Raw genomic sequence first — 72,089 nt, forward strand, 5'->3', positions numbered from 1 at the left:
GAGCTAATAATGTGATCCGAACGGAGCAGCACCTCCTTGCCATGCATCCTTCCTAATTGCTTTTTTTATTGAGGATAAAGCCACCCAGCCACCAGGGATGAACAGGCTGTCTAACTTGGACTATCTTCCACTTTGCTCAGATGTAAGTGTCTTCTCGTAATCTTTTTTATTTATTTATGATTTTGGAAGTGACCTCCTTCTATGTACTCTCCAAGTGGCCTGATGAGGACGTGTCTTTGGATAGCCTCATGTCCATCCTTGAGCTGCCCCTGCCCGAGCACTTATTTTTAGACGATGGTTCATTTGGATGACTTACTCTTGCACCAGGACGCCGCCCGAGATTCACAAGTCCGTGGTGGCGCAGGGCAGATTCATGTTCTGTGCTAGCTTCAAGTTTCGGCTCCATCTTTGACCTCAACAGTGGCGCATTTTACATCGGCCAGCACACCATCGGTCCCAACTCATGTATCTGAGGCTCTTGCTCCTCCCGCCAGCATGGCAAGCCTAACTGGAATGGATGATCAAGCATCTGCTCCAATCAATGAGCTTTCCGGAGGGAGATAGCCTACACAATTAGGTGGTAAGGCTGGAAATAGCAAAGGTTAGAAAATATTCATAACCCGCTCGTTTGTGTTCCTTAAAGTTTTAGCTTGCTATGTTTTTATTAACCCTGCAGTTGATAAGGGCATTGACGGCCTGGCCATCTTTTATTAACCCGTGGTAGCATCAACTACCATCTCGGTGATAGGCAAGGAAAAGTCATCTTTTGGACAGGCCTGGCCGGTTCCTCTCTCCGAGCTCGAGAGAAAGGGAGCATGATGTGCTGAAGCTCCTGGAACGAGCTAAGGAATTCAAGATCAAAGCCGACGCACGAATCTTGGAGCTTGTCCTCAAGCGTCCACAGTGCCTCGCCAACCTTGTTCATCCTCCAGCTGGGTCAGAAAATGAATGCAGCGATGTGCGCGGCATCCGCATCGAGCTGCAAGATATCTAGCGCCTTCTAAAAGAAAACCCCATCGATAGGGAGATCGTCCCACGCCGCATCCGGATGTGTGTCCCCTACTGGGTACGTAACTACAAGGGAGCGTGCCCAGAGCTTGAGCCGACTCATCTCCCGTCTAGAGGCGTTGGCGATACGCCTGGACGGTGCCTCTACTGTTGAGGCACCCGTCGATTGGGCTGAGGAGGCCCGTTCTCACTTGAAGAGGCACCCGTCGATTGGGCTGAGGAGGCCCGTTCTCACTTGAAGAAGCTGGAGGCAGCTCTTGTTGAAGCCAATGATGACTTGGAGCGCGGGTTGATAGGATGCGAGGCTGTGGATTCCGCACGCTTGAGGGTTGCCACCGAGTCACAGAAGATTTTGGCAGAGGCTATTTTTTTTGGAAAGGGAAATTTTATTGATTTCAAGAGCAATACATCGAGGTGATACATCATCTTGAAATTTTTCCGACCTCTGCCAAACCGACACACAGCCTAAAAAGAGTTTGTTCTTGGCACATCAGGCCGTACACACTAATGACTATCAATCCGAAGACTAGACCGCCGCCCATGTGCCTGGACACTAATGAGATGCCGCTACAAGCTTATCCTGCAATGTATGTCGCTGAAGGATAGCCCACAAACGGAGCCAGTGTGTAGTCAAGTAGATAACCTGCAAAAAGGAAGATCTTTTGTTATCAAACACCTCAGCGTTTCTGCATCGCCAAACAGACCAACACAGGGCTGCCGCGCCTAGAAGAACTAGTGGTTTAAACTCCTTGGGTATTCCATTAAGCCAACTCCCAAACATACTAGTCATATTTTGCGGTTTAGGGACGCCCCAGTCCACATAGACCGAAGCCCATACCATACACATGAACCGGCAATCTAAAAGTAGATGTTGAATCGTTTTATTTTCATGACAGAAGCAACATTGTTGGTTTCCTTGCCAGTTTCTTTTAGCTAGATTGTCCTTTGTAAGAATGACTTCTCGCCTGAGATACCAGAGAAATATTTTTATCTTGAGTGGGGTTTTTAATTTCCATAATCTCTTATTTAGGCTGGGGACATTTTGATTGATTTAACCTGTCTGGTCTAAGTTCCATTTGAAACCATCCCTTTCCTGGTTTAGTCTAACAGATGCCAGGCGTGAGGCTAAATTGTTCCACATCACCGGCTTATTCCCAAATAAATCTCTGCGCCAAGATAGATTAGGAATCTGTGTACTGAATACATCAGCCACTGTATCTTGTTTTTTCCTGACTATATTATATAGTTGTGGAAATTGGTCCAGTAGAGATCTATTTCCTAGCCATATGTCTTCCCAGAATCTTACTTGCGACCCATCCTTTATTATAAAGATTAATGAACGACTGGCGAAGTCCGCACGGCTGCGCGCGGCAGAACTCCTAGAGCGAGAGATCTACTCTCAACACTTGACCACTTGCAACGATGCCGTCCACTCACAGCGTGTCAGCGCCGACAAGTTGGCGGAGCACATAGTAGAGGTGAAGGATCTGGTGGAACAAGCTGCAGAGAAGAGGAGGGATCAGGAGGGTGCAGTGGTGTCAGACATTGCCACCATCCTAGCGTACCTGTCAAGGATATGCCGTCCCAGGAGTTGTCGTCGTTGGAGTAGGCTGGGCCATGTTATGTTGGCTCCAACGTGCAGTGGTAGGTGAACATCTTGTCGAGGAGAACTCTTGTGTCGAGAGACCAATCCTCTTCCGGCACCGTGCTCCGGGCGATGCGGGAACAGATCTGTTGGTGCAGCCGCTGCACCTTGCGGTACTTTCTCCTATAGTTGTGAAGCGGGTGGGGACTGGTGGCGTGGCGTGCGAAGGACATGTTCCATCGCAGCTTGCTAGACACAACCTCCAGGGCCTCCAGAAGCTCAACTTATGTGCGCTCCATAGTTGGCGCAGACACTTCTTGAACGGGTGCTGGTGTAGGTGTGCGGAGAGTCGTAGTCGCCGCCCTCCTGTTGACTGCCTTGGCGCGCAGTTGTTGCGCAGCCCGCACGTCTCTCTTCATGTCAGTCACTACAGACTTCTTCAAAAGAGCCCGCGCCTCTAGCATCAGGTTGCGTAGCTCCTTCCTGGCCTTGGCCGAAGCTCTCTACTGAGCTTTCTTACGTTGGATCGACTGGAATTGCACTGGGTCCTGTGTCAAGTGCATGTAGGTCTTGTCGCGGTACTCGAAGACCGCCACGGGAGGAAACGGCCCGAACTGGATCAGGGCTTGCTCCTTGGTGTTGATGGCGACCCAGGCGGCCCCATCTTGGTCGACGATCGTCGCCGGTGTGGGCAGCACTTCGGCCTTGGCGACGGCAGCTCTTCCAACTTCCGTGGGAATCTCCACTGGTGGGAGGTCGCTGAACTGGATCAGCTTGGTGTGGATGGCTCCTCCAGCTTCCATGGGAATCTCCATAGGTGGGAGGTCGCCGAACTGGATCAACTTGGTGTGGACGGCTCCTCCATCTTGCTTGGGGATCTCCACGGGTGGGAGGTTTCCAAACTGGATCAGGGAGCACATATGAGTCTTGACAGCAACGAATGGTCCTCCTGCAAGAAGGGGCTCCTCGTCAAGACAACTCCACATAGAAGGACGCCATGCATCATGTTGTGTTGGTTGGAGAATGGCGAAGACGAGTCCGATGACCATTGCGCAACAGAGATGGGAGGAGAACCAAGTCCCACTGGGTGTTCCAGTTTGTTTTGAGAGAAAAATCACACAAGATTTTTTTCTACGTGGAAAATAAAGATGCGGGCATGCCAATATACTAAGTACACAAAAGAAATAAAGAAAGAAAGGGAACACGAGCTCTATTCATATTTCATAAGATACAAATACATGTTCCCATATATAGGTGCGCTCCATGGCGTGCTTGCACTTGGTTTTAGCACAGGCTACAGAATATGAACAACTGCCGAAGTCCGCAAGGCGTCATGACGCGGAACTCCTTGAGCAAGAGGACACCTACTCTCAACACCTGAACACCTGCAATGATGCCAACAACTCACAGCGCGTCGGTGCCGACAAGCTAGAGAAGCATATAGCAGAAGTGAAGGCTCTGGTGGAGCAAGCTGCGGAGACGAGAAGGGATCAAGAGGGTGTGGTCCTGTCAGACGTCGCCACCATCCTAACATATCCTAACAAGGATCTCCTGTCCAAGGAACCACCATCGATGGTGACATGTTCATTGTCATCATGATCTTCTTTGACTCAATCTCGATGCCTCTATGTCTAACCATGAACCTGAGGAAGACTCCTGACTGGATGACGAAGGCACACTTGAGGTGGTTCATCTAGAGTTGGTGTCAACGTAGTTGCTTAAAGAGAACCAGTAGGTCATCTTGGTGGTCTTTGCGTTCTTTTGTCTTCACCACCATGTCATCGATGTTGCACTCCACCAAATGGTGGATCAGGTCATCGAGGATGTACATTGTGGCACGCTGATAGGTGGCATTGGCATTCTTCAACCTGAACAGCATGACAGTGTAGTAGAAGTTGCCTTTAGGTGTCCTGAAGGTAGTGTTGAGGGTGTCAAACGGTCCATCTTGATTTGGTTTTAGCCTGAGGACCCGTCCTTCGGCACCGAACCCTGTGGTAGCATGAACTACCATCTCGGTGATAAGCAAGGAAAAGTCATCTTTTGGACAGGTCTGGTTTAAGTCACGGAAGTCAATGCAGACTCGAACCTATCCATTCTTTTTCTCCACTAGGACGATGTTGGGGAGCCCGCGGTAGTACTGTATCTCCTTGATCTAATGAAGCCTACCGTGATGAGCTTGTCCACCTCGACGATGACTTTACCTTCAAACTCGGGTCGAACGTGTTGAGCCGGTTGCTTGATGGGCAAACCTTGTTGGAAATATGCCCTAGAGACAATCATATTTTCTTGTATTCATGATTAATAAAATGTTCTTTGAATATCCATGGATGACAACTTGTATTGATTAATGCTTATGTGAAGTATTTGTGAAACTTTTTACTTGTATGGATATTCTAAAGTGTTCCTAGTCGGAGTTCATGTGAGGACACACATGAATATTAGACTAGCACATGTATTAGTTGATTGACTACGTTTCACAAGTCTTGGACATAGGGATGTCAAACTAATAATGTGGGCTCATGTGAGAAATGAGATTGAACTGACCCAACACGAGATGATGACTTCTCATTACACAATATATACGCTGTGTGCCTAAGACCTGAGATTGTCGTATGTACTCAAGATGTGAACCGACTTACTTAGGAGCCATCAAACACTGCACCGTAACTGGGTAGTTATAAAGGTGGCTTTCGGGTCTGTCAAGAAGCATGCTGTGAGACATAGTCGGTCAAGATGGGATTTGCCTCTCTCTACAAGAGAGAGATATCTCTGGGGCCCTCGAGTGATTCGGATCAGGAAATGCATGGCCATGCTGGGGTTAAGAGTTAACCAAGTATTCCGAATCACAGGATCGAGAAAGAGTGGTCGGCTTTAAACTAGACCAAATATCGTAAGGCAAAGGGAACAACATGTATATGATATTGTGGCGGCTCGTCTGATATGATCTTTGTGTGTGTATAGGAGTTGACATGTCTTGCTAGAGGCCACTGTCTACTATTGGGCCTAGTAAAAGTACTCGGGCCATGTCTATTTGCATATGAACCCATAGGGTCACACACTTAAGGGAAAAGAAGGCTGATAAAGATGAGATCCGAATTAGACTGGGCTTAGATGCATTAATGTGCCTTTTAGGCCCAAAAGGGGGCGCCCAAGGTGGCACCCAAGGCAGCCCACCTAAGCGGCTATATAATAAGAGGAGAGGGGCGCCTAAAAACCCTAACCGTAGCCTTTCCCGGTTACAGTACCCGTTCGCGAACAGTACCGCTGCTACAGTACCCGTCCGCGAACAGTAGCGCTGCTACAGTAATGCCCCCTACCTCCTTTGCGCCAAGCCCTAGGTCGCCCTCGCGGACCTAGCAGTCCGGATCGCGACGCTTCTTCCCGTACGTGTGGACTTCGTGGAAGTGCTGCGCTTGGTGCACAAGGACGAGCCGTTCGTGAGGTGGTTCACGCAACTGCACTGCCTGCTTCCATCTGCACTACACCGACGCGCTACAGAAGTTCCGCAACCGCGCGTCTAGTGGTAATCCCGTGATCTATAACTGTAGTAATCCTGGTTTATGCGGTAGAAAATTTTTGTTTTTCCTACCCCATATTCCTACAAAACTGTGGGTCAATTGCCGGCTTGTGAGTGGCGACACGAGGATCAAGCCCCAGCATCTCCTTGTAGTTCCAAGTGAAGCAATCCCGGTACTCCATTAGAAAGCTCTAGTAGTCATCACATTCCTCCTCCGTGAGCATGGTGCTGACGAAGATGGGCTTCCGATCATCCTCCATTCCGAGGTTGATCTACACGAGTTCATCAACTATTGGCTGACCTCCATCTTTAAGTTGTTGATGTGCTGATAAAGCGTTCGGCTTCTCATCCATCTTGACAGCTCCTGCCTCCATGCATTGTCATTTGCGCTTGGATAGTGCGAACAACCAACATCATCTCCCCCAAGAAACTGTTAAGGTGACGAAATGAACCTGGTTCACGTTGAAGTGCTCATCTTCATTGTCGGAAGCTTCTGTGTTGCAATAGCCAAGCCCAAATCTTGGCTGAACCTTGCGCCTCGTCTTGACAAAATTCTCTACTTGTCTCCACCATTCTTCGCACACCGAGGGGGGGCATCCTTTTGTTTCATCGAAGAGTGATTCCGGCCTTCTCAATTAGGCGAGCCATCCATGGGTCAACCTTCATAGTCATCAACGCCTCCTCTGCATCATGGTTAGGGTTAGAAAATCCAATAATGGAATTACATTCTTGTACCTTTGGCGCTTTGTAGAAGATGGTTTGAGATGTAGCACTAGAAGGATCCAGGATCGCCCAGACTTCTAAGGTAGTTGCTACTGATATGTACAATGATGGGGGCATGCACACATTGAGCACCCTTCATGACATCTTCTATCTCAGCCACCCTTTCCTTCACGACTCCTCCAGACGCTGGTGCGGTTTCCTCATTAGGACTCTGGTGCACCTAGGTAGTGGCGGTTTACTATGCATCACCACTTCTGGTGTGTGGATTGATTCCTTGGGTACCTATATAGCTCCTGAGTGTTAGGCGAAGTGTCGTTGAAGTCGTGCTATTTGATGGTCTCTCCTTGGGTGAGGAGACAATAGTCAAGAGAGGCTTTGTTGCAGACCTTAGCATGATTGGCGCAGACGTGGAGAAACTTGCCTTCAGAAGTAAAGGCGTCACGTCTGTTTTGAGAGAAAAATCACACAAAATTTTCTCTGCGTAGAAAATAAAGAAGCGAACATGCCAGTGTACTAAGTACACAAAACAAAAGAAAGAAAGAAAGGGAACACGAGCTCTCTATTCATATTTCATAAAATACAAATACATGTTCCCATACACAAGGCGCTCCATGGCGTGTCGTTGTTGGGCAGATCTGACTTTGGCGACGTGGTCTTCTAGTTCTCGGGGCCTTGAAAAGCACCTGGTTAATTATTTCCGCAAGTCTAGCTTGTCAGAGTACCTCCGATTCTGCTCCTGTGGTCATCATCTTCGATCTTCGCTTGCATTCTCCATGCATGTGTGGTGGTGATAGTGGTGGTATAGATGGCGTAGGCATCATCCATGGCCTCATCGGTCTATGAGCCGGTGCAACGCCGCTTGGACATCAGCAGTGCCCACCTGAGTCGTCCGGCCTCGTCAGTCTCGAATGACATCATAGTCGTTGTAGCGGTGGGAAGTCGATGCAGAGTCAGCAAGCTAGACGGAGCTGACGAAGTGTTGTAGCAGCAAATCATAGGCGAAGTGGTGGATCCGTGGAGTCAGGGCATCAACACATCCCATGCACCTTGCTTGCTCTATGTAGTGGCGCACATACTAGTGCATGGCACTATGCTAGCCATGCAAGTGTACTTGCATCTCAATGGCATTGCACGCACAACATGCGTGCGAGCGCGTGCTTGAGCGCTACAACCCTGACTTTACACAGCTCCTCGGGGTCGTCGGCATGGCAGGCCGATGCCAGCATCACCCTCCATCTTGACATCGCTGCACGTCCCAGTGTCTTCGTGACGCCGTCATTGTCATCGTCTCGGCGCCGTCGTCGGCCGGCGGCCAGGCTCGGTGTGCAGCGCTAACATCGTCGGGCTGCGGCTCACTGTCTTCATAGTGCCACCATCGCCAGCCGGCTGCCGGGCATGATGACGTAGCAGGGTGTCCTCGCAGGCCGGACCTTCATCGTCTGCTTAGCGTCTCCACCATCAACGTGCTCGTACAACAGTTCAGTGACGTGGACGGATGATGACCCGGTGAATACAAGTGGATGTACATGCCTGAATCTATAAAATGATTGAGAGAAGACAGAGGGTCAACCTCCCGCGCTTTCGAAGATGAATAGGGGCGCCATGGCTCCGTCCCCCACTCCCTTGACTTTCTTCTCGGCCTCTGTTCGACGCCTGTGAGATTGCTGACTCCGGCTCCTTGCGGATAACGGGAGGACGATGACGTTGAGGTTGTCAACGGCATGGTGTTGTCGATGAGGAAGATAAAGATGATGGTGAGGTCATCGCCGGTGTGGTGCAGGCTAGCGGGCTTGACGAGGAAGACGAAGGCAATGTTGAGGTCGTCGCCATCGTCGTTGGTGCCGGTTCTCCTAGCGTCTCTTTTCTTTGCCTCTCAGCCGGTTGGAAAGGAACACCAAGCACTGAGGGGTACGGGTCTTTATATTGGCTGAGGCTAGGGTAGGGTGCTGCTCCTGGCTCTCCCACTCGACGCCGCCGCCCTCTAGTTTTGTTGAGAAAAACCTAAAAGATGAACAGGGGTGACATGGCTCCCTCCCCCGCTCCCTTGACTTGCTTCTCGGCCTCTGTTCGATGCCGGCGAGGTTGATGACTCTGGCTCCTTGCGGATGATGGGAGGACGACGACGTTGATGTTGTCACCGGTGTGGTGTAGGCGACAAGGAAGATGAAGATGATGGCGAGGTCATCACCAGCATGGTGCAGGCAAGCAGGCTTGACGAGGAAGACGAAGGTGATGTCGAGGTCGTCTCCATCGTCGCTGGCACTGGTTCTCCATGCATCTCTCTGCTTTGCCTCTCGGCCGGTTGGAAAGGAACCCCAAGCACTGAGGAGTATGGGTCCTTATATAGGTCGAGGCTAGGGTAGCGTGCTGCTCTAGGCTCTCCTACTCGATGCCGCCGGCCTCTAGTTTTGTTGAGAAAAACCGAGAAGACTTATCCGCTCAGCTCTCGTCGTGCAAATCGGAACAGCACGGGCATCTGGCTATCCAAACCCGCGTCACCGTGGGCCTGGCCAAAATGCCCTCCAGCACATGTACATGGAAAGCTAGGAGGGTGAGGATGATGCACGAGGACTACGCCAAGTCGTTGCTGCAGTAAGGGGCTCAGGAAAATCCTAACATTTCTAGAGTGTTCTAGACTGCGCCAGTTGCCCTGCAAGCCCAGCCATACGTGGCAATATGTCAACATGTACGTAGTGTCGTATACATGCATGGGCGCCAAGTATTTTGGCCGCCGTGTGCATCAGGATCGTTGAGATTCTTTATCAATAGAGAGTATTTGTTTTGTTGAGGATTTGTACAACTCATATATACAAGATTGGCATCCACTTGCCATGCATGTACATGCATGCGGGACATTGCACTTGCTAGCCTTTTCTTTAGCTTCTCTTATTTTGTTACAAATCAATACGCCAAGTTGTTGTCACGGCGAGGGAGTTCAGAGGGTCTTGACGCTTCTAGAATCTTCTAGGCTGTGCCGGTTGCCGCGCGGGCTTGGCTACACGGCCGATCATCCACTTGTATTGTGATGAGTCTGAGTACGCGTACACGACCTCGTACGCTCACACGGGCACCAATGCATCGGTTTCATTTACATACGTGCATGCATGGAACCTTGCACGTTCTTTTGATTTGTTTGGGGCCTCATTCACATGCTAAGCTCTCGTGGCGTGATGATTATGCAACAGATTTTAGTCCCTCTCGTATGACTCATGTGTATGATTTACAAAATCATATTTTAAATTAGTTGCACAAAATCTCATCAAACAGCGTCAGTGTCGATGCAGCCGTGTTTCTTGCCCCTTGAGATGTCGAGGCAATGGAGACTCTGAATTCTTTCAACAATGAAGACCTGAAGCCATGACGCATGGATAATGGTAGATTCCCCTATCCATTGCTTCTTGAGTTTGGGGGTAGCTGCTTTCTTCATGGAGGGAGAGCATAAACACTTCACCTCGGAGGTTGACAGTGTGCCCGGTTTTAGCACTATGTCTGCTGCGGGCACAACTCGACCCAGCTGATGCTTGCAATCATCGATGGAGAAGTAGTTCTGGTGTCCGCATGGTAGGACTCCTGAGTAGTGTAGGGTTGAGGTTGCTGATGATGCGTTGTTGAGTCCCGTTGCCATCAAGGAAATTCAAGCATTGGTGCAGAGTAGATGGCACCACCCGATACTAGTGGATCCACAACCTTAGAGCCGAGTATGAGGTGTTGGCTTTGATGATGAAGAACCACACCTTGAAGCTGAACGTAGACATTTGGATCTTGACGATGATCGCCCAACAGGATTATCGTGTCGTTGGTTTTGGAGCCGCAGATGACCACATTGGTAGGCTCCAAGTTGTCCACTGTGAAGCTAGCCTGAGTCAAGCTCCCAACAGGCAAGATGTTCATGGCGGACTTGGGGTCGATGAGAATTTGATGAAGGTGCGCAACTCTGATGTTCCCCTCGATGTAGAGTTGGCGATTGTGGTTGCCATGATCGACGACATTATCTTCCTCCTCAAAGGTGATCTCATTCACAAACAAGGGGTTCACGAAGAGCTGATGCTTGGCCATGGCCATTTCATAGAGTTCTGGCTCTAGAAGTTCTTTCACGAGGGCCTCCTAAAGCTCTAGCACCAGCATGAAAGCATCATAAATGCCCAATAGTGTTGCCATTCTCTTGAGATGGGCAATGATGTTTTAGTCGATCTGTTGAAACTTGTCTTTCTTCTCGTTGGATACCCTAGGGTTCGCTTTTGGTGGGGTGACTTCTACAGCTTTGTTTGCTCTTGTGAGCTTGGTCTTGGGCTTTGATAACCTGTAGCACCTTTCCTCCTCATAGATTCGTGTTGACATTGACCGTGTTCCCTTCTTGCTCGTCATCCGCATGTAGTACTTGTTGCTCTTTGGCGGTGAACACCTCTTCAGATTCTGAGCACATGCAATCAAGGTTGATGTTGCATGTCGCCACATTAAGTGACGGGGTAGAATTTGCTTCTTCCCGCACTTCTTCACTTATTGATGGCATTTACCCCCAGCACCTGGGCAAGAATTGCTCCAAGGTTGGTAGCATGTGACTCCGGTGGGGGAAGAGTGTGTCTCCATGACTTGGGGATGAACCGCGGTGGTGGGCGCCGCTTACTTGGGTCTGGCTACCTTCTTGTTGGGGTAGCAGATGGCGGTGTAGCCTGGCAAAGATGCCGCAGAGGGGACGCGATTAGACATGGTTGACGCTGCACCACAGTCCACGTCAGATCTTCATAACCACGTGGTACTCTTGTTGCTGCAGCGTGAGCTGTCTGGAATGTCAAGGCTGCAAGCTTGTGCTCGACTTGGGCTAGCAGCACCCATGATTCTTTGTGCTCGCCTCCTCGCCTTGGTGGAGAGTGCGTCTTCATGGTCACCATATTGACCGCATGATAGTCGGGGTTGATGGCATCCGTGTCAGGTTTATTCTCTTCTCGTTGATAGCTCTTTGGAGCCATTCCTTAAAGGTGATGCGGTATTTGATGACATGACCCACATACCTGTGATATCGGAAATAGCGGATTGTTAGTCATTTTTACTTGATCTGGCCTCCATAGTTCTGGTAGGTTCATCGCCTTGTGCTCCATGAGTTGCTCGAACATCCCGTTCACGAGCTCCCGCTTGAAGATGTACTGCTTCTTGAGGAGCTCTTGGATGGAGGGACGTGGCTTGCCTCCTGCGTGTTCACTCCTAGCACGTAGGACAGGCACCTGGCCTTGTGGTGTGATGGAGAAGACTCGCACTGCATTCACCTCCACTTGTGCCTTTTCTTTGCCTCCATCGTTCCTTGTCTTTGCCGTCGAAGTGAAGCATTTAGCTGGGTCAAAGGTGCTGTCATTCTTGTAGAGCTCCATGATCTGTAGCTCAGATTGCTAGACATCCTTGGATCTCCACGGGACACTTCAAGTGACCAATGTTGAAGAATCCCGCGAATGCACATCTCGATTGCATGTTCGAGGTGCATCTCTCTTGCGAGACACGCGTAGTTGTTGCAGAAGTGAAGGATGTAATCATCTACAGCTTCATCATGTTGTTGCTTCACTTGCGACAATTCAACAATGGATAAGTCCTTCATGGCCATGAAGTGTTTTCTAAATGCGTCCTTCATGGTTCCCCACCTGCTGATAGATCCAACTAGCAAACAGCTATACCGGTGGAAAGCCACGCCAGTTTGGGACCCGAAGAACTGGCGCAGCAGCAGCGATGAGTTGTTGGCGGTGTCACCTCATGCAGCTTCAAAGTATGTGAGGTGCCCCCTCACATCACCAGTTCCATAGAATTGATGGGACTTAGGCGGATGCCACCCTGTTGGGATGGTCACAAGGTCGTGCCATGCCTCGTATGGCTTCTCGAGCTCACTCTCCATTGATCTAGGGGCCTGGTTGCTCGTCGCTCGCCTCAACTTCCTATTCACCATATCTTCGACCATGTCGTGGTTGCTCTTCAGCATCACTAGTAGCGGTGCCCCATGGGTGGAGGGTGAGGTGAAATTTGTTGGTGGAAGGAAAACATTTTCCGCACCGTCTTGCTGCTCAAACCATGGGGGGCTTAGCGAAGCATTCTGAGCTAAAGCATGACTAGTTTGATTAGTCGATCGAACTTCGCGGACAGATCGTTCATCATCTGCCTCTGATCTTGGATCTGTTCCTTCAAGCTTAGGACTTGGGCTACACTTTTGGCAACTCTGGACCGTGGCCATTGTGGTGGCCGTCTACTGCCATGTGGCTGGCGCAGAGTTGCCGACATCAAGGTATTCATCCCCATCTGAAGGGATACTTGTAGCAAGGTCAGAGTAGCGAGGCGAGTGATCATGCCTCCCCAATGACGAAGACGAGTCGAGGTCGCTCGCCGTCATGCCATCTCGTGGATCTCCATATTCCTCCTCATGTACTACCCCCTTCATCTTCTGGGCCGCGATGGACTGGAGTCGTGTGCTCGCCGCGGCATGGTCCACTATGTGTTGTATATCCTCAGGATTCTAGGGAAGTCGGGATGCAATGTCGATGTAGCGCCACGGGGATGTGTCTGAAGCTAGCGCCTTGTCGCTATTAGATAGCGAACCCATCCTTGCAGTGATTGGAAGACAAGGTGCCCAAGTCCTTGCCCCATCAGAGGGCTAATTTAGACGTATCGGAGTCCCTTGCCTCTTGCACTGCACGCCTCTGAACCATGAGCGAACGTGGCCTAGTCGAGCTAAACATCTTCGTGAAGTTTACCTTTGGGTTGGCCGTGATTTCTTCATCAGAAGGGTAACTAAACTCATGATTCACCATTGGAGAGACCCGCTCCATCTTGGAATCATCTCGTGAGTGTGCTGCCAGTGCGGTGCACATGGCAACATTCGCTTGGCCTTCTTTTGGCTCCTTCTCCATCTTGTGTGAAGGAGTTCGGTCACTTTGATCTGCTTTGTCAAGGGCCGCAACAGCTGATATTTGAGTTGCCACTGCATTTTTGCGTACGAGCAATGCCGTCTTCACCTTGGGGAAGCGCCACCTGGCCTAGTGCGAGGGATGACCCCTCGACTCCTTCAGGCGGCGGCACATGTGGTGGGGATTAGGGTAGGGTTTGGCTGTGAATCTAACGCATCTCAAACATCGGAAAATGTGGAAGCTGAAATCTGCCGAAAGATGGATAGAAAATCCGGCGCCTGGCAGGGCAGGCGACCCCGGCCCAGCTGCGATCGGCGCTGCTGCCAGATCGAGGCAGCACGCTCGGCGGCCAGTGACCCGGCGTGAGGCAGCCCAGCGGCTGCACAGCCCAGTGAGCATTATCGTTGTCCTGTCTTTTATCTCTTGCATAACTATTTATTTCCTGTTTTATATAAACTAGCTCTTTACTGTGTGCTAGCAAGTTGAGTTAGATTATTAGAACTCGTTCTTGCTAATATTTGGTAGAATTTGCGTGCTTGTTTACTTGTCTGTAATCCTTGTAAGTGTTTAGCTTGTTTAGTTAACTTTTTTAGCGCTTGTTTCTAGTCTTTGCATGCTTGTTTAAAGTAAAGCTTTGGTGGTAGTCTTTGTGCTCGAGTCATTTGTTTCTTGGTTGCTTAAGTTTTGTCTAATTGTCTCTAATCTGTGCTGTGGATTCTTTAGGTCGTATGGTGTCTATCAGTTGTGACTTTTGGGTTATTTATTTTATTTGGTAGCGGAACCGGCTGCCTTGTCTCTTGTGCGTTCGTCGGCAGTCGAGTAGGACTGTAGGAGTGAAGTTTTGCCCTTCGCGTGCAGTTGCCGCAGGCATGGTGTGACGAGGTAATTTTTTCGCTTCTCCCGTGCTGTAGATACTTTAAGGTCTGCTTGCTCCATTCTCCCGTGCTGTGTAGTGTTTTTTTAGCAACTTTTTTTAATGAACAACGTTGCTGTCACTTTGTCGAATGAAGAAATGATCAAAATAAAAAAAGTTGTAAATCTTAAAACGTTATACAACTTTAGAGTTGAACACCTTTTCATCTGAATTAATTTACTGCTTCAAAATATGCTTTAAAGTTGTCATTTGCCAAGTGCTTTTTTCCAATACTCGACAAAGTTTTTTTTGCCGAGTGCCTTTTGTCTAGCAATCGGCAAACAAACTCTTTGCTAAGTGTTGAATTTCAAGCACTCGGAAAAAGTATATTTTGCCGAGTGTAAAAAAAATACACTTGGCAAAAGCCCTATTTGCCGATTTTGCCAAGTATTTCTTGGCAACAAGATTGTTTGCTACGTTTTCCCGTAGTGTAATTGGAGTTTCTTTTAAAAAAATTGAACCGCAAGAAACCCATCTAAAGGTTATTCGTTTGAACAACTCACAGTTAAACATGGTAGCAACACTCGCAAAAAAAAAACATGGTAGCAACGTGATACCAAAATATCTGGACCAATATAATCATGCAACACGAGCCTAATATTTTCGTGTCAAAAATTCTTCGCAGGTTGGCTCACCACACGACTTCTCGGATCGATCCAAAACCAGAGGATGATTTGTCACATCTAAAACAATAGTATATATAGGAAAAAAATAAAAAAATAAAAAAATGATGGTTGTTCCGCAGCGACCCGTCGCTAAATCCAACACTTCAGCGCGCAATCAGCAAGGGAGGCTCTTCAGCGTTGCGTTGATCGGCAGAGCTGCAGGAAGGCAGATGATGTCTCCTTACGTGCTCGCCGCTGCCGGCGTGCTTATCATCATCGTCTTCCTCTGCGTCGTCAAGAACCGCCGGAGCGGCAAGTCGCTCCCGCCGTCGCCCCCGTCGTCGCTGCCGCTGATCGGCCACGTCCACCTCATCGGCCCCACCACCGCTCCCTGCACGAGCTGTACCTCCGCTACGGCGGCGGCGGCGGCCTCCTCCTGCAGCTCGGGCGCCGGCGGACGCTGGTGGTGTCCACGGCCGCGGCCGCCGCGGACCTGTTCCGGAACCACGACCTCGCCTTCGCCTCCCGCCCACGCAGCGTGGCTGCGGACAGGCTGATGTACGGCTGCAGGAACGTGTCGTTCGCGCCGTACGGCGAGGACTGGCGCCGGGGCAAGAAGGCCGCCGTCGTCCACCTCCTCTCCCCGCGCCGCGTGGCGTCGTTCGCGCCCGTGCGCGCCGCCGAGGCGGCCGCGTTCGTCGCGCGGGCCCGACGCGCCGCCGAGGCCCGGGAGGCCGTGGAGCTGAGGGAGCTCCTGTACAGCTACACCAACGCGGTGGTCACCCGAGCGGCGACCGGCGCCGCGGGGGCGACGGTGGAGAGGCTGAAGCAGCTGATTGGGAGCACCGCGCCGCTGGTGGCGGGCCTCCAGCCGGAGGACGTGCTGCCGGACGCGCCGGCGAGGTTCGTGAGGTGGGCGACGGGCCTGGACAAGATGCTCGACGACAGGGCCGAGGCCTGGGATAGGTTCCTGTCCGAGATACTGGCCGCGCACCAGGAGAAGGGTGCCGGCAGTGCCGGGGAGGAGGAGGATGAGGACTTCTTGGACGTCCTGCTTGGCTGCTTCGGCTGAGGCGGGAAAGCGCCGACGGGCTCGAGTTCACAGGTGATCGCATCAAAGCCATGGTTAAGGTCATCTTCGCAGAAATGGTCTTGAAATTTCCCAAGAAATGTCTAGTGATCTTGTTCTCCTGATGCTCGATCGATTCTTGCGTCTGCAGGACATGATCGCCGCCGGGACTGGAACATCATCGGAAACGCTGCAATGGACCATGGCAGAGCTCGTCGCCAACCCGCGGGTGATGGCCAAGCTACAAGACGAGATCGCGCGGGTCGCCGGCGCCGCCGCCGATGAGGCTGCCATCACGGAAGCGGACCTGAGCAAGATGGAATACCTGAAGGCAGTGTTCAAGGAGGTGCTCCGGCTCCACCCGCCGTCGCCGCTTCTGGTCCCACACGAGTCGACGACGCCCGCGGTGGTTCGCGGCTACGAGATCCCGGCCAGGACCGTGCTCTTCGTCAACGTGTGGGCGATCGGGCGGGACCCCACGGCGTGGGACGCGCCGGAGGAGTTCCGGCCGGAGCGGTTCGTGGGCGGCGGCCCGGCGGCGGACTTCAGGGGCACGGACTACCAGTTCATCCCGTTCGGCGCCGGCCGGAGGATGTGCCCCGGCATCAACTTCGCGCTGCCGGTGGTGGAGCTCGCGCTCGCCAGCCTCCTGCGCCACTTCGACTGGGAGCTCTCCACCGGCATGTGCCCGGCGGACGTCGACACGAGCGAGGCGCCGGGGCTGACGATGCCGCCGCGGGTTCCACTTGTCCTAGTCCCCAGGTGCAAGACGCTCGCTCAGCCTGCGAATTGAAGTAGGAAATCGATGTGCCTCCAACTCCATTCCAGCAAATCCCCTCCATGGGAATTGGAAACCGTGGTTTGTGTGTGAAGTTGCAGTGGTGGATCAATTATACGAACCCACGCTCTATAGTACGTGTGTTGTACTATACAGTATGAATGTAGTATATGTGTATGTGAAAACAATTTAAACATATGTTTTGCGATTATGTTATTTTTGATCATTTGAAATAGCACTTGAGATATGTGAAATATATCTTCTGTGAGTAAGTATAGATATATAATTATATTTTCAAAGAAAAAATAAAAAATAAATACATAATTGTAGGTGCTGGTGTTGGGGTCCTCACTCCTATAAATGATTTTCAAGGGCGAATGAGGATATCACTTACTCTACAAATCGGTTCCAATTATTAATATAAAAGAATGACATACCTCATATATAGAGTTACAAGTGACTATGTAGGATGATGGAGGAGGGGCTTGAAGTAAACGGTTCGAACCCGTTAACCTAAGTGTGCGCGTTACCCGCTTCTACAAATAGCCGTTTATAGCTGCAAAAAGTACAAGCGGATATTGCGTCCGGCCCTGCAAATGCGGCTTCAACCGGCCCCTAGAAACCATTTTTTGCTAGTTTAATGGGGGTGAGGGGGTAAAAAAGTCTTTTAAATAGAGGAGATTGGGGAGGGAAAAGCATGCGGCGGCTAGCGCTAACTGCATGGTATCATGGCAATCTGCGTGTGTCCATTAGAATGAGTTGATTTAGCAATAAAAAAATAGAAGAACAAAATACAAGTTTGCTTTTAAAGTTTTTACACAAGATTCACACACGACCAAATTAAACTCCGATCGATGCAACAATTAATGTATGGCAATGATAAACGACTGGGATAAAGTGAGTAACCAACAACAGCGTGGCGACAATTAATATCTCTAATTCATCTTTTCGCATGACAGCTGGCTGGATAGAAATCCTATCGCGATATATATCCTCACCTGGAACAAGTCTACCGCCATAAAAAAAAGTCCCCCCCCCACCCCCGCGCTCTCCCAGGCGACACGGGGGCGCCGCTCGCGCCGCCGGCTGTCCCCCACCTTTGGCCGCCTCCGGTGGCCGCCGCCGCCGCCGGTGACCGTCCAGGCGGTGGCGGCGGCCCGCGGCTGAATCAAAGTCGGCCCAGCTCGCCCTCCTCTTCCTCTTCCCTAGGTCTTCCGCCACCCAGACTTCTGACCTCGCTGCTCCTTCGCCGTCGCCGGCCTCCTGGGCCGGATCCGGCCTTTCCCTCGATGGATCCGTGGTCCCCTCGACCGGATCTATTGTCACCAGCCGGTTGTGGTGCTCGCGCCCTCCCGGGCGCTGCTGACTGCCGGTGGCGCCCTCCTCGGTGCTAGCGGAGCTCGCCCGCCCCGGTAGCCGGGGGCCGTCGCCGCCGCCTCGGGTGGCCGGGGGGCGTGGCTGCGCCGCCGTCGCCGCCACCTCGTGGCCAGGCGCCCGTGGCTGTTCACCGCCCCCTCGTGGCCAGGGGGCCTTGGCTGCGTCGCCGCCGCCTCGGGTGACCGTGGGCCCATGGCTGCGCCACCGCCGCCGCTTCCTCTAACCGTGGTGCTGCCCTGGTTGTGGTGCTGATGGGCTCCCTTGCGCGGCGGTGTCTATTGTCATTGGCATTGGGTTGGGATTGGGGTGATGGCAAAAGCCTTGGCTTGCGGGCCGGTGACGGCGACGCCCCGGACGTCGCTTACCTTGTTGAAGGCGTCACTCTTTCCCCCCTATGCCCTTCTCTTCGATGAGCTTTCCAGATGAAAACCTAGACCGTGTTGGTCGGACAACGACGGCGTCTTTTGCGTCGCTCCCTCCCTGGTGTTGTCTTGGATGCTCTTGCCCATGGTGGTCGATTGCTCTTCTCGGGGAGGATCCACTTCTGCGCCTGCCTTCACTTAGTTTCCTCTACATCGTCCAGGTCGCGTTGGTTGTCGTTTGGCGGATGCTTTGCCGCTGTGCTGCTCGAGCAGATGCTTTGCTGTTGTCGTCGTTGGTTGAGTTCTCTTGGGGCGGATACTTTGCCGCCGCTGTTGGTTGGTCGGGTGGATGCTTTGCCACCTTGTTTGTGTTGCTGACCTTCGCAACTTTGCCGGTGTAGTTTCTTTTTGCAGGTCCAATTGTTGGTTGGCGTTAGGTTGGCCTCGGTTAGGGTTGTAGGGTTGGAGGTGTTCCCCCGTCTTGCTTCTGCTGTTGGGTGTCTGTTGTGATCATTGGATGTTTCTTTGTGTTTCTTCAATTTTTCTCTGTTTTTAGTCGTTTGTGATCTTATATTGGTTAAGCTCTGTTTGGCCGCATCAAAAATTGTCAGTAAATTGTTTTCTTCTTAATGAAATACGTGCTCAGGTAAGGTCGCGAAAACATATATATCCTCAGCTATACTCACATGTCACAAGCAACAATATATTTCAGTGACGGAATGTAAGATCGATGAAGGGTGGCCAATCAGAACAGCACCGCTGACATCACAAGGTGCAGAACGGGTGCTGCAAGACCTGCTACAAAGGTTAGACCAAGTTTAAGTCAGATAGAAAATCAAAGAGAAAAGAGATTTGGACTGACAAAAAATAATTCACAGTGAAGTAGTCAAGCTATTACTACATGCTAGCTTTTGGAGGCATTATTGGCGTCAAATAAAAAGCAAAATTTTTGCATGGCTATCTTCAAGAGATCGGCCGAAAACCAGATAGGTACTAGCAAAGAGAAACAATGTTCACAAGCTCAGCTTGCCCATATGGATGTAATAATGAGGAGGAAACGGTACAACACAAGTTATTCAGATGCCCACATGCAACTCAAAGACTAGAACTAGAGGTGGTAATGGATCATGGTCTTACTGCTCTCTTATATATTTTTAGCTCAAAATTGTATGAGAGTTTAGTCCTTAATTTTTTAGGCCAGCTCCTTAGATTATCTAGACTAAAATTTGAGACTCTTTATCAGCCCTAGACACGAATACAATTGTGGACGATCCCACGATTATCATAGCAATAGCTTGAATTGGAATATTTTGTTAGCAAGGAATAAGAGGACTTTTGATGGGGTCACCTAGGGATGTAAATGGTACGGATATTTCCCGATCGTATTCGAATTCGATCCGGTCTGGAAGGGTTTTTATCCGTACGTATCCGATTCCGAGTATCCACTATTTGCAACCGATCCGTATCCGAATGCTCAAAAGTTACATTTTTATGATGTCGATATCCATTACAATCTTATCCGACAAAAGCTAACACTATCCGTATCCAACTCCGTATTCGAACACAAATATGAAAATAAATACAATATCAGTGATATCCGTCCGTATCCGATCCGTTTTCATCCCCGGTCACCACACTAGTACAAGTTATCAAACAAACTGCATTCAAACGTTGGCGCTATGGAAGAACAGGGCAAGAATAAATATGAGGATACCCCCAATGCATTGGACTCAAGAAAGAAGACAGCAGGCTGTAATAGTACTTTAATGATATGAATGTTTGTCTGTCAAAGATTCTTTTTCTGTATTTTGTACTCTTTGGTCTCCTTTTTTTTTTGGCAGGACTGGTTTTAGTTCTTCCATGTGCCTACGAATAGTTCTCTGAATTATTTATGGGGCTATATTACACTTTTTTTATAATGGCAGGGTGGTAACTTTTTAGCAAATAAAATAGGCCTAAGACTAGTATTTTTTTTAGAGTATATTGAATTATTGGTAAAATATTTCTGATTTGTGTGTTTCTTTTTAGTATTTTTCATTTTCTAGAGCTTATAGTGAGGGTTTAACGTGTTTATAGTTCCAAAAGAAGTCAACAATTAGTATACTTAGATTCTTACGTACTCTCTTTGTTTCAAATTGTAGGTTATTTTTGGCAAATCTAAATAACCTATTAGTACAATTAGATTCTTATTGTAGGTTATTTTTGGCAAATCTAAATAAATTGTAGGTTATTTATTTAGATGCATAGCAAAAGCCCTTTTCGTGGTTTACTGCAAATGTTTTTTTGTTTCTTGATCGTTACTGCTCAGCTAGAAGTAAGAGTCCGACTTTGACTCTCCGAGTACTGATTTCCATTTATTGTGCCGAGGCCGAGAACAAATTTCAGCTGTCTTGGGCCGAATCCGAATCTAGATTGTGAGTTTGTGGGCATATACATGAACACACCTAAACCATTCTTTGGTATGATGCCAAACAGCGTAGCAACTATTCAGGCAAACATGAGGTTTTTCACGGACCTGTTGTCACGCCATCTCCTCCGCAGGCCGGCGACTTCTCCTCGCCGGGACAGCGCTGCGGCGGCGGCCAGAGCCGACGCCCCAGCCTCGTACGCCGGCGCCGAGGACGAGGAGGAGGAGGAGGTGGAGTGGGATAGCATGCTCTGGCTCCCCCCGAACGATCCCCAGACCATCCGGGTGCAGCGCATCGCCGCCCACCTCATCGCCGCCGCGTGCGACGACACGAACTACGGGCGGCGGAGGCTCTCCGCGAGGATCCGGCGCCCCTTCGACGGCATCCACTGGACCGTCGGCGTGGTCGACGGGGGGGAACACGTCAACGGGTTCAGCACCGCGACCAGCGACATCACGGTGTCCACGGGGCTCCTCCAGTTCCTGCGCCCGGACGAGGCCGTCGCCGCAGTGCTCGGGCACGAGGTCGGGCACGTGATCGCGAGGCACTGCGAGAAGAGGGCGAGGAACTGGTTCCTGGCCGGCCTCCTCGCCAACTGCGCCGGGGAGCTGCTGCTGCCGCTCGACGACGCGCCGCCGGGCGGCGGCGCGGCGGCGCGTGACGCGTGGCGGTCCCTCCTCATGCGGCCGTGCTACCGCGCCCAGGAGTACGAGGCAGATCGCCTGGGGCTCCTCCTGCTCGCCGCCGCGGGGTACGACCCGCGCGCGGGCCCGCCGATGTACAGGAAGCTCGGGGAGTTGGGCGGGGACGAGGCGCCGGACGACGTGCGCGCGACGCATCCCCCGAGCGCCAAGAGAGCCGAGCGCCTGTCGGAGGCCAAGGTCATGGACCGGGCGCTGGAGCTGCACAGAGAGAAGCAGCAGCTCTGTACGGCAGGGGCGCCGCAGCTCGAGGTTCATGGACTTGGATGATGACTCAAAAATTCTACGGAAATGCCAAATTTTATGTGCATGTGCAATAGAAGACAAATTCATGCACCTGAAAATGTTCGCTTTTGTGTGACGAATTTTTATGACATTTTACAAAATTTGGTCTTCTACTGCACAAGCACGTCAAAATTTTTGTGTGCATCATTTTAATGTTTTTGAATACTTGTAATTATGATCTTTAGTTGTTTTCAGGTTTCCACCCAATAGCTTTCTTTATGTGGCTGCTCCTCCACATCATGGATGGTTACTGCAGACAGCGGATCGCAGCGAACATCTCCATGGACCTCCAAGCCAACAAGCAACGGCACTTCAGTGCTGAGAGCCATCTGTTGATGCTCAGGGGACGCCTGGTTAAATAAAACATGTACCGCAATGTATAACACAGCCATATGGACTACAATTGAGCTGCAGACTTTGAAAGTGTCGATTAATACTTGCGACCGACGGATTAATACCAATCAAGATAGTTATACCTCTGCAAGAGAAAACAGGAATCCAGGTCCAGCACAAACTTCTCTGTTGATGGAGTATTTATGGCTGCACACTTTTCACAAGACCGGTTCGGAAGGGGGTTTCCAGATGAGTTTACATACTGTATTTGATGGAATGTTATAATATGGTAGTAATGCATCGTGCACTCCTGAAACTTGTTGGACCCTTTACAGAGATTAGTTTGTAAGGGACTATCCATATGAGCTTACAGACTATACCAGGAATTGTTCAAGAAATATTAGCAGCAATGTTGTGTATTGTTACTCCTGAAACTAGCAGTTATACTTGTGCTATCATCTCACCCTCAGTGCCCAAGCCAAATCCTGTCCCAACAGAGCTGCGAATCCCAGAAACTGAAAATGAAATTAGAGATAATTGTCAGTCAAATCGCCAAAACTGGGAATCGCTAAGCTGAGCACATTATTAGAAAATTGCTACTATTTCAAGTGGACCAAAAGAAGAGTATGAAAATGTGTTTACATCCAAAAGTGCAACCAAACCACGTGACCTGTATGGTTGAAACATCAGGTAATAAACAGCCAGAGAGTAGATAATGAAATGCACCCAGCATGAAACAATATAACACTGGTCTTCAATTAACAGGTTCTGTGCCTATTAATGATACATTCAAAAGAATACGATCTTTATTAATTGTCAGCGATCTCTAACTGAAACAGAACATCCTTCTAGAGAACTTTAGCTATGCATTCCCTATTCATTTCGCTCAGTCCTGATCCAATTTGTGTACTTCAAGACTATATGTTTATGCCATAAAAGTATTACTATAATGGCTCATGCAAACCATATCAAGGCATATTATCTACGGACAAACAGAAAATTAAGCACATGTTTCATTACATTTAATATCACCGCCCATGATTGAACATCAAAAAAAGAACACATTGAATGCTAATCTAACATAGCCATTATTGTATGATTATAGCAGTAAGCAAATTAGTTTCGATTCATCAGAGAAACAAGCAAACCAAAATTGGCATTGACTAGGATAACCATGAAACTGCGAAAGCTTGCCACCATTTAGTTACTGATACACCTTGAGATTCACACATATACAACAGCTAGTTCCTATCTTGAGAAATGAAATAAAACATAGAAGTCCATTTGTTGCTGTAACAATCTAATCAACCAGTTAGATCAAATAGTTTCGTATGAAGACTAAACCGTTCTAGAAGAACAAATTCCTACCACAGCATCTACACTGCTACATCCACATTGACAAAGCATGTCAAGAAACTGAACAGAGAGAAGCATGTCTTGACTTGCTCCTATGAATCAAATTACTTTCCAAAGCAAAAAGTTTGTCAAGAATACATCTAAGTACTAAGCTGTATGGCATAAACAAATATGAGATGCTGCAAAAACTATTAGAATTGTACACAACTTATGCAATAAAACCAAAGTTGATTGCACATCATACAAGAACCCATTTATACAAAACAACCTCATGAACGATGTTAACTATAGATATAATCTTGAGAAACTAAGTTGATACACCTTGAGATTCAAACATAAACAGGATCTTGAGAAACCAAATAAACAGATCAGTTCATTTTACTGTAGTAACTTCTGCTTTAAAGATGAAACAAAACTTTCAGGGTTGATTTTAGCAACATGGTTTAGATACACCAGTCAGTTCAAATAGTATAGTATGAGGATTAAAGTGTGCCAGAAGAACAATTACCCACCACAACACCTACAATGCTACTACATCCAGGTGAAAGGATCGTGGCCCAAGAAGGGGGGGTTGAATTAGGACTTTTTCAAATTTCTATCTAGTCCTTAACCTAGACTAGTATTGCCCAATCTACAAATTTGAAACCTAGTCACTAGAGCATGCTAGCAAAAGGTCCTTAGGTAGGTAAACACACTATCATGATCATTTTGTCTAAAAGGTTTCACACTAGCAAGATCAAAACCTAAGCAAAAGTTCACACTACCATGCAAGTTGTCCTAGTCAATCCACAAGCATTCAAAAGCAAGAATAACAACAAAAAGATTTAATTGCTTGAAATAAAAGTAAGGGACACGAGACAACCGGATTTTTTCCCGTGGTATCGAGGAGTTGACGCTCCCCCCTAATCCACGTTGGAGCACCCACACAAGGGTATAGCTCCCTTGCTTCACCAAGGAGCAAGTGATCACTAAGAATGCTCCTTCTCTATCTCCGGAACGGCGAGGTTCACACCGTGTACAATCTTCTTGTCTTGGGGCTCCCACAAACTCCAAGAGCTCACCAAGAACCTCCCGATCACGAAGACCGGCTAGGTGCTGTCAAACACCAAGAGTAACAAGCTCCTAAGCCTTCACTTGACCTACACTCAGTTGGCCCTAGCTCAAGCACACTTGCTACACTTGCAAAGGATGAATTCTTCAAGGTTGAAGCACAAACAATGTACTAGATCTTCTCTCTTTTGCTCAAAGCACTTTCTCTTCTTCTCAAGGGTGGCCTCAGGTATTCAGGGTGTCAAAGGCACTGCAAATGAGCCAGGGGGTGCCCTTATATAGAGTGGAGAGAGTTACATAGCCGTTGGAAGTCCACTGCAGAAAAACCGTGACCACCGGAGGAACCGACGAGTTAGAAGGTGTATGCGTCGGTTCAACCGGTCTCTCTGTGTCCAATTAGTAGCCGTTGGGGTTTCTGACACAATATCCAGGCTTGCGTCATTGCACCGGTGCATGCTCCGTAGAGGCATCGGTTCAACCGGTGCTGAAGAGGTTCACTGCTCAACTCAAACAAGCTCTCTGGAACATTGTACATCCAATACACCGGTGGTTGAATCTGAAGCGTCGGTTCAACCGGTGCTGAAGACAAGTTGAGATCCACCAAAACATGCTCTCTGGAACAAAGTACATCTAATGCACTGGTGCTTATCTTTTTGACCGTCGGTTCAACCGGTGCTATAGAGATTTTTGATTTGATTTCTGTTTGCATCCAGAGAGTTAAACCGATAGGGCGTCGGAACTTCCGGCAAGCATCGGTTAAACCGGTGCTGCTGTTTTTCTTTGTTTTCAACTGAATTGACTTGGATTCGAATGTGACTTCGATTGTTTCTCCTTCCAAGCGTTGTGTTAACTTCTATTGACCATCTTGGGCTGTTTTTGAGCGAGTGTGCAAGATTTCTAAGGCCAACTTAATTTTGGTCAAGCTACTAACTCATGAACCCCTCTTAATAGTACGGTCAAGAATTAAAAACTATAAACCCTAGCTAAATCAAGTGTCCTTCATCTCCTTGTGACACTTGAGACTAGAAAGGTCCTTAATCTTTGAAATTGAGTCCTTGGCACGCATGGTTGTTCCGAATTGAGGGGTCTCCTTTCACATTTCATATGAGACTAAACTAATCATTAATTTTTCCTTCAAAACACACGTTAGTCACATACGGTTGTCATTAATCACCGAATCTTACCATTAGCATCTATCGGCCTAGATGCGCTTCACCAGGTTTACAAAGCATGCCAAGAAATTGAACAGGGAGGCATATAATGCCATCAAAGTCAGTTGACTCCCACATGTGTCAAATTACTTTCCAAAGCCTTTTTTCAAGGCAGCATCAAAATAGTAAGCTGATATCACATAAACAGACAAGAGAAGCTGCAGAACCTATTAGATTTCTACACCAGATCTATATAATAAAACCCCAAATAGATTGCACATTACACAATAACACACCCATTTCTACAAAACTGCCTTAACGATGTCACTTATCGATACAACCTTGAGAGACTAAGTTGTGTAATACTGATACAACAATAGATACTTCAAGCAACAGATAAGATGATAACAAGGTAATGAACATGTCCATATCAACAAGATGCTGGTGTTATCAAAAGGGAAGAAAAGATGCACACTTTGAACCTGCCTTGTCAATGGGATCCGGTGGTTTCACGCCTCTCAGCACAGCTAGCCACCAACATTCGGATGATAAGATGTGGAAAAGTCACAAAGCAATAGACAACAAACACGAGGAAGAACACGGTTTCCAGAAGCAGGTAGCCAGCCTTCTCGGCTCCCTTTGCCCACGGAGCCACCTGCGTCAGCACGCCCAAGGCTATGATCATGAACACCACGGCGGAGCGGCGGACGACTCGACGCCCGCCATGGAAGCGCGGACCCTAGGCTCTGGAAGGCTCCGCTCGAGGGCGCGGCGAAGCCGAGGAGCGGGGCTGGTGGGTTGGTGAAAGTGCCCGGTTGGGGGCGTACGGAGGAAGAAGGTGAGGCGGCCCGGGGATCTTCTGTGACTTGTGTGCCGTGTGCGCGTGGCGCTGCTGCTTCGATTCAGTGATCAGCTATGTCCAGTAGGAGTATGTGCGTGCCCAAGACCCATCGAGGGAAATTGGTAGATGCGCCAGGTTGATTGCACACATCTTCTGCTGATTTGGCAGAAAATTAATTCAATTCCCCGTAGAAATCAGGTACTTCTGGTTTTTATTCTTTGGCTTTGTTTGGTTTCGTTCTAGAGATTCTAGAACACGCAAGTAGAGAATAAAATTTTGTATGCATGAAGTACTAAATAAAGTCTATTTGCAAAACCCCTTTACGTATGGGTATAATTTTTTGCGACGAATCTAATGACAATAATAAATCGATAATTGACTACAGTGATGCTACATAACCATCCTCTAATCACTCGGATAAAGACCTCACTAGATTTGTCAGGGTTCCTAGCGCAGGGGTTCGGAGGGTTGGCTTTGTAAACTTCTTTTGTTTGACACCCCTAATTAGGGGTCAAAGTTTTTTCTAGACCATTCTAGACTGAAACCAAACGGGGCCAAAAATAGTAGACAACGTGTGTAGCAGTTTCTATCAGTATTTTCTGAATTGGGCACTCATTCTGAAATGATCCCATGTATGGGATATTCAGCGAAATGAACGTAGATCAGCTGATCCCATATATGGTTCTTTACTGTGGAATATGTCCATCGGATTCGAGTCTTCAAAGCATGAGTGCTCGCATTTAGCTGGCGTTATTCTTTTTAGAGTTGCATGCGTGTATTCATAGAGTATTGTTGTAAACTGGAATTAAAATGAGGAGAAATTGTTAGTAGAATATTATAATGTGGAATAATTGGCAGTTGTTCATCAGAGCCCACCACTAGCATAATTCATAAATACATTTACAACTGCAAAATCCCTTCAAGTGTAGAAAAGTAAAATCATGTGTGGAGAAGAGGCCGTGGGACTTCCACTCGTGCAGGCTGTGTGCGTGCCGCAGCAACGCACTCTAATCGCGCTTGAGTTGGCGAGTAGAAAATAAAGTACTCTCCACTATGCATACGGTTTAAGCTCACCTATATGGTTATCGTCCAAATTAGAGGTTTTCTGGATTTTGGGAGGGCAAAAGAAATTCCATGTATATATACTTCAAATCCAATGCTGTGCGTAGAGGGTTGCTCGAGGTAGATCGGCGTGGGTGGTGTGGTGAAAAAAAATTGGTAGGGTGCGACGGGAGAGTATTGAACTTTCCCTGACAGTAATGTGTCCGACAGGAAAGTTTTCCTGACATTTTGCATCGTCACCAACGTGGAAAACTATTCTTGTTGGTAGTAAATTTTTTTTGCAACTGTTCCTGACGGTTATCCGTCAGGAAAGGTAACCTTCCCTATCATTCTATCCGTAACGGTGTATCCATGACAGTTACCGTCACGGAAGACTATCCATGACAGTATTGGGGACTTTCCCTGACGGATGTATCTGTCATGGAAAAGCTGATCTGAGGTAGTACATATTCATTGTTGGATTAGAGCAATGCCAAATAGACTGGCAACACTATGGAGGAAATGGGATATGAGTTGGTGTACTGAATGTAGATATTTAAAAGTTTAGAGACATTTTGTAGTTTTTATTAGAGATGGGGATATGGTATAACCCCCCCCCCCCGCCCCACACCACATATTTCATTGTCAAGCTAAACTTAACTAAAAATTATGAAAAACTATATCAATGAAAATATCCATGACACTATCAATTGTTTAAGAAAAACATTGTTAGTGATCTTTAAATCACATTGCAACAGCCACATTTTGTTGAGTAAAAGGGTAAAAGCTCTATATTTTTATTTTGTAAAAAAGAAAGTTCCACGGATTTTGATGTGCCAACCTGTTTTACCAAGAAATTAGACAAATAAGTGCATAAATATCACAAATCATGCATAAGCAAAGACAGCCCACAATATTTCCTCAAAAGTAGGGCTGGAGCCACAAAAACAAGGAGACGACGTTCCGACACTATTTCAACATTCTAAATCAACAAAAAGGGGGAAAAACAAATATGCATACGAAACAGTCGCAAGATGAGGTCAAATCACAAATTTGAGCTCATCATATCGAAGCCTCCATTTAGATGACCAAAACGGATATAAGGTTTGACCGAGTTGGAGTCCATGGTGCCCGGAAAATTTATTCAGTAATACATGTTATAAATGGATGTTTTCAAAGGACCATCTGAAATGCTAACTAATATAGAGTTTTCGCAAAACTAGTTTGAAATGAGCTAGATCCATGTCATTAGCAAATTTTGAAGAAAACAGATGAATTTTAGGCTTTTTTTTACAATGTTACCATAAACACTAAATAGTCAGTCAACTATAGACAGGCTTGATGGCCATGTCGACGGAAATGACTTCTAGTGAACATTTTTAATAAACAGGCTTAACGCATGTTGTCCTTCAGGTTGATTGGTGGTCATAGATTAGGAATGCACCATCATTCTTACTTCTTATGCAGTCAGTTTTTCAGAGGATAGATATTCATAGATCAGTGCTGCAATTTCTGTTGTTTTTCGGCGCATGCCTGCAGAAAGATTCAGCCTAACGTATGCTGAATGTGCCCAAGCGAGCGGACGCACAAACTGAAGCTAATCGTACATGATGCTACTATACTTTGCTTACTAGAAGAAGATTAAGCACATTAATTAATTCTTCTGGCTGGATACTGTAAAACTAAAAGAACACTTGAAATGGCAGATGAAACTGGTGACGATTTGATAAAGCTCTAATATTTGATAAAACTCGGTGTCATTCGATTGAAATCTTTTTCTGCGTATCAATCGACGTTGGCAACGTGTATTAGTAGCAGCTATAGGGCCCGCATCAAGTCTTTTTGTTTTGCCCATTTCGCACTGTCGGATCCCCAGCCTTGGTTGTTGGATTCATTTTGTTTTCCTGTGAACGGTGGCTCAGTAATTGATCGATGACCGCCGTGGGGGCCCACCACTTCTGCCTTTTTCACTTCTCCCCAACCCACACACTCGATGTTCCACTACAACTTGGATCATTAGTTGCAGTGTATTTTTTTTACTTTGATAATCTAACCAAATAGGACAAATGTATAAGACCTTGGTGTTTGATTATCCGGTACCAGTGTTTTATTACATTCATCATAATTCTATACGTTTTTATTTGTATTAGTTTGATGTATTTCCTTTAGTTAACATGAAATTTTGTAAACTTTGATTGCATTGGAATTTACACATACTTATGGGAATTTCTTTTACTCAATTCACTTGGAGTCATATCCTTCATGTCATTGATTCAAGTTTACTGTTGTTTGTCATCACCTAAAATGTTTCATTTCATGCATATCTTCACCAGTCAAGTATCGTGCTCTAACTTTTTGTTCTAGGAAAACAAAGTTATTCCTTTAGTGACATGTTTTCTGATAGCTTTTTTATTAGCCTCATTATTAAGTATACTTGTATGCATTTGCAGTACTGTAAATAAGTTAGTCTGTACATTTTCAGAGGATCTATCCATATGTTTCAGTGCCAATATTCACTCATGTGTAGTGTATCCCTTTATTTCTTTAAAGTTCTACGATCTGAATGTTTTGATGAATTTATACTGTATAAATTTTGAATATACGCATTGGTCCAAGCTAGAGAATAAATTAATACTTTACTTTTTATACTATAAATTTTGAGTAAAAATTACTTTTTTATACTGTAATATTTTTAGTAGACTGTATGTATGGCATTGTAATGGTTGAATCACAAGCAAAACCTGATTTCTATCTTGATGTATTCAGGTGGATTTGGACTAGCAGAGGTGAATATATTTTTGCTGCAATGTATTATATTCAAATATGTGGAGATTCACCTAGTTTGTAAAAATTTTAGGTTCCAGTTAGTTTTTTCCCTTTTTCTCCAACCAGAGATTTTTTACTCTATATTTTTTAGTTTGTGAAAAATTCAGGTTCCAGTTTAGTTTTTTTTTTCCAGGTTCCAGTTAGTTCTACATATGAATTATTTTTTGTTCTTTGATCCCATTGCACCTTGTTAAAAAATAATTATCACAAGTTGCGGACATAGTTACTATCATGGTCAACTAATTTGCTATGATAGAAGTTGTGTAATTTTCTACAATAAGATTAGTGTAATTTTTATCCACTTACACACAATATATTTTGTATTCTGCTACTTGCTCAGGTCCAATCTCTCTTCATAATTGTATTTCGTCATAACTGTATAGCTTCTATGCTTTGAATTTTTCTCTCTCCCTCTATCATATTACTAGCATTGTAACGTGTACTGAGCTGTTTTTTCTGTGAGTTTGAGGAGCTGATATGGCATTGTTATGTGCGACACAATCTCATACTATCATATGTTGAGTAGCATGTCCAATCTCATCACATGTGTGTTCATGCTTGTTTGTCATGTCTTTGGACTTTTAGTTGAGATAGTTAGGCTCGATTTTTGTTTATTTATAGTCAAGAAGATGGGCTAGGAGAAATTTACTTGTAATAACTTTGTGGCTAGCCCAAAAAATTTACCTATAACTTTTTTATATATTGTTATATTTGGCTTTTGTTTGTTTTTAGTTGGCAAAAAAAGACACAAGATTGTCCACAAATTTTATGTGTAATTTTTTTTATTTTTTACTGCAGGTTTACAAGTATTATTTTGTTGTTATTTTTTCAAATTAGTTGGAACTAGAAAGAAGACAAAATTGGTATTTTACTAGGCTGCTGAATGAGCAATGCGAGGCCAGTAGCAACAATTTTTTTAACAAGCATGCCCAGCCCACTTCGCCAGTTATGAGCTGTGAGCTGTTCGACTGTTAATGGGTGTGCAATATTAAATTGCGGGGCCTATTAACTTTCAGAATACTGAAAATACACCAGGGCAAAAAAGTGATAAGATGGATGATCCAACGACTCTAGGTGTGATTGATGGATAAGCTATATTTCAATCGATTGACACGGAGACACTTCCCATATATATACAATAGACACAATCTGTTTACCTACGAGGAAAGATAGTCTTGGTAAATGAAGAAACAGCTAGTAGTTTTTTTGCAAGAATAACTGCTTTCCGAACTATAGTATTTACCATGAGTCCAATCAGTAAAAAATATGCAATACAAACAGGAGAAGATCGGACCAGCTCAATGATCGCCAAAAGAAAACCAAAATTGAACTCCAATTGTATTAGCAGCACAAGATAAAATGTTCTCTCAGACAAAACCTCATGCTCGTTCATAGCATCGATCCGGTGGTTCCTCAGCTTTGATGTACTACTCAATTCAGACGAGATGTCAGCTGCAGGCTCTACACGTCTGAAACGCGTAAGCATACAAAGATCCGAAAGCCTCCCCGCATTACCCCTCTCACCAATGGAACCTACTACTATGTTTGGCGTTTGCTAGCAGCCTTCTGAGGGCTGAATTTGAAATAGTTTGGCTGTGGACGTTCGTTTACCGATGATCGAGTGTGGAACTCTGAAAGTGATCGGGTGCTCTAGTCTAAAAGGGGAGGGGGTGAATTAGGCATTCTAAAAACTTAGACCTATAGCTCCAACTAGTATGCATAAAACTTAAACTAAAACATGCTATCTAGATGTGCAATTAGATTGTTCTAGTGTGAAACCCTTATCTCAAAAGAGTTTAGCAACCTATAACATTTCCTATCAAGAAACTATTCTATGAAAGTAAAGGCACACAAATTGCTAGTATGAAATGCGGAAGCTTAAAGAGCGGGATAGGATATAGCAAACTCTTGACGCGGGTGTTTATCCCGTGGTTCGATTAGCCACAAAGGCACACCTACATCCACGTTGTTGTAGCACTCACTAAGAGTATTGCTACTCGGCCACCAAATCTCTTTCGTGAACACAATCACGGTCACCTTGGCCCCGGGTTCCACTAAGGAGCTTCTCCACAAAGGATGGGGGTCTCTACGTCCCCCGCACAAAGATGTCGTCGCTGCTCCACACCAAGCCGGAGGGTCGATGACGTTGCCGGCGCACCAAGCTCTTGTTTTGGTTCGCTAATGAACCACAGCACAAAGGCTTGAAGCTTTGCAATCTCACTCACTAAGAGCTAATCCTTTACACAACACTCTCAAAGTGTGCTAAGGGCTAAGGATATGATCTTGATGCTTTTCTATGGCTTGGAGATGTTCTTGGGTGTATGTGGGATGTCCAGCAACTCCAGCAATCTTCAAATGGCCGGGGTGAGGCATATATATAGGCCACCAAGTCTTGTAGCCGTTGCTCCAACGGTCAGCAGAAAATCTGCGTATCATCGGATGAACCGATGCCTCTGGTAGGGGTAGCGTCGGTTCATCCGGTCACTCTAAGACACGAAGTAGCCGTTGAACTTCTGACTGCTGACACAGTGACCACCGGTTGAACCGATGCTTGCCCGTCGGTTAAACCGGTCACTCACAGCCTTCTTCTCTTCTGCTGACGTCAATGCACCGACGCAATACTCCGATGCACCATCGGTTGAACCGGTGCTGAAGAAACTTCTCCTGGGCACTTGACATCGTCTCTGGTACACAGTACGCCCAATGCACCGATGCCCTTTCTTGGACCGTCGGTTCAACCGGTGCCTATAGGCTGACTTGGCTTCGATTTCCTCCTGCACCAAACATCATAGCGTCGGTTCTTCCGACAAGCGTCGGATGCACCGATGCTAATCGGGTAGCAGAACCCCCGTAGGGGCGGCCCTTCGGGCCTTACTACGCCTATATTCTCTTTCTCTTTGTCATCACTTGAACCTAAAAGTCTGAGAATGGGTCATCTTAACAATTATATTAGTCCAAGTGTTAGTGTTGTCATTCGATCACCAAAATCACTCAAAATGGCATAAATGGTGCCATGTTCGTTTCAAACTCTTTCCTCAATCATCTAAAAAACAAAAATCAGATTGGTCACCCGGCTCCCCACCGAGCATGATCCGCAGCTCACTCAACGAATGCTCCTTGATCCGCAGCTCAGTCGACGAATGCTCCTTTGTCCGGCTGGCTCTTGATATGTAGCTGGCAAATCAAAGATGCCACTTCATTAAAGTCGTCATCGGATTCTGATCCTGTCGTCTCGACCAATCGTTCCACGTGTTCAGGTGGCCATTTACTTTCACCTGCATTCGAGAACCAGCAACAGTATCAACTAACTGGTAGGGCAGCAAGCAATTAGCAATGTTTCTACTACTCCATTATCTGAAAATAAAAGGCTACAATGCTGGGCAATATGTTCAAAATCCCGACCCAATGTTAAAATCGGAGGTATGAATCGAATATGGGCAAAATGAAGAAACACCAAGGGAAAAGCAGAAGCAATGCAACTTCGTTCAGACATTCTTGCAATATGCTAGCTGTGGACTTGTCATCTTCAGACTAGCTCTAGCTCTAGCTGGAATAGGGGATCCTGGAAAACACGGTCCACCAAGCATCCCTCGCAGGCAAGGACCCGCCTCGCGCGCACGTCCAAGGCGAAGAGCGCCGTGTCCTGGAAGAAGTAGACGACATCGTGGTTGCTGGGGTGGACGAGGGCGAGCTTGGGCACCTTGCCCTGCGGCAGACCGGCGGCGACGTAGCTGTCGTGGGCCCAGATGTCGGCGAAGGACGCCTCGCACTCGAACCTCCAGGGATGCGGGCCCTCCGGGTCGACGAGCGTCCACATCGTGACGGAGGGGTTGATCGGGCCGTCGACGTCGGCGTGGTCGTAGGAGAGGCCCTGGATCTCGACGTAGCGCAGCATGCCCTGGCTCGGCCTCATGAGGCGGCGCTGGTCCATGAGAATGGTGGGGCGGAGGTTTTTGCCGAGGCCGTGCATCTCGCAGCCGGCCGGCAGCGGGACGAGGCGCAGGCGCGGGTGGTCGTCGAACGGGTCGCAGAAGAGCATGCCGTGGGCGACGTCGACCCACCAGAGGAGGCCGCCGTGGGCGACGACGCCGTGCGCGCCCCAGGGCTCGTGGTCGGGGGCGGATGCGAGCTGCTTGACGGACCACTGGCCGGTAGCGGTGGAGTACCAGAGGAGGGCGTCGTGGCGCTTCATGGCGGCGGCCTCGTCGGCGGGGTGGAGCTGCGCGATCATGTAGTGGCCGGGGCGGCGCGGGTGAGCGATGAGGCCCATGGTGCGGCGGGGGGAGAGCGTGACGGGGAAGTCGGTGGGCACGGCGGGGAGGCGGGCCGCGATGCTGTCGTTGGCGTTGTAGAGGAAGTAGTCATCGTCGGAGTCGGCGACGCCCAGGCCCTGGGCGGCCATCTGGCTGACCGTGAAGAGGAGGCGGTCGGGGGCGGCGGCGATGATGCAGGCAGAGTTGTTGGGCTCGCGCGGTCGCTTGGTAAAGATCCTGGGTGGCTCAAACGGGGTGATGGGTGGCGGTCAAGGTGTGGGCGCGAGGAATCAGGCGGAGGAAGCTTGGAGGTCGTGGATTTCGCCGGCGATTGAGCTCGGCCGAGAGGAAGAAATGGCGGAAGTCGAGGAAGAAGAAGATGGCCGGCGCAATATTTATTTGAATCCTTATCGCCTGCTTGGGCAACCTCCCGCTTACTTGGTTGCTGGTGTCCTCGTCGCATGCCGGCACGTGGCAAGTTTAGAAACTTCTACTGAAGTTGCGCGGTGGGGCGTCAGCGCTGGCACATCACTGCTCTTCACTTTTCTCTTCTTTTCTTGCCTGAACCCTCGACTTGGAATCCATCTTTCTCTCAATTTCATATTGAAACATTGGAATCGTCATTAACCAAAGTTTTAGCTGGTTCTGAATCCAATCTCAATCCCAGATCCTAAAATTGGAAGTTCAATCCCTCTACTTGAATAAGCACGTATTTTATAAGAGGAAGAAGTTTGTTACAAGGCCTATGATGGTCTCGGAGACGCGAAACCAGACCTTACACAACGTGAACCAAAAAGATATTAAACAGGGGCATTGGCGTGAGTGCGTGAACCCTGCGTGCAGCCACATGACACCCTCGTCCTAGCTAGACTGAATTCCACATCCAGCTCCTCGGTGCTTCTCGCGTGATGGTCAAAAGTACTCTAGCTTGCTGTGTTCCTTCCAAATCAACCATGAAATGAGAATCACCAACGTGTCGAAGCACTTCCCGTCTTTACGGGCACGTTCTTTCCTCGCGTAGGTCCACCAGTCTGCAAATTAAGGAATATATATGTCCGATCAGTTGGCGTCGAGGAATGCACCAGAGTTCTGAACCAAATCTCGCTGAAAATGGAACAGCCTATCAGCAAATGGTTGGTCGTCTCCAGCAGCACGGGAATCGTCATCCTGTACATTGTGCCGCTTACGGCACTCCGCTGTCCAACGGCGATCATGGAGCACCAACCAAATCAAAAACTTGCACTCTGTATATATATACGGTTCATATATGAATTTATTCTATTTTTGAATTCGTGTATAAATTGAGATCAATATACGTTTTATATATGAATTTATTCTATTTTTAAGAATTAATTTTGAAATCAAGCCAGGAGTGTGCCAGGCACAGCATCCCCCCCCCCCCCCCCCCCCCCCTTCTGTGCGAAGGCTGCAAGCAGCGCACTACCTCAGCGTGAGCGCACGAAAGCTAATAAATCATCGCCTCAAATCACCAATCAAGATTCAAGATGGAATCACCGTCATCATCAGAAAATAGTAAAATTTAGATTGTTTTCACCTCATCAAACCGCCCTCTCGAAATTTGCCGGGAGGAACGCGTGGCGCGCGCGTCAAGCCTACGCGCCTCGCCTCCGTCTCGGTTTGGGCTCTCCGACAGCTGCCGCGGCCATCATAAATGTAATCCTCCCGGGATCGGAGCGCCTCACACCTTCTCGCCATCTCCCCTTCTCCACCAATTCTCCGCCCTTCTTCCATCGGATCCATCCAGTTCCAGACGCAATCCACAACTCGATCTCGGGCACCCGGCGCGGCATGGCGCTCCGCCGCTCCAAGCCCTTCCTGGCGGCGTTCCCGCTCATCGACGCCGCCATCGAGGGCGCCGGCGGCCTCTCCCGCGACGAGTTCCGGAGCGCCAGGGCCCGGATCGTCGAGCTGCTCTGCGACGCCGCGGACGACGATGGCAAGGTGGAGGGCTTCTGCGAGCTGCTGGACGAGGCCATGGCGGAGTCGCTCGCCACGCTGCGGGCCGTGCCCGCCGAGAAGATCGAGCTGGCGTCCGGCGATCTGGTCGGCGCCGTCGGCGCGCTGATGAAGGACCACCCGTCGGAACGGGTCCGCGGGCTCGCGCGCGACGTCGTGCGCTGGTGGAGGGCGGGCATCAAGGCCGAGCTCGCCAGGGCCAGGGCCGCCATGGACGTGCTGGACGGCCTCTCATCTACTCTGCCGCCGCCCGCCGCCAACTGCGACACGAAGACGAAGAAGGAAGGGAAGCTGCCGGACGAGCAGCAGCAGCCTCGTGCACGGAAGACACCCGCCAACATCACCATCAGCCATCCTAGCACGGCGGAGTCCAAGAAGGGGGCTCCGATCACCAGCGCCAGCAAAGCCAAGCCATCAGCGAACATGAAAGCTCCAGCCGTCGTCCAAGCGCAGCCAAAGAAGACGCCGCCTGTCATCGTTAGTAGCAGCGCCACCGAGGAGGAGAAGAAGATGGAGGCCACGAAGCGGAAGCTCCACGAACGGTACCAGGAGGCCGAGGAGGCGAAGCGGCAGCGCAAGATACAGTGGATCGAGCCACCACGGCCGCCGCCGGGGATGAAGAAGGGCCAAATGCAGCGCAACGCGCACCCGGCGCGCTGCGCGGCGGCGAGGGGCTTCGTCAAGCCTAGCTCTGGGATGAGGGTTTAGTCAGGGTTTCTCTGCGTTTAACGATTCTGACCATTACTTTAGAGATGCATCCGCAATTGTTGTGTTAGCTAAGCTGGGTTCTCCTGATGTGATCGTCGTCAGTGACTTGGCAATTATTATAGCGACCACCCCCCAGCTTGTCCCCCTGTTACCTGTACATGTTGTTCAGTTGTGCAATATGCAACACATCTGCAGGAGCAGAGGCAGAGCACCGGCATGGTGTTCTCCAACAATTATTGCTACAGATAGTCCAGCTCAATCTGTACATGTAAACTGAATTGATGCACCTGCGCTCTGCTGTAAATTTTGTTAATTTCGTAATACTGCTTCCAACTGCTGTTGTTAGTTTCGTTAAGTTCGTCAGCTGCACGAGCAGAGTCAGACGACTGAACAGTTATGGCTGTTTTTTTCTCCTCTATTTTTTGTGAGCTTTAGACATTCCGAACATTGATTAGCCATGCTAATTAAAGAGCTGGACTTGCATGGCATTTAACTTTCACCATACGTCAGGCTATCGGCCAGTTCAAGCTCTCGCTTCAGGTTCAGGACCCAAAACAGCAGATATAGTCACAGTGTCACAAGTTTTTTGCAAGCTCAATTTGACAGGGATCAGAAAATGCACTCATGATCTTGAACCAAACGTTTCTGGCTTTCTGCAGCAAACATGTCTTGCCACTCCGGATTAAGCCATTTAGGCAGGAAAGAATCTACCAAGGAAGTCTTTTTCTTAGGCTTGTCAAAAGGTATTATTTGTCACACAATGTTGAACCATCAAAAGTTCAGAGTAAATGGCCGAAAGTGATGGCTATGCTACAACACCTTTGGGATATACTCGGAATACTTATCATTCGGTGCAAAAGCCAAGTCATTCAACCCTTGTTCAGAAGCTGCATTTGAGAGGTGCTTCACAATGTCTTCGGTCTTCCTCACTTTGCAGGGTTTAGTTTTATGGGTTGTGCTGCATGTAACGTTCTGAATCCTGACATCTCCCATTGATCCGCCGAAATAACTGAACTAATTAAATTCCATGGATTGTGGCATTGTCCATACACGTTCTCAAAGACTAGCTGCCCTGCAAGGCATGAGCTTTTCCAAGATGTTATGTTGCCACCAGAAACTTCATTTGGAATGGTATACTAAATAGAATCAAACTGAAGCAACAAGAACTTCCTCAAGCAAGTGAAGCAACTCATGTCAAAAGGCTTCTTCTCTGGTTTCCTGAAGGCAGACGACGTCACAATTAGATCCAAGATATTAAGGAACTGGCAGGTTTTGCAATGCATCAACATGAAGAGAGAAACAAATATTAAGGAACGACCATGACAGAGTACTGAAGGCCTGTCAGGCGCTATAACCTAAGATCCAAGATATTGACAGAGGTTCATATTGTGAAATAAAAACACTGTAAGGAAACATAGACTATTGGTTCATCATAAGCTACACTATTTCTTTGCTTTTTTGTTGGGCTTGTCATCAACAGAAGTCCTTTTATTTATCTTGGCTTTTACAATCTTGCTTCTCCCGATCCTCTTGCACCAACCCCATTTGATCAGCTTAGAGTAAGTCACACATCTCACAAGCCGCAACCTGAAATTAAAAAGAATGTCTGTATTACAGATAGGAGTTGCTAGTCAATTATCAGCAAGATATCAATTTTAACAGAAAACAGGTAGTTGAGTATCATAAATCTTGCTTCCTAGACTATCAAGGCATGTCGAATTGCTATTTGGCTAAAAAGTTGAAAAGAAATCTTAGCTCAGATTTCACTTAAGGTTGTGAGTGGCAAGGTCTTAAAAAAATCTACCTGATGCTGAAATAGATGATTGTTACATTGGAAGCAGTAGTAGGGCAACTTTTTAATGATTTCATACCAACAGATAAAGTCAGATAATGCACGAAACACTAAGAGCATCTTGTGTTTTAAATACTTTTCAGGATACACATGAAATGGTGCAAGGGGAAAGAGGAGCAACGGGAAAAACAGCTCTCATGCTATCTTAACTAACATTAATTGTTAAATACTTGACAACATCTATCAACATACATGCAGACCACTTCAGACAAATTGATGTAGAAATAGCACTTTCTGCAAGTATAAATTAGTATGGTTATATACTGAAATTCATTTGACATGCTAACATGTCACCTTGACTAGACAGAAGATAGAACATGGAACTTCAAGCCTTGGACCAAAATGCTGTGTGGCTGTCATCACCGCATGCTATGTGACTCAACAATTGATGACTACGAAGTTTTAATTAAAGACGTGCAATTACATCATGTTAACTCTATTTTGTGGCTATGCAAATTTATAAGGTGCAAGGATCTGTGAGACTGTGACCTCTCTTGCAACACAAACAGAGAATCCCGAACAGCAAGCCTGGCTTCCAAAGAAACAGGAGCACACTAGGTTCTATTTCTACCCCACGTTTCACTTGTGAGATTCCATCTGGTGTAAAACTGAAAATATTGCGTCACATTTCAGTGCCATCAAGCAGCTACTTAAACACTTCCCTGATATCAATTGACACGAAAAATGGTCCAATCTTAGATACCGATGTCCCTATAGATGACAAGCATTGCGAATTTGCAATCCAAAGACAAATGAAGCATTGGGCACCAAAATTTTTAACTTCTCTTGGATTTGGACTGGGCAAAATAAATAGAAATAGGCTTGCCATATGCAACAAAACAAATCATCATCAGAAAACATGAAGACATGCAGAGAAGACCTTATACCTGGACGCTAACACGCTATGCCCTCCTCCGATCAGCGTACCTCCTTTCAGGCACAGTCTGCGACGGCGGCGGCATCCTCCCCCCCCCCCCCCCCCCCCCCCCCTCCTCGCGGCCTCCACGGCCACGCAAGCAGTGAGGACGAGGCAGGTGATGCAGACGGTGATGACGAGCAGCGAGACGGACGATGACGCTTCATCCATCGGAGCACGCCCCGCAGCGGACTCCGCGACGACGGCTTGGCGCACTCTGCTCTGGCCGGGCTGCCACGGGAAACCCCGCCGCCGCACAAGCAAAACCCACAAATCAAGCGCATTAGCCAGGGAGCTCGAAGCGGAGGAAGTAGAGGAAGGAAGGGGGGCAGGTCCGGCCGCACGCCGGCGAGAATACCTCGGGGCCGGCGGCTCTCTGGATGGCGAGACCGGTGAGGAGCATCACGGCCGCCTTGGGCCGGTAGTCGACGCGGACCCAGCCCCTACGGTTCGCGACGTCAGCGCCAGCGTAGACCACCAGCGCGGCGGCCGCCCAAGCGAGGAACGCGGCGTAGTCGGAAGGCGCCATGGGAGCGGAAACCCTAGGGTCCAGAAGCTTCTACGCCGGGGCGGCGGGGTGGTGTGGTGGCGGCAGAGAGCGTGGGTGGTGGGTGACCGGGAAGGGACGGGAAGGCGAGCGGGGTGACCGGGTGGCGGGTGATAAGCTGAAAGCCGGTTACCGGATGGAAACGGTGGCGTGCACCTGCTCCGGATGGGGAATAAAATCTACCGCTTCCACCCACTAGATGTACACAGGGTTTTACTTGGGATGATATGTTTCTTGCCGGAATTTGCAGGAAATTTTCACTGCCTACCTGATTAAAAGACTTCTCTTCCCATGTTCAGTTACAACTTGCAACAGTTCCATAGTAATCTTAGCTTTCCCACTAAAACATTTGTCTAGGGTACTTTTTTCATGTGTCAATTTATATCACCTATTTTTTTTCATGTGTCAATTTATATCACCGAATAATAGTTCTATTCATGGAAAGTATATTTGAATTTGGGCATATACACCCATCTAGGCACCCGGTATCAATGCTAATCACGAATTGTGCATGTATTAGACCACACTACTAATTATGGAGTATGTCACATTGTGTAGCATGATGAATAAGGGTCTATTTGGATGACCTAAAGTTGATTGCTAAACTTTAGAATCTATAAGCACTCAAAGCTTATGTTAGAGTTTTTAAGTCTTGGCTAAAGTTTAGCACACCTCATTAGCACTTCAATTTGGATGAGCTAGTGCTAAAGTTTTTTTTTTTTGCACATTAGCACTTGGATCCAAACACCCCTTGATTTTATATTGTATACTCGAAAATGGAGTCAATGGAGGTGACGAATAATGCTATATGATCTAGTCGACAGTGTAATTTGTACTCCTCAATCCTAGAATATAGTTACGTTAGGATTTTTTTTCAAAGTCAAACATTTTTAGCTTTGACCAACAATAATTAGGGAAAAATCATGAAGAGAGATGCAAACAGTAAAGAAAAACCAAGACAGGGCGGTACAAAGACCTGCAGGGATGACATAATTAACGTAAGACCCAAGATACTGATAGATGTTTGTGTTTAAAAGAGTTTACTTGCAAAACAGTCTACAGACCAGCAGTACAAGCCCTCTGTTGCTATCTAAGATTCTCACTACCTTCAAATAACAGAGATTCTGGGAATGGATGAACCTATAGCTCACTACCGGAAAATCAATCATTGCCGAGTGCTTCATGGTTTGCTGAGTGCCAACTATCGCGCACTCGGCAACAACACCATTTACCGAGTGTAAATAATTAAACACTCGGCACAACATAGACACTCGTCAAATCCAGAATATGCCGAGTGCCATATTCTAGACACTCGGCAAACCCAGAATATGCCGAGTGTCGGGCATGTGGCACTCGGCAAACAACCCGTAACGGTTAATAGCCGGCCGGGCCGTTTGGTTTTGCCGAGTGTTAAGGGTGGGGCACTCGGCAAAAGGTTTTTTCCGTTTGGTTTTGCCGAGTGTTAAGGTGGGGCACTCGGCAAATGGTTTTTTTTTCCGTGACATACATGGACACGTGGACACTCAGTTTGTTTGTTGAGTGTCTTTTGCTGAGTGTTACACTCGGCAAAATCTTCACCGAGTGTATAAGTACCTTTGCCAAGTGTTCTTGACACTCGGCAAACCGCATGTGTCCCGTAGTCGCTACCACTAGTTGTCCAATAGACTAACACTAGAAAAATGTCGCGACGTTGGCACCTCCGAGAGGCCCGTCACAGACATATATATTGGTGCTTATAAAGTTTTGTTGCGAGCTCGGTCAAATTTGATTTGGTTTGTTAAATGTATGTGTATGAGGTATATAGTGTTAAAACATGTCTATGAATCATCCATGCGCCCGTAGCGAGAAAGCATATATGTGGCGATCATCATAGATGTTGATGTTGTGGTATATGCAGTGTGAAAGGCGATTTAACCCGTCACCGATACTCATTAAGGGGGTTGGTTTCACAAAAGTCTTGGAGGTTTTATGTGTAATTGATGTTGGTGGAGTGCAGATTGATTTCGCTAAAGTTCAGGAGGTTTTATGTGAAAGCGACGAAGGCATAGTGCCGGTTGACTTTACTCAAATCCAGAGATTTTTCATAAAATTGCCGTCAAAAGAGTGCGTGTCGATTTTGTCAAAGTTCAAATAATCTTTTGTAAAATTGACATTCACAAAGTTTGGAGTTCTTTTGCAAAATTGTCGTTCATGAACTGTGGGTTGATTTCACCAAAGTTTGAGGGGGAGGGCTTTGCAAAATTTACATCTCGACAATTCGTGGCCGTCGGATCGGACGGCCGAGGCGATTTGGGGTGATGTAGCCACCTTCCAGTGCAACGGAGTGCACTAGAATTATGAAGCGTCTCCTCGTAAGAGAAGACTTAAATATGATACAATATCAGTCCCAGGAGGCTGATAATACATTTATTACATCAGATGGTACATCACTGTACAACTCTACGCGGTAATGGCCAGTGAAGTGCCACTATCGCGAGGATAACAACTAAAACACACACGACGATATTAACTACGAAGAGGTCATCAGAGTCTTGCGTCATACGGAGCTCCTGCGGGTGACCCTATCCACAGGCAAAGGTTGGGTGCAGGACGGAACCCCTACTCAACGTCTTCGGGAACGAAGTCTGGATCTTCCTCTGTAAAAATTAGGAAAGGGGTGAGTACAAACGTACTCAGCAAGTCCAACCACACCCACGGAGGGGGTATAAACAGAATATAATGCACAGGGTAAACCAAGGATAAGGTTAGGGTTTAATTTGCGGAAAGCTAATTTTTATGCATAGGTTTATTTGAAAGAAAGGGGTTTTCAAAAGCCATTATGTTGCACTGAGTAACCCGTAAGGTTGATCCACACAGGATCCAAGTTTTAGATTGCTACCGGACTCCTCATCCGCCGTAGCACACGGCACAACTGCCGGACACTTTTCCAAAACAACTCACGTCATACCAACCATTCCCAGAAGAAACACTAGTTGTGTGACCAAACCGTAACTCGCCCAGTACCGTGGGCACGGCTATTCGAATAGATTTTAACTCTGCAAATGTGTGCAACTTTACCCACAAGCGGGGTACCACAGCACGATCACCTTAGTGTCGGTGCAGATCCCAACAAAGTCATTACCCACCTTAGCTAGACCTGACTAGCCACCACGGGATCCACCAAGGGGCCATTGACCTATCACCGAGGTTTAACCAGGGCATAAGTCACCCAGAGCTTATCCCTTCTCCTTAGTCACACGTTGCTCTCAGCTCTCCTGATGGCTTTCAGACTAACTAGTGGGGTTTATGCTAAGCCGTTTCCCATACAACGGTCGAGTGGTTTGCACGATGGTGGAGTTAGGCAAGATGACACACCAACTCGGTCCTTAATTATGACAGGATGGATATCTTCCTTCCTTGCTAAACCACACAGGTACGAGCAAACCATTTGGCAATTCACACAGAAGTGCCATCCATCCCGTCTAAACTCGTCTTTTGAAATTCCATATTTTTCCCTTCCCACACACTCACACATTTTTTCTTTATAAAACAAGTTGTATCGTGTTTAAGGTCCTAAGCGTTCTAGCAGCGATTAACGTCCAAACATATCACATTCAGACATTAATCTAGGTGATCAAAGAATGGTTATAACAAATCAAGGGGCGGCTATCCAACTATGTTTTCAGCAGTCAAAACATATACATTTTTTGCAAAACAGGCCAATGGGTTGTGTTCATAAAACTAGGACAAAACATGCATCAAAGGATGGGATTGAACTTGCCGTTCTCAAAGCCTTCCGAGAAGTCTTGCTCGAGGTACTGTCCTTCGGGTTCGGGGTCGCAGAACTAGTCCTCGTTCACTTGCTCGCAGTGCTACTCGTCGACGGGTTCTCCCTCGTCCACACTGTGATCTACGACGCACACAAGCAAGCACACAATCAAGAAAAAGAAATAAAGATTTTATTGTTGACCTTGAATCGGGAACAATTAAGATATAGAGATAGGAGTAATATTTTTGGGCGGTTTTCTAATGGCATGGCCAAAATTATATTAGAAATAGCGTGGTAAAGTTTCAGGTCAATTGGAGGATTTTTGGCGCATGAAATGATGAGTTAAAGAGGGGTTCAGGGGTTAAATAAGGATTTAGGGACCTGTTTGTAATTATTTTGGGAGAGAAAGGACTTGTTTACAATTTCTAAAAATACACGGGTTACTCTGAAAAGGGGCAGGGGCATATTCGAAATTTTGTTTATAAGGTGGAAGGGTTTGTTTTGGAATATAATAAAGGAGAGGTTTTATTTTGCAAAAAGGCTAGAGAGTGGAGGGACTCTTAATTAAAAAGGAAAAAGGGCAGAGGGTCTGGGCAAATTTGCCCTTCTTCCACCTCTCCTCGCGCAGAACAGAGGAGGGGGGCGCAGGGCGCCGGTGGCCTAGGGCACGGCGGCGGCCGGGACCAGGGGGAAAGAGAGAGGAGGCCACGGGGAGTCGATTCCTCTCCCCAATTTCAGAGGAGGGGGTCCGCAGGGAGGGGCGCGACGGCCATGGCCGTGGCGGGCAGGCGGCGGCCGTGGGCGGCGTGGCAGGAGCGGCCAGAGGCGAGCACCGGTTGGGGAAAAGAGAGAGGGAGGGCCAGGGCGCCTACCTTGGCCCTTCGCTCGAGCGAGGAGGCAGCAGGGCGGGCCGGCCACGGGAAGCAGGTGCGGTGGGCGGAGGCGCTAGCGGCGGCGGCAATGCAGGGCCGGGGATGGGGCGTGTGGTGGCTGAGCGGCTTGCGGAGCTCGGGGGCGTCACGGAGGGCCTCTTTATAGGCGAGGAAAGGCGGTGGGGAGGTCGGGGCGCGGTGGAGGCCGGCGTGCTCGGCGGGCGGCCTTAATGGCGCTCGGCGTCGCGGCGCGGGGAGTGGTGGTGCGATTCGAGGCGGCACCAGGACGATGCAACAGCTCGGGCAGGTCCTAGCGGCGCGCAGGCACGTGGAGGGCCGGCTGCTGTGCTCGTCGTCGGGTTGTGCGGCTCGAGCGGCGAGGCGGCACAGGAAGGCGGTGGCGGTGCGCCGGTTGACGGGCGGCACGACGAGCGGCGCGGCCGAGTGGAATGCATGCTGCGCACAACCTCATGCGCGTGCAGCGCGTGGGGGCACAGGAGCGGCCGGCAGCGAGCGGCGCGGCGAGTAGCACGGCGAGCGTGGTGCGCGTGCGCACGCGTGGCCAGGGCGCGCGCCGAGGCGGGGTGGCAGGCGAGCAAGGGTGCGCGCGTGGAGCAAGGCGGTGGCCGGTGGTGGCGCTGTGGGCTCGGGCGGCGCCGAGCTGCCCGCCTCGTGCGGCGTGCGGCAGAGAGGAGAGAGAGGGAGGAAAAAGAAAAAGGAAAAAGAAAAGGAGAAAGAAAAAGGGAGGGAGAGAGAGAAAAAGCGAGAGATCGCGCTGGCGGGATTTGCGGCGGCGACTGCGGTCGGACGAGCACGCGCGCCAGTCGGCGACGCGCTGCGAGGGGGAAAAGGGGGATGGAACGGTGATTGAATTCGGTTGTCGGGACAGAGATTCGATGGGAAAGGTTTCGGGGGATTTGGGGTTTAGAGATGATTTGAGCCCAACGATAAAAAGAAATTTTGAAAATTATTTTTAGCGCGTGGTTTGTTTTGGTAAATTTTCGGACTGTCACAAATTAATAGGAAAGATAAAAAATGAAAAATAAACTCGACAAATTTTTTATTTTGATTTTAGTCTAGACTTCTGATGTGAAAGTTTAATGGGAACTTATCAGGTGCAAACCAACTTCTCTGTACAAATTATAAAAAATTCAATCTGGACCATCAGATCAAAATCCAAGGGGAGGGACGCAAGGGGTTGGGAGGGGATTTGCAAAAGTGTGATTACCCAATTCAAGGGCGGGTCCAGATTGTAACATTGCCCAATCCCCCATGCCCCTTGGTGTTTATCCAATGACCCAGATTGAAATTTACTTAGTTTGCACGGAAAGATTGGTTTGCACATGATACGTTCCCAAGTTTAATAGTGTAGTTTTGCTTTAGATATGATTGCTAAAACATTTTAGCAGGCTAAGGTCTGGTTTAGATGTAAAATTCAAAATTTCAAAACTATTCTATCGAATGTGTGTGCGGCACATGCATGAAGTAATAAATCTAAATTAAATAAAAAACTAATTGTATAATTTTTTTAAATTACAAGATGAATCTCATGAACTTAATTTGGCCATGATCTAGACAATAAATTACTACAGTAATGCTATAGTAAACATGTGTTGATGATAGATCAATTAGTCTTAATAAATTCGTCTCATAGTTTAAAGACGAGTTCTGTAATTAATTTTATAATTAGTCTATATTTAATATTTTAAATATAAAAAAATTGTTTCAAAAACTTTACACGAAGGAATTAAACAAAGCCTAAGGATGCGCATAAGTGCTTTTTGCCGGGAGAAAAATCTGGCGCGCGCGTCAAGCTTACGCGTATGGCTGGGCATATTACCCGAAATCCGAACTCCGAACCCGAAAAACCCGAGCCCGAACCCAAAAAACCCAAACATAATTTCGGGTAGCAAGCCACGGTACCCGAAATTATTACGGGTAATTCGTGTTTAGTATCCCGGTACCCGAATAACCCGAAAGCCTGAATTTTATTCAACGTGCTGTATGAGGCTAACATCTAGCGGCCCAACATTTCATCCCGGCCCACTTAACCACGCCATCCCCAGTAACCCTATCCACTCACCTGCCTTATCTTCTCCCTGCGCTCCTCCCATCTCATGCTTTCCGCCGCCTCCGTCGTCCGCCCGTCTGCCCAGACCATGGTAGAAGCTAGGACCTCTAGCGGAAGCAGGCTGCAAATCTCCCTCATGCACATGCGCATCCACGAGGGGCGAGGCCACAGCACGCCTTGGCCCTGCGCTCCTTCCGCTGCCGCTTGCCCCCCTCGGTCTGGGCTCCTTCCGCTGCATCTTGCCTCCCTCAGTCATCGTTCTGCTGCTTGGTGTCAATCGAGAGGATGGCTGCAAGTACCATTGGACCAGGTCCCGATTGAAGTTGTCTTTGATTTTCTTTGGGCATCGATTTGTAAACAATTTAATGCTACTGCTCCACTATTCTTGCTGATGTGAGATCTACTGCCTTTATTTTGTGTAGTTAGTTTGTTGTGCAATTTTATTTACTAATCGACTTTATTTTTAATTTCTTTTCTTATTCCTGCAAAGATGATACAAATTTAGGAAGCATCTCACAAATTCTCGGGTAGTTCGGGAATACCCGAACTCGAATTTTAGAGTACCCGAATTGAGTTTTTTTATATAAATTTTAGATAGTAATTTTGAAAAACCGAAATATTTAATACCCGAAATTTTCGGGTAACTCGAATGGGCACCCATACTTACGCGCCTCGACCGCGTCTCGGTCTCGGCGCTCCGAGTCCGACAGCTGCTGCCGGCCATCATAAATGCAACGAGGATTGGAGCGCCCTCACACCTTCTCGCCATCTCCCTTCTCTCGCCATCTCGCTCCCTTCCATCAGATCCATCCAGACACCAACTCGATCGATCTCGCGTTAGCCGGCGGCATGGCGCTCCGCCGCTCCAAGCCCTTCCTGGCGGCGTTCCCGCTCATCGACGCCGCCATCGAGGGCGCCGGCGGCCTCTCCCGCGACGAGTTCCGGAGCGCCAGGGCCCGGATCGTCGAGCTGCTCTGCGACGCCGCGGACGACGATGGCAAGGTGGAGGGCTTCTGCGAGCTGCTGGACGAGGCCCTGGCGGGGTCGCTCGCCACACTGCGGGCCGTGCCCGCCGAGAAGATCGAGCTGGCGTCCGGCGATCTGGTCGGCGCCGTCGGCGCGCTGATGAAGGACCACCCGTCGGAGCGGGTCCGCGGGCTCGCGCGCGACGTCGTGCGTGGGTGGAGGGCGGGCGTCAAGGCCGAACTCGCCAGGGCCAGGGCCGCCATGGACATGCTGGACGGCCTCTCATCTAGTGCGCCGCCGCCGGTCAACTCCGACACGAAGACGAAGAAGGAAGGGAAGCTGCCGGAGGAGCAGCCTCGTGCAAGGAAGATACCCGCCGCCATCACCAGCAGCCATCCTAGCACGGCGGTGTCCAAGAAGAGGGCCCCGATCGTAAGCGCCAGCAAAGCCAAGCCATCAGCGAACATGGAAGCTCCAGCCGTTGTCCCAGCGCAGCCGAAGAAGACGCCGCCCGTCATCGTCAGCAGCGCCGCCGAGGAGGAGAAGAAGATGGAGGCCACGAAGCGGAAGCTCCACGAGCGGTACCAGGAGGCCGAGGAAGCGAAGCGGCGGCGCAAGATACAGGAGATCAAGCCACCACAGCCGCCGCCGGGGATGAAGAAGGGCCAAATGCAGCGCAACGCGCACCCGGCACGCTGCGCGGCGGCGAGGTGCTTCGTCAAGCCTAGCTCGCTTGGGAAGAGGGTTTAGTCAGGGTTCCTCTGCATTGAACGATTCTGACCATTTAACGATTCGTCAAGCCTAGCTCGCTTGCGCGGCGGCGAGGTTGCATCTGCAAATGTTATGTAAGCTTAATTAGCTGAGTTCTCGGAACGTGATCGTCGTCAGTGACTTGGCAATTATTATCACGACCAGTCCTCAGCTTGTCCTGACCTGTACTCCTACGCTCTGCTGTAAATTTCGTTAATTTCGTAAAGCTGCATCGCCATGATCTGCTGCTGTTTTCAGTTGTGCAATATACAACACGGCTGCAGAAGCAGAGGCAGAGCATCGGATTGGTGTTCTAACAATTAACCATTGATCCAATTCAAAAGGTGTGCTTTCCCTTCTGATGTACAGGGACAGGCCCATTCATAGATTCCCTGAAAAGCATTGAACTAAATTCCATGGATTGTGCATACGCGTTCTGAAACACTATCTGCTGTCCTGCAAAGCATGAGCTTTTCAAAGCTATAATGTTGCCACCAGAATCTCCATTTAACGGAAATACACATAATCAAACTGAAGCAACCAGAACTTCCTCATTTAAGTATGTAATAACTCATGTCAAAAGCTTCTCTTCTGGTTTCCTTAACGCAGATAATATCACAATTAGATACTATAATCTTACGGCTTACCGCATTCCACATTTTCTCTTAGTTAGAGTCCCCTGTTCCAACTTCCAAGTTCATCAGATTCTGCATTCCAGAGATGACAGAACATGACATCTCTCTTATTTCTACTTGGCTGCTCAATTGTAGAAATAAAACAAGGAATGATACTTTTGAGGGTGAAATATTTCTACCCACGTGCACAACATGCAGGAACACTAATGGAAAGAGACAAGATTCCAGATACAGACTAAAATGAAACCCATTAGTAGATAACATGCAGGAACAGTACTTTTGAGGGTGCTCAAATTTCACTAGGCACCATTCTTATCAGCAAGATATCAATTGTAATAGCAAAATAATTAGTTGATTATCATATATCGTGCTTCCTAGGCCAAGTCCATTAGCTGCTTTATTCACAGTGAACTAGTGAAGGAGAAATTTTAGCTCAAACAGGCAGGTTTTGTAAAGATCACTGGAGAAACCATGATGAGAGATGCAAACATTAAGGCAAAACCAAGACAGAGTACTTAAGACCTGCAGGGTGACATAACGTAAGACCCAAGATACTCATGTGCTCTGCTGTAAATTTTATTAATAATATTGATGCCTGCTGTTCCTTATTATTGATGCTTTGTTGGTAATTCTAATCTAGGCCCCCTGCATTCAGCATACGAGCTTCGAAATTTTCGTCCCTCAGCGTCCCAGACTTCAAATTTTTATGGGTTTATCAAGCTCAATTACAATTCCATGTTTCCTAATCAGCTCCATTCTCAATTTGACAAAATTTTGGGTTGATAGTTGAATCCTGAAAATTTTAGTATTGAATACAAGGAATAACAAGTATACAGTGCATTGCTTTAAATCAATCAGCAGGAATAACAAGTGTCTTTCAGTCTGGCATGCAATTCAACTCAGCACAACACCCATTGTATGTCAAAGTAAAAAATATCAGCAGAAAGTTTCAAGTGCAGGTAAGTACTAACAGCAGCCGTGAATCCGTGATATAGGCAAGTGGGACTAAGTGCAACGTTACTATACTCAGGTAAGTTTATGAGGGTCATCTCCTGAATCTCCATATTCTGATTCCATCACGAAGATGACAATAAGAACTAAATTCTAAGCTTACAACAAGTATGGAAAGATAAACAGGTGAAAGATCTGAGGCTTCAGTAATTTCTCGTGATCATCTTGTAGCCACCAAATTTCATAGCAGGTCACACATCCCAGAAGCTGAAATGAAGAACAATGTCAGTATTCCACAGAGGAGTTGGGACCAACACACTTTTTATCAACAATATATCAATTATGATAACAAAACAAGTAATTCACATCCATGAGATGTTTTGTTCTAGTGCCGGAGAAATGTTAAATCAAATTTCTCTCTTGAGGGGTGAAATTCACAAATTTCTGCGCGATGCTCTAAGAGGATCACCATTAAATTTGAGAACTTTTTTACAATGTTCGGAGAGGCGTCAGGAGGCATTTTATGTGTCTATGATTTATTTGCCCCTCTGCAATAATATATTGCAAACCAAAAAATAAAGCCAGATGATGCGTGAAATGTTAAATTGCATCTTCTATGTATTTCAAACCAAAAGAAACATGGAGTTATAAGTATTTGTAAACTCATACAATGTTCATTGTCAACAAGTAGAGGACTAGATGTAAACAAAGAGATATTTATGATGAATCAGTGCCCCCAAAGCTTATAATTATAAGTAAAACATTCCAAACATTATGTATAACACTCTCTTGCTAGTTTCTTGAAGATTTTACAATAAAACATTTGTACCATGAAGAAAGACAAATGTTATATAGTTAAAACGAAAAGATCACGAGCAGCAAACTAGGCCGTAAAGAATAAAAAAACGAACCGGAAGGAAGGGGAAGGCGGAGGGCTCCCGCACCTGTCGGATCGATTGTTGGGAAGCCAAGTAACGCGCGATGGCCAGAATGGATTCGCGGAGTCTGGTCGGGTCCACGGATTGAGCTCAGGTACTGAATAGCTTATTTTGTATCCAGGGTACTAAATAGAACTACTATATATATATATATATATATATATATATATATATATATATATATATATATATAGTGCTTGTAGTGTAAATTTTGCATACACTAGTGAGTTTTTCGAGTGGCAGCCAAACTACATGGTAAGTTTTTCGAGTGGCATACACTAGTTCCTACTATGCTCATACACCAGCAACACTGAACATAATAATTGCATAATCAGATACACTATAAGTTTGTTTTACAAGTGCATCTACTTTTTTAAAAAAATTAAAGAATTTGATATTAGTATAAAACTTTATATATATACTAGTAAGTTTTTCAAGTGGCAGTCAAGCTACATCACCAAACATTATAAAAATTAAAACAATTACACTATAGTTTGTTTTTTAACCGGTAGTTGAACAATAAAAAATTTATAGACTATGCTTGCAGCGTAAATTTCGCGTACACTAGTGGGTTTTTTCGAGTGGCAGCCAAACTACATGGGAAAATATAATAAAATTATAAAAGGATAACTAAGATATATCGCTAAATATTATAAAAGGATAACTAAGATATAAAAATGCTAAGGGTACATCACCAAATATTATAAAAATTGGTAATGAAAATTTACACTATTAATTTCAGTTTCAAGGTTTAACATCACCAATGGGTCTGTTGTTTGACTATTATAGACCCATACTAAGCATATGGTTGGGCTAGTTTGCAGCAAAAAAAAAAGTTCAAGTGAGACATTAACTATATTGCGATGCTAGTAACTTACAGTGTTAAATAAGATTATCATAAGAAGCAAGATAAAACCTAGTTGACTATCTTACTATAGCTAAAAGCATAACAACCACAAATGATTATACCTAAAATCATCTCTATCTGCTATTCTGCTTGTGTCCAAGCACCTCTACAAAGAAAGATAAAGCACCAGAATACCAATACTTGACCTGTAGCAGTAATAAATGAAATATACAACTGAAGTAGAAAGGAGTTGTTCAGTGTGTAAAATTAGGGTAAATTGGGTATTTTTTCTTGTTCAAATATTCTTTCATTAGCCAAAAAACAATAACAAAAGTAGACAACTAATGTCTGCAACAGAGCTACTAATTTTACAGGCACATGCACAACAGAAAGATAGATAGCTTTGTTATGCCAGCAGAAAGTGTATAGCTGATAAACAAGGCAAACCGGGAAACAAAACATCAGGACTGAACATTGATGCACCCTTTTTCTCTAAAAAAACATTGATGCACCCCAAAAATCAAATTGATATCTAATTATTTCTTCCTGGCAACAGAATTGCACTTGTGGCAATGTTTTACAATCCCTAAGCCAAGATCAAGCATTTCCTAAAAGTACTAGCATTTAGAATCACTCTAACATGTGAAAAGGCTTCAAAATTGTACAAGGGCTATTTGGGAAGAGAGAAGAGCTAGAGACAAACATGATTTCTGCAGGTAGCTAGACAGCTTATTGACATGCTCGGCATATGTTTCACTTGTTGCGTGGATGGATGGAAAATGTCGCTGTTCTCCTGCAGGTTTCGGCGGATGTGTAGCACGCACACTCACTAGTCACATCCAAAATTAAACAATAAAAGAACAAGAAACTCATCTACCATTGCAAGCACCACGAGACCTACCTCAGCATTGCCTGCTACATCATCTCCTAGGTCTGACTTGACTCCTCCGCGAAGGATGGATCTAGTGGCACGGATGTCCCGGCTCCCATGCGCTGCTGGTCGCTGCGCTCTACCGCTTGGGCACCAGCCCCCCTTTCTCCTCCGCTGAGGTCCCGTGCGTCCGATCTGTGCTCTACCACCAGGGATCGTCTGCCTCGAGCCCTCGATTTGGATCTCGAAGAGTCACGATGGAGAAATGAGAGAGAGTGAGAGACAGAGAGAACTGGAAAGGGAGCGACATCGTTGGGATAGAAGGATTGACATTGCAGCTTACCGGTTGACCTGCCTAAAGGGCACCCGAAGTATACAGGCGCACCTGAAAACATTGGTTACACACTGATTCATCATGCACGTTCGTTTCCAATCCGATGGATCAGAGAGTCGATTGACACAACAACAAAATATCAGTCGATTGATAAGAAGCAAATCTGTTAGGGAGGCGAGCTGCGAGCAGACCGGAGGAAGGTGACGGAGTGGGAGATGGAACAGGAAAATTATGGAGAGGAGATGAGTGGTGGTGGTGGATGGCCGCCCAAATAAACCCGGTCCAGCTAGCAAGGATAATTACCTGCTTGATATACATGATTTTGTAGGAGATGACGTTGTGCCTTTGCCACATTACACACCTATGCATAATGCATTGGGTGATCGAAATTCAGTCTAACTTATATCATAACTTCAACCAGATTTTGTATGGAAAAGTATAAGGGCTTGTTCGGTTGCACACGGTTTCATTCCGGGCCGAGAATGATAGAAACAATAAGAAATATAATAAGATATCCGGATTTATTCCAGGTCAAAAACTACTTGCAAGAAAATAAGCTCATAATAAATACAACAAAAGACCCGGATTTATTCCCCATCTTTAGACTCATGGATTGATTCCAGGTCTCTTGTTGTATCTATTATGAGCTTATTTTGTTGCAAGTAATTTCTGATCCGGAATAAATTCGGATCTCTTGTTATATCTCTTATTGTTTCTATCATTCCGGGCCCGGAATAAAATCGTGTGCAACCGAACAAGCCCTAAATATTTATAACACCAAATAGGTATGCTGTACAATTCACGATGAATCTAATACTTATTTGGTATTTACCTTTTTTATATAAACTTGCATTGTCAAACTTTGACCTAGGACAAAGTTAGAATAACTTGCCAGTGAGAGTAGCATAGAATGACACATATAACATGCAGGAAAAGCACGGGATACCAACACACATACGTAGGCAAAAAAACAAGCCTATGTGCATGCAATCAAATTATCTCTCATGCAAGAAAATAATAAACAACTTACTACTCCTTCCATTCCAAACTATAATTTGTTTGACTTTTTCTATCTCAAATTTGACCACTCGTTTTATTAATTTTTTTTACTTTTTGTTGGCGAGGGAGGGGAAAGAAGGAACATTGGAGCCAAAGAAGAAGCCATTACGGGGAAAGTAAGAGGAGGGGGAGAGGGTGGGGTGTGGGGGGGGGGGGGGGGCGGTTAGGGCGCTCACTCATCCTCTCCCGTTCTCTTTTCGAATCTATATGTACTACTCCCTCCGTTTCAAATTATAAGTCATTCCAAGAATTTTGGAAAGTCAAACCATCTCAAAGTTTGACCAAAATTATAGAGAGAAATATAAAAATTTATGACATCAAATAGGTGCACTATGACAATATAGCTAACAAAGAATCTAATGATACTTAATTGGTATCATAAATGTTATTATCTTGTCATATAAATTTGGTCAAATTTTAAAAACTTTGACTCTCCAAGATTTTTGGAATGACTTTTAATTTAGAACGGAGGGAGTAGCATATACGTCCGTGCGTTGTACGGTTGAAGGTCTATACAAGTCACGGCTGTTTTTTTTTCTATATTGGGTTTTATTCTATATGCAATGACGAAGCACTCGGTATGACAAGATGTGGCCATTGATTTTTGTGAGAGTACATTCTCTTTTTCTTCATCATTATTGTTTCTCCTATGTCTTTCAACCAGTAGACAGGAGAAACGGAATGTTGCTTTATTTATCAGCACAATGCACCACACCTTAATTTCAATCTGTCTTCCGCTACTGTTTGTATATGGCTAGTGTTGTATTTTCACGTCCCATTGCGTTCGAGTCCAAGTTATTACGACGTAATGTTGTTATTCAGTTCATATTATATACATGTTGTTATAACTGGTAACAAAGTGTGACCAAATTAAAGTGAAACGCTATTGGTAGAAATACTATATCGGAATAGATGACTATTTATTTATATATAAAGTTTATACAAAGAAGATATAGGAAGGTTAGAATATTTGAAAGACTTATAATTAATGGCACCCTGAGTACAAATCTAGACCATCGCCCGAGACTTCTTCGATCATAAATTAGGAAGAAAAAAAAGTGTTCTGGCGCCGTACGTGCATGCTGTGCTGTGCTGGCCCGCACAATGGGTCAGCCCAGCCGTGCGACACGCGCCGGCTCCATAGTGCTAGCAGCCTAGCACCGCCGCCGCAGCGGACGCGTGGAAGAGTCGGTCTGGGGACTTATCCTCCGTCACCGCTCGTTCCATCTCACGTCTGCGTACAGCCCTCCTGTCTACCCACGGCCTCGCTCGAGCGCGCGGTCTCGGTGCGGACGGCGACCACCTCGACAGCGCAGACAAGCTAGCCCTGCTTCGTGTACGAGCCCACCCATGGCGGCGCGTGATGGGAGAGCCTGAGCACCCACTGTCGCTATCAACTCGTGTCCTCTGACCATTAGCCAATATGAGCTGTGTTTAGATCGTAAAATAGTGGTAAAAAAAGTTATATCGGATACTATAGTATATAGTAGTATTTTTCGTTTGTTTGTGGTAATTGTTGTTCTATCATGGTCTAACTAAGCTCAAAAAATTCGTCTCGTCGGGTACATCAAAACTATATAATTAATTTTTTATTTATTTATATTTAATGCTTCATGCATAAGGCAAGAAATTTGATGGGATAAGTATATAGTAAAATTTGGAGAGAGAAATTTTGAAACTAAACACAAGCAATAGAGGGCAAGCAGGCCAGGGGTGTTCGGTTTGCCAGCGGCAGCTTGTCCGATCCGTTCCGAAGACAGCTGCGCCGGCACAGCTCTGGCGCCGTACGTGTGCTGCCATGGTGCCGTTCGGGCGGCTGTCCTGGGGTTGACGTCTTGGCAGAGAGGACATCGAAAGCTTTGGATCAACGACATCCTCAATGTTCGGTCGCGAAAAAACAACATCCTCATTGTTGATGTCATCTGCTACCTCCGTCCCAAAATATAAGCATTTGTTGACTTCTGCTGATCATGTTTGACCATTCGTTTTATTCAAAAAATTTGTAAAAATATTATTTAATTTGATATGACATGTTTTATTATTGTATATATTTGAAGTATATCTTAATTTTTTTTATTTTTTTAAATTTTTTTGAATAAGACGAGTGGTCAAATATGATCAGCAGAAGTCAACAAATGTTTATATTTTGGAACGGAAGTAGTAGGCACAATCCAGCCATGCCGAACAGCAAGGCGCAGCGCGGCTCGTCTCTTTGGTTTTTTCGATGCAACAGGAGTTCAAGACTCCTAATATATATGAACATAAAGTAAAAAGTCTTTACAAAACGAACTTCAGGAAACAAAAAAAAAGAAAGAAAATCCAAAATACAACCAGGATCAATCAAAGAAACTTATCCATTCTTCTAACTGAGGCTTATGTTTTGCCTTGACTCGATGTATAAGCAACGCGAGTTTTTTTTTGAAATTGGCTCTGCACTGCCCCAAAGATGGTTGAATGCCTTGAAAGATCGAATCATTTCTTGCTGTCCAAATTGTCCAGCACAACAGGATGCTTAAACTCATAAAGATAGATGAGCTGAGTTGAGACTTGATGTTTTCTATGGTCCCAAAAAAAGAATCTGAATCCACTTGCGTTACTTGTAAAAGATTCCAGCAAGCTAAAGCTAACGGGCATTGGAAGAACAAATGCTGCAAGGTTTCCTCGATGCCATTATTACAGATAGCACAATCATATGATGGCAGAGACATATTCTTCCTTCTGAAAATATTATGTGTACTTAATCTGTCAATAATTAGAAGCCAGAAGAAGACCTTGTGCTTGTTTTGACAGCAGAATTTCCATAACCACTTGAAAATTGGATGAGTGTCTGCATGACCAAGAAGATGGCAATATACTTTTTGTGAGGAGAATTGTGATGTACCCCAAATATAAGTCCACCAATCTTTATCTGCTGAAAGCTGGAAATTGTCCATCTTATTCTCCAAGAGCAAGAACTGATTGTAGGCTTCTATTGAAAGAGGTAAATGGAACAAAATCGTCTCTTTGTTGAGATCGTGGCGCCCCAAGGTGACCTATGCGATCTATGACGGGAGTTGTATGCCTGTATCAGATCAGCTGTTAAAACGTATGACGACAACCAAGACGGCGAGACGACCGCTGCTGGCTCCGGGGCTTGTTGAGAAGTCCTCCCCGAATCTGGTGATTAAATGAATGAGCAAAGGTTAAAAAGAAAAAGTCCGTCGCATTGCCCACGCGCTTGTAGTGGGAAGAGCTCACGTCGCGACCGCCCGCGATGATGCGAGTTCGACTTCCAGTTGTCATCCTAGGCTCCTAGCTAGAATATTTCAGCACTTGCACCACCACTCCACCAGCACATCGAAATTCAGCAGCAGACAGCAGGCATGACGGTGAGAACGATTATTGGCGTTAGTTTGAAATCATGGACATAATTTCGTCATAATGGGTCATATACTTTTAAAAAAAAATGCAGTAGCACATGAAAGCAAGACTTACACCTAAGACTATGTATCGTAGAAGGTTATTATTTCAACCGTCAAATTAATGTTGTTGAGGTAGTGATGCCCACACCAAATGTTTGGCATGTAGATGAGGAATGTTGAGTACTCTATCCTGCTTGTGATGAGTGAATTGTCAACCGTGCGGTGTGATCGTTCGCTTGGTCTTTGGATTGCAGGTACACGGGCGTCGAGTGTCGACGGAGAGCTGCCGTGGAGGAGCTCAGGCGGGGTGGCAGCTGTGGCGTCCACTCCTGGATCGAGGGCGCAAGCGGCGACGGAAGGCGGGTTTCTTGGTTTGCGCCACAAAACCAAGGAGGCGGACGGCGGTTGAAGACGCCAAGTCGTGGAGGCATGGGCGTCGGTCTTGGGACTGACGGAGGCGACGGGCGTCGACGGTGTCTAGGGCCTCGCTGCGGGCGAGGAGGTGACGGGCGTCGGGCGGCGTCTAGGGCCGTCAGGAGGCCGAGGCGGGAACGGCGTGGAGGCGGGAATCTTCCCGCGCGTGAGGTTTTGGCGGTTTTCTCAAAACCGGCCACCTACCCGGGTTTCGCGGACCCTCCAAAACCGCGGACCGGATCTTCGTCGACGTGGCGGCATCGCAGCAAAAACTTCGAGTCGAAGAAAGAAGCTCCACCGTCGATCGAGGCTGTACAGCGGGGTGCTGCTGACCCGACCGGTCTGACCGGTCGCCTGGACCGGTCTGACCGGTCTGGCCGCAGCAGCCGGGTATAAATACCCCCCACCAGCCCGTGGCTGGTTAAGTCTCGGGAGTCTTTTGTATTCTCTTCGTTTTTCCTTCTCCCTGCCCCTGCTCTAGGTTAGGGCCAAGGACTCCAACGCAAAGAGAGATTAGATTATAGCTATCCTCTTCAATCTAGTGGGTGGATGATGGGCAGATGGCTCTAGCTGTTGTATAGGTGAATTCCTCTGAGAATTAATGGATGAAATTTGTTTGCGATTCACTTGTGTGTGCTGAGCATCTCGTCCTCCCCTTTTCTCTTGCGTTTTGGGTTCAATTCTCCTCTTTTGGTGTGTTTCTTGTTTGGAGGAGACCAACCATTGAATTCGTGGTTTGATGGACTCTTTGTGACGATTCTAATCCTTCTAGCCAAGTGCTAAACCTACTGGAATCGAGAGTTCTCACGAATTGGCGATTTTGTGTTCTTGAGAAAACCCCAATACCCTTTGATCTTTCCTCGATTTCTCTCGATCCGTGAATCTTTTGGGTGAGATCTTTTGGGGATATGTTCACGGGGTAGTTACGAAGCTTTCCTCCAAGTTTGGTTAGATTTGGACTTCGTTTGCTCGAGATTCGTGGTTTGAAGGTTTGTTTGCAGTTTTTCTGGAAGACACCGGTCAGACCGGTGGACGAGACCGGTCTGTCTGAATTTGAACTGCCCGACCGGTCAGACCGGTCCAGCTCACCGGTCAGACCGGTCTGTGAGGGTTGCGCTGCGGTTTGAGAAGTTTCTCTCGCCTTTACTTCCGCGCTGCGACCTAGGTCGTCTGCTTCGAGATAGCTTGTCCATAGCTATTCTCGCTGACCTAGGTTCGAGGGTTTGCGGTGTTTTTGGGACATAGGCCGACGGTTCAAATTTCGAAGAAATTTTAATCGGCTCCCATTCATCCTCCTCTGGTCGCCAGTTTCGGTCCCTCAGTAGAGCATAAAACACTGGGTTTCTAACGATATCTTGTGTGTTGTGAGACTGAAGAAGCAAGAGGTGGCTTGGACACGGGCCTTTCTAATCAGCGTGCGCTCCAGGAAGGCTGGGAGCGTGCGATCTCGGAAAGCACGCAAGTTTCCTTTTTAGAAAACTCCTCTCACTGCAACTTTCTAGTTTTGGAAACTTATAGCTTATGTCCGTAAATTTAACACATTTTCCAAACAACTTCTCAAGGAATATTTTTCAGCACAACTTTCATGATGCACAAAACTTTCACGCATAACTTCTTTCAATCATATTCTTAGAACATATTTTTTTGTCATGACTTTTCATTGACATATAACTTGAAGATTTATTTAGCATAACTTCCACAATAATATTATCTGAAAAACATCTCGCGCAACTTCTATGCATAAGTTCACTATCCAATTTATCTAGAAAAAAATTAGCATAATTTTAATGAAACATTTATCAAACAATAACTTCTTAGAAGATAAAAATACTGGAAAGGGAAAAAAAAGATAATACTTGGTTTAACAGAACTCAAAGGAAGACCTTAGAAAAGGAAAAGAAAAAAGAATGTAACTAATACATTTGTAACACATAGAATTTAATCATATTCAAATTTACAGTTTCAAACATCACAGTTCAAATTCAAAATCATTCAACTGGCAGCAGTCTTAAGGTTACTCTCCTCATTGCCGACTTAAGCATCTGCATGCATTAGCCGAACCTGTACTCAGATTGGCACATAAACTTAAACTAGCAATATTGCTAGGATAAAGTAGCACTGCAATTCTATCTAGTACACAAAGGTTCACCATCACCAACAACGCCGGTTGATTCCACTTGCTAGTCGCGGAAGATTCGCACGGACTCGTGCAGACAGGATCAACGGCCGATCAGATAGATCATCAGATCAAGAAGCCACGCACACGGCACACGCCGCGCTGGGGGTTTTCATCTCGCGGCCCGGCGCACGTGGGCCCCAGCGGCACAGACAGCTGGAGCCGGTCACGTCCAGCAGGCCCCCTCCTCCGTGCTTTGCAAGCCAAGCAGTCGAACGGCACGCCACACGCCGCCCCGCCCGCCGCCGCCGTGCTCTGCTCTTCTCTGCTTCGCTGCCTGCCTGCCAGCCTACAAATATCCCCGCCCCCTTCTTCCCTTTCCCCCCTGCGGCCACACGATTCAAATTGGAGTTCGAACCAACCCAACCACGCCATTCCCTCACAACTCCCCGAGTTCCTCTGCTTCTGCAAGCCGATGCCGCGCGGCGGCCTCTACCGGCCTCGCGACCGCGGCGACCTGCGGCCGCACCACCATGCGCCGCCGCTTCCCTGGCGCGGTGGCCACCGGCGCCCGCATCGCCCTGACAGCCCCTCCGACGCCCGCCGCCACCCCTGGGCACCTCCCCGCCCCAGGGGTCCTCGTCGTCATGCAGGCCACGGAGACCCACCGCCGCGGGCTCACGAGCACGCAGGCGCGCTCCGCGCCCACGCGGCACCAGGACGCGGTACGGCGCATGTTTGGGCTCCTGTTATTACTGCTGACAATTTCAACCGCGCCGCCCTTCCCCTGGTCGACGCGGCGGCGAGGATCGTATCCTACATCCGCGGCTGGGACGTCGGCGGTCTCGGCGAGCGCGTGCTCCGAGGGCGCGGGGTGCTGCACGTGCGCGCGCCCGTGCTCGCCGCTCAGCTCGGCGCGGAGGGCCACGTGCCCGGCAATCTTCGGGTCATCGCTGCCATGGCCGACGGCCGCGTCCTAAGAGAGGTGATCCGCGTGCTGCCCGGGGAGGAGCCTGAGGCAGCGGCAGGCGACGTGGAGAACCGAAACGATCCCGACGCCGCCGAGGTACGTGTCGTGCCCGTGGACGCGGCTGGCGTCGTCCACGGCCGCGTCGTCGAGGAGCCGCGCGCGGGGGAGGAAGAGGACCACCACGCCGCCGAGGTACGTGTCGTGCCCGTGAACGCGGCTGGCGTCGTCCACGGCCGCGTCGTCGAGGAGCCGCACGCGGCGGAGGAAGAGGACCACCACGCCGCCGAGGTACGTGTCGTGCCCGTGGACGCGGCTGGCGTCGTCCACGGCCGCATCGTCGAGGAGCCGCGCGCGGCGGAGGAAGAGGACCACCACGCCGAGGAGGTGCTTGTCGGGGAGGAAGGGCGCCTCAACGAGGACGCGGAGGGTGGTGGCGCCGACGGGGAGCTCCAGGTCGAGGGGGAGGCCGTGGACGGCGCCGCGGCGGTACGTGTGTTCTCTTCCCCTTCTGCGTTTCGTGTGCTCGCTTCTGAGTTCCAACACAGGTTTTCATTTGCGTGCTTCCGCAGGAGGCGCGGGCCAGGGAGCGGGCCATGGAGGCGGCTAAAGTGGACGCCGACCTTGGAGAACTGTACGCACTCATGGAGCAACAACACGAAGACGTTCGGGCATACTTGCAGGAGATCGAAGCTATTGCTGAGAATGCCAGGCGCACACGGGACTGGACTGGGGTCCCCCAAGCCATTACTCATCTTCGCCACAATATTGATAAGAAGATCAACAGCTACAAGGTGCAGGATGAGGAAGCGCGTGTCCTCCGCCTGCGCCAACGCCATCTTCGCGTGCCAGTTCGGGAGCTGCCGCACCAACTTGCCAACAGCCCAGAGCAGTACCTGACACAGTGAGAGGCGAGGGAGAGGTTTGCTCCGTGTGATCGTCCAAGGTATAACCTGTTCTGCTGATTTGTCCAAATCGAAGCAGGGTTCATGTTTGGGATACTTCGTAGTGCTAATGTGCACCACCTTGCTTGTTATAGTTGTTACTTCGATGTCAGGGGCTGTTTTCCTGTTTTCCTAGTGCTAATATGCAGAGTCACGAACTTGCATTGCGATAACATGCATGATCTAGAAAATGTTGAGTGCATTAATTGTGGAGTACTGCAATTATGATATTGCTGGCATTAACTCCTCTTTCAGAAAATGGAAAATTGATCAGTATGCCACAAATATCAGCTGACACACTATATTTTCTTTTAAAAACATTAGCACACTGTGTATTAGTGACTGGAGCTTCTTTTTTGTCATCTGATTAGAGTCAATACCCTTGAGTCTACATATTTAATTCTTGTGAATTTATTGATTTAGGTCCTTCCCAGGCACAAAGGTCATTCTAGATTAGATAGCAGCTGCCTAGCAAACCCAAACGAGGCCTGATTTTGTTAAAGGTTAAAGCTGCTATAACATATAGATGTTTCCATGAACTTGAACAGTTAGGTCTTAGCTGCATTTGATTTTTCTTTTAGTTCTTGCCTTCTTAGCCTATACCTAGATAGTCATGTTAATTCTATATTTACTGGAGTAGGTTGGGATGTGTGCTGCTTGCTGGTTAAGCTCTGCAACAGTTACATTACATAAACTACAGCTTACATGGGGTTTGTTTACAGAGTTTTCAGCCTTCTCAAACTGTATTTAACAGCGCAATCTATCTACAGGATACCTTAACAACCTAGACCTTTCAAGACTGCTTAATTTTGTATGAACCAAACCGGCATGGTCTATCACTATTGCGTAATGAATTGCTAGCACACAAACTGAGCTTTCAGTTAGCTCCCCTCTGTAGTGTTGCATTAGACGTCAATTGCTTTGGGATGGAATGACCACGTGAGTTGCAAACCATAATATTTTCATGCAAGAATTTGATATAAACTGATGTGATTGGATACCAATTGATTCTGGTGGCCAGTTTCTATGCGTAAAACTGACATTTCATTGTTGCCATTACAGTTCTGGATCGTAACACAAGGCAGTCTGATGGAGTAAAAGAGCTGTTCTGTAAGTGGCTTTCATAAGTCGACGAACTACAAGTGGTTGGTGTAACTGGATTCGATGCTACTACATGTTACCGGATGCTGTTTCCGTCCTCAAACCATTGTGGAACTCATATGTCATGGTTCAGCTAGGAGATGCATGGCTATCGTCCATGTATGTTTCACAAGCATAACTAGGACCAGACGACGGGCCTAAGTTTTGAAACTTCAGTTCAGGAAGTTCTCTAGATGCCTGGTATTTACTTTGCAGAGTTTGGCGTGTACTTGAGCACTCAGCTGCGTGTACTTCTGCCTGCGTGCGATGAGACACACAGTCGCTGTCTTCGTGGGATTCTGATTTGCTCACGCTATTCGTTAATTCGTATCTGCTGCTCGGTGTATGCTGCTTGCCGCATGAAATGTTTTCTGATGTAATTGAATCCATTCCGGTTTCAGAATACCAAAGAAATTTATCCTGTGGTCAGCAGTTTCGCGGGGGCGCTGACGTACGTACGTCCTCTGTTTCGACAGGCCAGTCAGACTGCCGGAGGGCATGCGCATCAGGAGACAGCCGTGGTCACGGGTGCACGCGTCGCCCACGACGTACGCGGCGCGTCGGCCAGTTTGCGTTTCCGCTCGGACCGGCGAGAGTCGGGCTTGCACGGGCGTGACCGACCGGCCGACGCCGAGAGTTCCGTTCACCGGCATCATCGGTCGGGCCGCCATCTGGCGTGACAGCATCGCAACCGAACCGCATCCAGTTCCAATACTACAATTTTGCTCCCTTCTCGGGCCAGGATTCGATTCCGATCAAGTGGTGGTGGATCCAAGTCGGGCTCGAAGGCAACTCGATCCATAGATCACGTGCATAGGGAGTATATATATTAAGCGCGTGCCGGGGCGAGGCCGGGCCAGAAAAACAAAAGACGGAACAGCACGGTTTGGCTGGCAAACGAATACCACCGCGGCGGCGGCGGCAGGTGATGGATCGAGAGCAGGCCGGCCGGGGGAGGGTGGCGCCGCGCGCGATGGACGTTGACCCGCCGCCGGCGGTGGGGACGAAGAAGAAGACACCGGAGGGTGACGACGGCGGGAACCACGGATACGGCGGCTGGGCGGCGGGAACCACGGAGACGGCGGCGGGGTCAAGTAGAAGCAGCAGGAAGAGGCCGTACCCATACGAGGTCGGCGAGGAGGACAGGGAGATTGACAAGATGTTCAAGTGTAACTACTGGGAAGACCCCGCCCGGGAGGGCACGCTGCAGCGCTTCGGCCAGCTCTTCGCGCGTGCAGCCGCAGTCGACGTCTACTGCGAGAGCTCGCGCAGGATCGTCGCCGCATGGCTCGCCGGGCGCGCGCATCTCAAGCTGGACGACAAAGAAACCTAGATTATGCCTATCTAGCTAGCTTTGAGTAACTAGATAAGGATGCTGATTTACATGTTATTACTAATTGTTGGATTGAACTGCTTGCCAAGATCTTCGTAGCTTAATTTTGTCGCGGCCGCTTCATTGCAATACTTATTTCAACGATTCCGAAGGCAAACGCGCCTTCGGGGCCAGGGATCGAGTGTACGTTCGGCGGCGCGCCATCAGGCCGAACGACACGCTAGCTATCAGCGCGCGATGTACGACGGGCTGGCCCCGCGCGCTCCCGTGTGCCGCGCCGCGCGTGCTCCGATCCGGCTGTGGCCTACGCGCTCCTACGCTACGCGGTAGGAGCACACTGTACCTTGGAGTTAAAAAGAACGCGACAAGTTGCATCTTTGACGTACGGGGGCCAAACTGGATGGTAATTAGCTCCAGTTTCGAGTTCGAACCCAGAGCATAATTGGGGCTTTGCACAGGACTATAGGATTCAGAACTGAAACTTTTCAACTTTTCCCTTCTTTAGCAATAAAATTGGCATATGCCCATTCGTTCAAAAAAAAAAAGATTTCAACTTTGTTACCGGATTATACAGTTTTGCACTCAACATGGCCATGTAAGATTTTGAGCTTTGGAAAGATCAGCGTTGGAACATAAATTTACTAGATTAATTCCCATGGATAGATGTGCTACGGTTTTGGACTTCTGGTTTGGATCATATTGGAAGTTGGTGTCACATGGAATTCACGGTTGTACTAGGGGTTACTCTCACTAAGAACAATTTAGCTAGACGGCGATGGAAAGGGAGTTTAAAATGTTGTTGTTGCAATCTTAATGAAACAATACAACACCTTTCTTTCAATTGCCAAAACGCTAAATTTTTGTGGAGACTGACAAGTGTTGTTTTTAATTTGCCTATGCCATTAAATGTAAACCATATGTTTACTCACTGGTTGAATGGGCTGAGGAAACAACGCAAGCATCAGGCTTTAGTGGGAGCATGTGCCATCTTATGGGCGATTTGGCTAACTCGAAATGACATTACTTTTAACTGTGCATGAGTTTCTTCGTCTCTGCAGGTGCTGTTCAGAGGAACATAGGTTTTAGGCGCTGCTGCAAAAAGAAGAGGAAAGGCCGCTGGTGTTAGAGGGGTGTCGCACACTTGAGTGCCTTGCCATGGAAGTCTTCGCGTCGAATGGATGGCCATTTAGTAATCGGATTGCCTATGTTTAAGCACGTTTTAGTCTCTCTTTTTTTGCTACTCGATTTCATTTCTTTCGGACGTGTTGTGCGGTGTGGTTGTGTTTTCGAACAGTTATATGTATCAATCGATACAGAGGCGGGAATATGATTAATATATTCCGTTACCTAAAAAAATTAGGCTAGTCTCAGTGGGGAGTGTCATCGTACAGTTACTAAGACTGTGAACATAGCCAACAGAGAGGTTGTTTCGGCTGCTGCAGTGCCAATAGAAGTGGTTCCAATGGCTCCAATACATGAGAATAACCAAGAAATAATTGATGTATCTTCATCATTTGAAGTTGAAACTGAAGAATCATCATCACATGACTTGCCCATTGCATTGTGGAAAAGTAAGCGAAATAATACAGGAACGCCTCCATTAAGGTATGGATTTGAACCCAACATTAGTAACTATATTTCATATGATTTTTTACCACCTGCGTATAGAGGATTTGTAGCCTCATTAGAATAAGTGCATGTTCCCAAAGATTGGAGAGAAGCAAAAAAATGATCCCTAGTGGCGTGAAGCCATGTTAGAGGAGTTATGTGTCCTTGAAAAGAGCAAAACTTGGGATCTTGTCAGATTGCCTGCAGGTGAAAAGGCGTTAGCTGCAAATGGGTCTTCAATGTGAAGCAAACTTTGAAGGCAAGGTGGATATAGCCAGACTTATTGTGTTGGTTATGATGAGACATTTGCACTAGCTAGTGGCAAAGATGAGCACGGTAAGAACAATAATGTCTTCTGCAGTAAATTTTGGGTGGCCACTACATCACTTGGATGTCAAAAATGCTTTCTTGCATGGAGATTTGCAAGAGGAGGTTTATATGGAGATTCCACATGGTTGGTCCAAACCTGAAGCAATTGGAAAGGTATGTAAATTGGAAAGTCTTTATATGGCCTTAAAAGGTCCCCAAGAGCATTGTTTGACAAATTTAGACGAGCATTGTGTGATATGGGGTACAAATAGTGCAATGGAGATCATACCTTGTTCTATAGAGATTTAGGGCGCAAAATTGTAGTATTGGAACTGGATATAGTTTTACTTTAATTAGTAGTCGGCTTTATTGTCTTTGCACTGAATTTAACTGGGAATTCTTTGGCTGCATAGCATTTGATAAGGTAGATCCTTGTATGTGATCTGTTCACTCTTAATATTTTGAGTATACCTAACCTGTCAGCTAAATTTAGGTTCCTGTCAGCTGATCTGAATCAAAGAATAGTTCCAACAGTCGCTACTTAGTCTTCTATCTAGTGTGTTTAGTTCAAATTCATGTGCCTAGGGGAATAATCTGTAAATGCTGCTAGACCAATTCTCAAGTTGCTTTAGTTGCCATGTAATCTCTGTAGATTCCTTGCTTCAAAATTTCAAATTGGATCCTCAGATTGACTAACTATAGCACCAATGTGGGTTGAATTTCTTGTTATTTCCTTTCTGTTGGATGTTGTGCATATGTTTGAGCTTCTCTTTTTATACAGATGACAGAATGGTGACCTTTGTTTCTACGTGATAGTTTCTGGCATCGTCCGGTTTGGGTTCACTGTTTTTATAGGTGATAGATCCCATCAGCTTTCATATATGCAAAGCCACGAGCTAGCGGTTAATATGGTGTAGTTCCCTTAAAAAGTCTCTATTCAATTGTTGAAACTTGAAAACAGTTGCAGCTTTGCTATTAGTTATTCTTCCAGGTTATGAAAAGTGAATGTGCCATTAGTACTATTTATCAAATACTTACTTGTCTGTGTGAACATTATTAACTGGATGTTAATTGAATATCATTAGATGGATTTTGGATGATGATCCATTCCCAGGAGTACCTCAAGGCCACCAGGCGTCCGCTGCCATCATCGCTCTGGCGTTTAGGTGCGTTGACATGCATCATCATCAAACACAAAAGCAGGTCGGGGCTCCGGGAGGGCCTAGTCAGCTGTTGGCCCCGTGCTACAACCCTCTGAAAAATTAAAACTATCATCAGAAACTAGTATTGTGTAGGGGTGGTAATGAGTCATGATCTTCGTACTCTCTTTACGATCGAACTTGAACGTTATGTATTTTTAGTTTAAAATTTGGAATTCTTTACCACCCATGATTGTGATGCAATTTTGAGAAAATAGAAAATGAGTGGCGGTTTTGCAAATGGCTCGTCATAAAACGTTTCAAATTGTAGGAGAGTAAATCTTTGAGCATAGTTTTATTTAGCATGCATTGTGCTTTCTATTGCCGATAAGAATATGGATACATTCTCCATTACGTAACTTTAGCATTTAGTGCTTTGTTTCTGTTTATATCGTACGGACCAGTGAAAATATAAAACCAAAATGATGAAAATACCTCTCATGGCAGATACTTAATTAGTTTTTTTTGAAAAGCAGATACTTAATTAGTATCATACACAAGCAGATACGAGATACTTTGGCGCTCCGGAAAAGATTGTGGAGCCCTCACGTGCGTGGTAGCTGGTCGGCCCCAAAAAAGATTCGTCCGCGTTCAAACCTGTTGGCCAGGCGAGGCGACAGCCTTCAGCAAAGCCGGCCGTCCTTTCAGCAGAAGCAGAGAGCAAAGTGCACGCGGTCGGGTGAAAGAGGAGGCGTGTCCAGGTTCCTTTTGCACTTTGCAGCAGCATCGCGACGACGCCACCTATGGATGCAAGCGGGGCGGTTTGCGGCTACCCGCCCCGCGTCCGCACAAGCCGTGAGTCCTATCGCGGGCAAATGCGGCAGCCCGCATAGCGCCGCTTGATTTTGCGGGTTTGCGGCAGCCCGCATGCATCTGCGATTCCGTGGCGATGACAGAGGGGGTGTGCCTTGATGCTGCATTTGTTGATATCAACGGTGGCGAGGCTGGTGAGCGCTGTGGCCGCGAGCGTGCTGACCGCACCGCCGCGGCGAAGAGTGCTTCGACGGCACCATCCGTCACGAGCCTGACGCACGCGTCGTCGCCGTCCAGGGTAAGGAGCAAGAGCGCCCAGACCGCCGCCTCGTCCCCAGCCGCCGCGTGCCGCAGTAGCGCCGCCGCGTTGCCGGACTCTGTCCGTCCGACGGCGCCGAACTTGGCAAGCCTCAGCAGCACCGGCACGGACGACGAGGACTGAATTGCCGCCGCCGTCGCTTCTTGCCTCCCCTGCGCAGGCCCTTCAGAGGGGACGGAGGCGGCCACCGCTGAAGGCGCGACGGCGGCTATGAGGCGGCGCAACGCGTGGTTGGGGATGCGCAGGCCCCTTGCTTTTGTGAGAACCTGCTCAAGCAAGCACGATTGTCAGAATGTCAGTAGCTAGCAAGATTATTCTACTTGGGAATTGAGAGGCGTAGGGAACAGGGCATCACATTGTACTTTGGAATTCTCCAAATTTCTATAGAGTTTTGCAAGGGGCGAGCTGCGAGAGAGTTTTGCAAGATTTCTGTAGGATGGCGAGCCGCCGCAGCTTCCGGTCGCTGCCATGGCTCCTCCTCCTGGAGTTTCTTGCCGACGTGGTGGCCGCGGTGGCGGTGCCCAAGCCGCTGATGCTGGGCATCGCCGAGCCACCGGGCGCCGCGGCAAGGCCCGCCGGCGCGTCGCGGCCCGGGGGAGGCGGGAAGCCCGACCAGTCGGTGGCCGGCACGGACATGATCCTTGTCGGGTTCACCGCAGCGGTCGTGGTCGTCGTCTTCCTGTATCAGTCAGGTCGTACGCGGTCGTTGCCACATGCAGGATGCGGCGCCGCCGGGCAGCGCGGGCAAACCCGCGTGCACCGCTCCAGCTATGCGGACTCGCGGCGCGGGTTATGCGGATTGGTGGCGCGGGTTGACCCAGCGGGTTCGCGGCAGAGCCCGCCCCGCTTGCATCCCTAACGCCACCTGCCTCGCTTGCCTTCTTCCCCAATGGAGACAAATCCAAGAGAGCAGAGGACCACCACCACACATGATGGCCGCAATCGTGCAAGGAGATCTCGATCGGATGGGGACACTTCTCCACCGGTGCCCGAGGCTGATCCGGTGCGGCCGCCACGAGTAGTACTAGTGTACTATGATGCAGCAGCGACCCGGCAACCCGAAACCTGAGGAGAGGAGATGCAGCAGCGACCCGGCAACCCGAAACCTGAGGAGAGGATTCGGTACAAGTCTCCACTCCTTAGCCCAACTGCCGGCAACACACCCGCCCTCCCAGCCCAGGTCCAGGTGCCACGAGCGCTTGCAAATTGACAAATAAAAAAAATGCCATTCGAAGCACGTATTGTGATCCCATTTTTGAGAAATAGAAAAATGGTGGTGAGTTTGCTAATAGCTCGTCATAAAACGTTACATATAGATGGCTAAAATGATCGGCCCAACAAGCTGGCCCGAGGCCCGAGTTTTTGGTACACAAGTTTAATTAGTATCGTACACAAGTTTAGATTTTTTTTATAAAAGATACAAAACTTTGTGGTTCGGCGTATATTAATAAGAAGAAGAGCACAAGCTTAGATTTTGAAATACTCTTACTACTTTGTGCAGATTGCTGACCAAATTTGTCAAACAGTAAACCGTTGAGAAAATGAAGATTACTAAGAAAAAAAAATGAAACTTTAAACAGCCGTCGGGCCCACACTGAACTGCTGGCACGCCGTCCTCACGCGAAACTCCCGTCGATGGCGGCTCGACCTGGCCCGGGTCTCGGCACGCTCTTCCGGTGAGCCGTGAGCCCCCCACCCGTGAAACCCGGGCGGCTGCCCCGGTCGCCTTCCTCCGTCCGCCACTCCCACCTCACGCTCCACGCCGCAACCGAGCACTCCGCCGTCCCCGCCGAATCGAAGAAGCAGCTTCCTGATCGTCGCCTCCACATGGCGCTCATCGCGTTCTACGCCATGGCCGCCGCCGCGTTCGCGCTCAACGCCGCGGCCATCGGCGCGGTCGTCCGGGGCTGGGTGCGCAGCACCCCGCTGCTCCACACGGCCGTGATGCTCGCCAGCTGGATGCTGTACCAGGGCGCCTTCAGGGTGTTCACGGACCAGGAGACCTCCCCCGAGGCGTCGGCCGCGTCGCCGTGGGCGCCGGCCTGCGGGTTCTGCCCCCTCTCCCTCCGCTTCGATCCCGGCGAGAACTCCCGCATCTGCACCGGGTTCATCGGCTCCGTGGAGCGGTGGATGGTGCTCCCGTGGCAGTTCCCCTGGAGCGGAGGCAACAGGACAGCCAGCGCCGGCGCCGGCGGACGTGCTGATCTGACGGCCGAGCCGGCGTTCGTCTGGTGGCCCACGTTCGCCGGCTGCATCCTGGGCTTCGCCATCGGCGCTTTCGCGGACGTCGTGAGGAGGATGATGCGGAGGATGCAGCAGCGTGTTCGCCGGAGACACTTCCGACGGAGGGCGCGGCGTGTGTGATGATCGTCAAGAAGGTATCGCATGCCTCACTTCACTCGTTCTGAAATCTGAGCTGACGGATTATGTATTTGTTCAATCCCCAAAAATCCACCAGCTACCATCATCAGTAAGCTTGATTTA

The 72,089-nt window shown here is 47.8% G+C and overlaps 2 protein-coding genes and 1 pseudogene across 2 annotated transcripts; 2 read left to right on the forward strand and 1 right to left on the reverse strand.

Moving 5' to 3' along the window:
- The first annotated feature begins 15,373 nt into the window (after positions 1–15,373).
- Positions 15,374–17,266, forward strand: LOC120639185 (annotated as a pseudogene).
- Positions 17,267–36,869: 19,603 nt separating this feature from the next.
- LOC120713429 (probable mediator of RNA polymerase II transcription subunit 26c) lies at positions 36,870–37,745 on the forward strand. The gene has a single exon (XM_039999394.1). It carries the CDS (start codon positions 36,870–36,872, stop codon positions 37,743–37,745), a length of 876 nt encoding a protein of 291 aa, XP_039855328.1.
- A 7,797-nt stretch (positions 37,746–45,542) lies between these two features.
- LOC120713430 lies at positions 45,543–47,841 on the reverse strand. The gene is made up of 2 exons (XM_039999395.1): positions 47,764–47,841; positions 45,543–46,136 (listed from the first exon to the last, which is right to left on the reverse strand). The coding sequence occupies exons 1-2, from the start codon at positions 47,839–47,841 to the stop codon at positions 45,543–45,545; spliced, it is 672 nt and encodes a 223-aa protein (XP_039855329.1).
- Between the last annotated feature and the right edge of the window lie 24,248 nt (positions 47,842–72,089).

Source organism: Panicum virgatum, chromosome 6K, assembly GCF_016808335.1.
Source record: "Panicum virgatum strain AP13 chromosome 6K, P.virgatum_v5, whole genome shotgun sequence".
Classification (NCBI taxonomy): Eukaryota; Viridiplantae; Streptophyta; class Magnoliopsida; order Poales; family Poaceae; genus Panicum; species Panicum virgatum.

Bases quoted from the DNA above. Each gene is read 5' to 3' on its own strand.
- LOC120713429 (XM_039999394.1), top strand. From the start codon at position 36,870: ATGGCGCTCCGCCGCTCCAAGCCCTTCCTGGCGGCGTTCCCGCTCATC.
- LOC120713430 (XM_039999395.1), bottom strand. From the start codon at position 47,841: ATGGTCTGGGCAGACGGGCGGACGACGGAGGCGGCGGAAAGCATGAGA. The intron at 46,137-47,763 runs GTGAGTGGATAG...GGTTGTGCGCAG, and splicing joins GCAGGGAGAAGATAAGGCAG to CATGCATTCCACTCGGCCGC.